We start from the raw sequence: 72,089 nt of genomic DNA on the forward strand, positions 1-72,089 counted from the left end.
TTTACTATTGGCAATATCGAGGAAATAATTTGAATAAAACACTCCGTAATAAAGCTCAACAAGGTGTAAACGTCAGCGGCCTAACAATTTAATCCTTAACCGTGTTTCACATTAAAATTATTACTGAGACGCCATAAAAGTATCATTAAATCGCACTTTCGACACCTCGGGCTACCAGTACTGGTAGATATCGTGATATTTATGGTGTAGATAAAGGGCCAGAAGTTGTTCGGTTCTCCATTATCCTTAATAAGTATGGATTAGTAAGGGCGAGGTTTCAGACCGCACCATAAATTAGAGGAAGACGGTATTTTATAATGGGTCTTGATTATCTCTTTTATGAACCAACTTTTGCTTGTGTGCTCTGTGATAAGTGTTCTTTACGACTTATATATTTGAAGAAGTTAATTGGAGCCTAGATGCACTTAATGCGGGTTGAGCATTTCCATAAATAGTTTATTGTGTGCTTTATCAAGTTGATAGCCTTGAGATGCCTTCTGTGGAGGCCTTATTCCGACCGAATATGGAGTCAAACGGTTTGAAATACAAAACCTAACTGTATTTGTTAGAGTGGACCATAGGTTTATTGAAAAATCATTGTATACTTTTTTGCAAAAGAGGTTTTATTGAACAAAATATCAATTTATATTTTTGCATTAATACAGGAACGTAAGAAGTCGACGCTCCTCAAAGATGGTCAAAATTGTTGCTAGCTGGCGGTAAAAGAGAGAAAAATATATATTTTGGCATGAGACATTGACTTCCTGTCAAATTAGTCAATTTATACAGTCTTAAAGTATTCATACACCTAAATATTTCTTATGAATCACTTTTTTGGTGAAAACCAGCCGTCATTTTTAGCTTTTTTTTCTTATAGGTAGATAGACAAAAGATTTTCGAGTTTTGGTTCCCTTGTTTTTTTTTTTTATAATTCGTAGTGTATATCAATAAATATTGATGAATAAACTAAATACATTCAAAAATTCTATGTTACTATCGAATCTTAAACTATAAATTACAAAAGGCGTTCATACCAATAACAAAAATGTTTCAATTTCATCCCATTCTATTCCATTATAGTCACTCGCTTGTGACGAGATTTTCGCAATGCGTCGTGTGCGGGGAGACGTGAAATATCTTATAAGTTCCTAATTTGATCAGAGTATAATCCAATTTTTCCTCCCCGCTGGAGAACGACGACGCCCATTCATCTTATACAACACAACGTGTCAGTTGATACATTCCTTGGCCAATAAAATGTCAAACTTATTCTTGATTGTATCGCCATTGTAAAGGTATTGTCATAATAAATAAATAAATATTTGACAACATCACATACATTACTTTGATCCCAACGATAGTAGCTAAAGCACTTGTGATATGGAAAATCAGAAGTAACAAACCACAAACACCCAGACCCAATACAACATAGAAAACTAATGATAGTCTTCATTGACTCGGCCGGGAATCGAACCCAGGACCTCGGATTGGCGTACCATGAAAATCGGTGTACACACCACTCAACCACGAAAGTCGTCACTAATGTATACTTTAAAAAAAATGAAAACTCCTCAACTACTAACTTTGTCCGACGATAGTGCATGTTATTTAAACATTATATCTTTTGACAACGGACGGCCTAGCTTTTTGGTTTGACTGAAAGCTACGACTAATATAGTCAAAAAAGACATTATGACATAAACTCCTTCGCCGCATCTGTCTCTCTATCTAAACGCGATAAACGCAAATTCTACTAAACGGATTTTCAAGCAGTTTGAACGGAATAATTTATGAGGAAGATTTAGGTGTTTAATTTATGGACATTTTATGTAAATTTGCTGAAATGTGACGATGATTGTTAAATAAAAACTCGAATAAAATCAAGTTGACTGTAAGTTTTTTTGGCGTGTTATCTATACTATTATTATTTTAATATTATAAATATGATACTAACACTATCTGTCTGTCGATCTTTCACGACCAAACCGTTGAACCGAATTTGATAAAATTTGGCATGAAGCAAACTTAAACTCCAAGAAAGGACATGAGTTACTTTTTTTGACAAACAACACCCTAAAATGCGAGCGAAACCGCGGGCGATTACTAGTATTAAATAAACCGAGTAATACGTCGCACAATATAAACATTGTACGTAGACCTTTATTTTACTCGTGTAATAATCTACCTACACGTATTAGGAGAGATAACTCAGTTGACGTATTCAAAATCCATCAAGCGCAACATCCAGCTTTAGGGATATACAAGCTAGCGAATGTGTGGAGTATGTAAGCTCTTGTGGAATGATGAATATGATATACAAGACTAACTGTATCGACAATCAAAGCATTCGTTGATTAATACTATTTTTACAGAACAAAGACTAAACTTACTGGATATATGTTATTTACTTTATCTATATTAATATTATAAATGTGAAAGTAACTTTGTCTGTCTGTCTTTCACGACCAAACCACTGAACCGAGTTGACGAAAAGCAATCTTCAACTCCAATAAAGTGCTTTTTTGCCTAACACTTGACAATCAGGTGTTGGTTAAACGCGACCGATGCTGCGATCGACTACTATTTATATTTGGTATGTTAAGGCTTTGACAATAGCTTTGACATTTTGTAATGGAGGTAAACGTAGAAAACTCGCGTAGACGACGTCGGTGGGTGTGTTCATTTCACAGTCAGTGAGGTGTATCCTTGTCGAAACATTGGGCAAAATGATAAAAAATTGATTACAGTCAAAAAATAAACATAACATAAAGCCTTATCTTCATAACCTAAGTGCTGTGGTACATAAATGAAGTGTTATCTGTGTACAATTTATGAAGTTATAAAACAATTTCAAATCCTGCAACGTTTATGTAAAATATAAATTTCTTAATAAAACGGAGATAATCGCTTTATTGTATAAAGGTATATTACCTTTCTTAAATTTAAAAGATATTTATTTAATACATCCTGTAAAAGAACAGCTCTCTTACTTTTAGTCTGTGGTATGTTATACACTGCGATGCATTTAGAAAGAAAATGCAATTACAATTATTTATTTAAAGATTTGATTTAATATAATAAAGTTACAACATTTCGAAACTTAGATTGCAATTGCAAATACTGGAAATTACCACTGAGTTATCATGTGCTCTCTCTGTATTTATAATTTATTTTATGAAGGAAATTATTTAGAAAACACTTGACATCTGTCAAGCGAGCAGCGTAGTGGAATAAGGTCGAAAGCTTCTCTTTTACGAGAGAGTACTTGCATGGGAAAGATATTTATAGAATGCTACGATGCTATTTTGTTAGTGATTTTGAAACAACAACGCGAGTAATGGCAATGACTGGCAAATGAAACATAGACGATGATCGGCTTTCATCGTGAGACCGGATCAATAAGGCAGCCCCTTGAACCGATTGTCAGTTCTTATTAAGCGTATAAAAATGAATGGTACGCCTGATAGGGGAAGTCACGAAGTTGGTAAGAAAATTTTCCTCATTCATTTCCTTAATTGGCTACTCATAATAAGCATTCGCAAAGAAGCGTTCGTTTAATACTTTTGAAAGCGCTTACAAGATATCGCTCTGTTAATTGGATTAAGCGTGATATTAGATTCAGCTGCTACGGCTAAGACATGAAGCAATTATCTGTCGGATGAAATGACATTTTATCGCTAGACACAGTATGTTCCTACAAAATGAAATTAAAATCTAGCTCTGATGTATAATTCGCCTAAAAGTTTCATATCTTAGTAAATATTATCCAGTATAAGTCATTGTTATTATATCAATTATTTTCAAGTTTAAATTTGGAATTAAAATGAATAATTTATTGTTTGGACTTTTTTATTTAGTCAACACATTTAAATGAAATAAAGTTGCTTGTATGTCATTGTATGCTTACGTTTTTCATGTGTTTGAGTACAAAAAGTACTACAAACACTTTTGTATCAAAATAGTATAAAATGATATAAAATAAATAAAGGCTCTTTGCATCTAAAAGGTAAGAAACATTATGAATACAATTTCAATATATGTAAATGTAAAATGTCGATTCATACCTTGTATTTTAATTAGGAACAATCTTACAAACACGTGTTAATAAAACAGAAGCTGGTATTAGCTACACGTTTAATTAGTCCGTGGTTTCGAATGCTTATAAAATCCGTATTCACTTCGTAATTCAGTAATTTATGTTTTACACGTACTTGTGTATGTATGACTTACTACATTTTGTATATTAAGGGTTTAGAAGTGATAATAAGTTTATTTAATTCGCTCGACGTTTCAACAGTGTTGCACCTGTCGTTGTCACAAACTGATTAGGAACACCGCGCGCCTTCCGACGGCGAATTAAATGTTAAACTGCAAAAGATTAATGTTTTCATATATTATTTTACTTACCTTCAAATTATTTCGTAAACTTTTCTATAAATTTATCTTGTTTAAAATAATTATGTTATATCTATACTAATGTTTTAAAGAGTAAAATTTGTAAGTTTGTATGTAGGGGGTAATTTCTGGAATTCATAATCCAATTCTAAATTTTTTTTAACTGGCAGAAAGCTACATTATTCCTGAGTGCTATAGACTATAAATTATTTCTATAACATTTATATTAACCGAGCTATCACAAGTTTTGTCTAGCAAGTCGGAAAAAAATATCTCATAAAACAGAATTATTTGGGTGCGCTGGCTGAACAGTTGCTTAAAATTAAAAACAATGTATAGCTACCTGATTCATCTAAATTATTTCTACAAAAAAGTCTGCGATACCATATCTGTATCTTTTATATTTATCTTTTATATACCAATACGCGAGCGAAGCCGCGGGCGGCCACTAGTAAGTTATATACTTACTATATTAAAGCGGTGTCGTGTTCGTAGTAACGTGAAGTCATATCTGTTTTACATTTAAGCTTTTAGTGTATTGTGTTATCTCCTTCTTTATATACTTGTATCAAATGCCTTTAGTAAAGTTTTATTGTCAAATGTCATCATAGAGACAAGAATTGTCTTTCAATTATAGCAAATCGCAATTAGAGGATTTTTACTAATTTTACTGTTCCGTATATCAGATGAAAAATAGGATTTCTTGTATAAAGAGTTCTTGCGTCTTTCGTCTTGGTCGACGAAATTTGCTATTAATACTGTGTTAGGAAGACTCACAAAGGCGTATCACTGGCCTGGCGATTTTGCCAAGTGGTTCATACGGTTAATTACAAAAACAAAAAACGTAATAGTTCCAATTTTTTTTTATAATAACAATCGTGTCATTTATCTCGTAAACAGTTTAGAACCTTATCGCTTTATGACAAAACTTGTATATTATAATATCATCTTGCTAGATATTACGATTTGATGTCCAACACAGGCGTGACTCAATATTAAAATGTTCACACATTCTGTGTCTCGGATAACAAGTTCAGCCGTCAGATTTGATATTCATTATGGTTATTATGGTTGGGACTATGTAATAATAATATGTTATACTAATAATTCAGTTCAGATTTATGCGTATTATTACTACATGTAGACTAACTCCATTATATCATAAATTAGTAGTCTTCATTCGGTATAATTGCTTGTAGTTTAGAACAGATTTTTTAAATTACAAATTCAAGATTATTAAAATCGATAAGAAACTTTTTGGTTGATAAAAATTTTAGAGTTAGAATACTGCCAAGAGCTCTTCGAAAATTAGTTTTGAAGTGCCTATAATTTATCTAGTTTGCGTCTGTGGTTCAAAAAAAAAAGTTCTGAAAATTGCGATAAATATGCGAAAAAAGTAGGAGTACAATTCAATGAGTGTACTTTTTAATATTAACTACCAACAGAAAAATAAAAACAAAAAGGGAAGAAATTTAAAGCATAGGTATAGATATTTTTACCCAATTTTAATAAATTTAATAAGAGGGGAAAACATCCGGAGCTTATTACACAAGGCTTTTTCAGTGAAGGTTGGTGGATTCAGATGTCCATCCAAAATTCCATTTTTCATTTTAATGTTTTCCAACATTAAACATGAAACGAATAACAACAATAACTTATAAACAAATCTCATTGGTGATTCGTACGCTCGATTCACTGAACATTTCATAAAATAACAAAATAATTTATGACTTAAGTTTTTTTTTTATTTATTAATTTTATTTTTTATTTGCATCATTTTTTTACAAAAATGATGCAAATAAAAATATTTATATACCTGCATAGTATTAGTTTTTATCGTATTCGTTGATTACCATTCGCGATATATAATAGTTAATGTATTGTAATTAATAATAGATATAATTGGCTGTCGCAACAGACTTAATGTGTTTCTTGCCGGCTCTTCTTGTTAGAATCTACATTCAGAAGAACTCCTCGCATGAGAATTCTCAAATAATGTATATTTTGTTTTTTTTTTTCTTAATCTACTTCTGCTACTGTGCACGTCTCTTATTATAGCATAACGTATGTTAGTTAGCTATAGCGTATCAGAATGTGTATTAGTTTACATAGTATTTATGCGACGCTATAAATTGCATGCATGATTTTTATTTATGAAAGCATACGAGCAATTTGGCTACCGATGAGTGGTTTATCTATTTGGTTTGTGACAATTTTGCAGATACTCGATAAAATTTGCAAATTGTATTTTAGTTTTAGGTACATTTGTTTGTGTTTTTTATTCTTTTTTTAAATTTCAATATAAAGATTCCGTTTTCAATATTTATTAACATTGTTAGATTCAGTCTATTGTTTCATATTCGGTTTTGTTTTTTTATCACTGTAAGCGTTATCTCCAATATGTTTTGTAATTCCAAGAGTAAACGTTTCCGTCGTTTTTTTTAGTATAATAAGTGGTAAGTGCTACCTTCAGAATTATAAAACCTTCTTTAATAGAGCCTCAATACTGAAACCAATCATGAAAATCTAAGATCCTCCTTTGATTATGCTATTATATTGACTCGCACATTTTCTTAACTGAAAGACATTTAGTGAAAACGATTGTAAAAACACACTCAGAGAGCTTAATTTTATATAACTTTACTTAATATTCATAAATACTAAATGTTCTAAATACATAAAATAACTGAAACTAAATACATTACTAAAAAGAAAACTAAAATTCATCCGTCAAATACAAGTATAGAGTCGTATCGACCTCAGCTATCTGACTCTAAGTTATTAATGTCGTCTATTGTTGCGGACCCACTACCTGGACAACAATGTGTCATAAGATCCTCACCCTGTCGGTTGTTAGTTTATAATTTATGACTCCCCGCATGCTACCAACCGCTATCAAAGCAATATGTCAAACACATCCGCTAGGAAAACCGCGGCTACGTCACCTGCAGATATTTGTCAAAACTCTCCTAAACAAATTTATACATACACATCAACATGAACGAATACGGCATTTTGACACGTATTCCGAATGAAATAAAAGTTACACATATTTTTGGAAGTCAAATCGGAATGTTTCGAAATGTTCTCCGAATATTGTGCCGATATGTATTAGGCTGTCAAATATGGTCGCACGGGACGTCGGAAGCGGGCAGATTTATTGCGAAACTTCAATGCGTAAACAAACGTCCCTTTTAAATCGATACGATAACACATATCTCGAACACATAAATGATACGCTAATCATTAGTTCCGAATTTACCATAAATATGAAAATTGCAGATAGCAACATATGAAGGAAATAGGTTATCTATATAAATGCAATGTATCGTATTCACTTTAAAATCATCACGATGCATATTTTTGTTGTACGCTGGATACGAAAGTAATCGTTTTGCATAACAAAACGATTACTTTCGTATCCAGCGTACAAATGGATGATATATCAGACTCTATATCAAATCTCATTCGAACTAACATATAAATAGTATGCACCTTAGACCACAATTGGATCACGTATTCAGTTCATTTCCTAGTATCCTCGCAGCGTTTCGAAGTACAGTACCTGCCCCCGAGGGTGTCAGGGTAATTTACGAGCCGAGATAACGAGGGCTCTCTGCCTTATCGACTTCCCTTGTTCTTTTTTCCGCGCTCTCTAGTGCCTTTTTTCACTAGCAAATCGACTATTACAAGAAGCGTTATCGACCAAAGACAATCGCGAAGTCGAACTAGGACGTCGGAAGCGTTTTCTTGCAGTTCATTTATGGAAGACAATTGTCTTTTGTATAAAGCTACGATACCGTTTATAGTTCTACTTGCGGTTGCTTTCTTAAGTAGTTGGAAATTTGTGCGAATAAATGTTCCATACAGTAAAAAATTTTCGAATATTATATTAAGAAACAATTATCGGTAAAATATATATGTATTTGAATTATATTGACTGAAAGAACATTAATAATTAAGAAAAGTTAAACTTAAACTCACAAAAGCATTTTATGAATATTTATTAAACAATTTCTAACAGTTTTGAATAAGAATCATGTCACCTATATATAAGTAAAATTTCAATCGCACTGGGATTCATTTTCTTCAAAAGCCTTCTCTTTTATGTAGATATCATATTTCAGACATTGAGTACACCTGTCGACTCCAGTTTTATAGCTCTTTCCTGAAATGCAAACTCGTTGCTCGAAGTCTGCTCCAAGTCGATTCAAACGATAAATTTCTTAGAGCTAGCATAAAGTTTGATTTAAAAATGTATGTCGTATTTTCAGCTTGCACGATTAAACAAACATTTAGTCACGGAAAAAGAAATATCTAAATGTAAAAAAAACTTGGCTTCTTTCGAAAGATTTACGTAGTAAAACAAATGCTTTTGTTCTTTTTTCGGAGGCGCCAAACAGTTCGCGTCTGAGGAATAGCCGTCTATTTCCTGAATCCATTTCTTTGCTTCCGTTCAAACATTATTATAACTCACTATCATTATTTAACTTAACCATTGCTTTTAGCGTGTTTCGTTTTATTTATAACATTGGATATTTTAAATTTAAATAAAGTGTTCATCATAAACAACGTCCACAAACAAACGTCCCAAATGACACTATATTAATCAATCAGAGCGATAACTGTAATCAAAAAGCGTATTCAATTTACGATCGGTTCAGGTAAGAGGAGCTAATGCTTTTGATTCTAATGAAATTCGAAAGATCGTGTTTAAAACACGAGATGAGATTTGTCCCCTTAGGATATAATTTAGAAGATTTTGCCATAAAACGGCAGCTGGTCGGCGTGGCGGTGTTTATTATATTTAGATCTGCACGCAGATTACTAAGAAGAGATGTTTGATATACAGCCCACTTATCAATTCGCCAGAGGCGTGATTGGTTGATGTAATATAAATTTTGCTATGCTAACCGTATTGGTGTTATGTTGTGTGCTAGGTTTGTGTTGCTGCTAACGCTCCCTACGTTACACGGAATTAAGGCAATAAGTCATTGTTGATTTTATAGCCATCGTATATTCAATAAAAGTATCAGTTCTTGGTAAGGAAAAACCGTATACAAAAATTTTCAGTGGTAATGTCGGTTAAATATGACAGACAGTTTTTGTTAATGCAGCTTAATATAATATTATGCAAATATTAATAATTAAATATTTTAAATGAGGTGGAACTGAACAAAATAATAAAATGTTTGTTCGTCGCGTTTGCGTAAACAATAATTGAAAATCCAATTAATGGTATTTCGTGCGCATCGGAAAATATAACGATCATTGAATTTGAGTAAAACCACGAATAGATATTGAATGAAATACGATTTTCATACGAAATAGAATTGTTTTATCTGCTACGAGGCCTACAATATAATATGGTTAATGAATGTTATTTGAAATACCCATTTGTCAGTTGAATTTATAATTGATAATAATTAACATTATGCATTCCATATTATGCTTTACATCGACGATAATTTACAAAACTAAAATTAAAAATGTAATTTATTAAGTCCTGTATTAAAAGTATATTATGTAAATAAATTATATTGTTTAAGATAAAAATAAAAGTCAGTTTGGTTTTATGTTCATTTTAAAAGAGGCGAAATTGCTTTTATCCTCTGATTGCAGATTCAAATGCGGATAAGTATCATTGTATTTTCCTGAGTCTAACTATTGTTTCGTAAGGAATAACAAAAAATTATGAGAGTGTATCGACCGATACTCATTCGAGTAGCGGGGAGGACTTGGCTGCAAGCTTTCTATTAAAAATTAAAGAAGGCCTATCCTCAGCTGTGGGATAACAATTGAAATGTCTACTCTATCTAGGAAATAAATAGAGGAGTATGGAAGAAAAAGACATGCTGCGCCGACCCCAAATAAAATTAGGATAAGGGCAGGGGGATGAGGATGATGATGTCTAGGAAATAAATGGTTGTCAAGTACCACCAGTACTTATAGTATAAAGTATACCAGTAAGTATACTATATTAATAGTAACTTAATAAAAACGTAAAGTTTATATAAATATCAAAGTTTCGGAAGAGACTGTAAAATAAACGAGAGTATATAAAATTGCTGATTGTAACGTAAGCGTATTTGGAGCCAACTTCGCGAAATCGGGTTTACATCAAACCTCGAGTGAAGGGTCCCCATTTATCATTTGGGCCTCGCGCCAAAACGCCTTTCATAAAAATATATTAAAAGTTTCCGTCTCGCCATCCACGTATTTTCACGCTTCGTATGTTAATTTTATCCCATAAAGCCTTGATATCCGCTTTTTATGTCACTGGACTAATTCGGTGCGTCGTATATCGGGCGAGTGTATCGCTGTTTTGAATTTTATCAAAATTATCTATGCATGTAGGCATAATTTCTTATCTACTAAACGATTTTTTTTATGAATAATAATACCATGAAAACATAACATAGCGTGGATAAATTTATAATAAGAACACTAATTAAATAGCGATTAAAGATATAATTGGATATTTTGAATCATACCTAACTGGTTTTTTAGTAAAAAAATGTTTGTTGACTAGCAACTGGGCCATCTCATATTAAGAGATCATTGATAGACATTGGCTACGTAAAAAATATGAAACCTTGTATAGTGGTAGCATTTGCGTATGTTTATGATGACTGAGTGGATACTGCCCAGAAACACAATATTCTAACACCAAACAAGCTACCAATACTTAGGATTGCTTTGTTCCTGTTTCAAGAACGACCCATCCAGTGTTACTACAGCCTCAAACATATTACATCACACTTCCTTTGGTAATGTGAGAAATCTTACGACGCCAATTTCTATAGGAAGTGGTGACCGTTACCATCAGGTGGTCCATTTGTCACGATCCATAATATTTCCCAATAGATAGGCTTTCTATAATCCTCGGCCCTCAGATGATCGCATTTAATCATACAATACAAATTCTCTAGCTCTATAAGTCATTTTAGAAGTTAGAACAATAATAAATGTCCTTTGGCTATAAATATTGATTTAAGTCCCTCAGGTCGGATCTCGATCTTCTTTATTACTTCCACAAATTAATTTGTCCATTCGGAATAGCCAAGGAAAATTGTTTTTTCATGTTATTATATTTGAGCGCAAAATGTTCAAACAATGTTACCTTAAGGTAAATGGTAACTATCGTACTAAGCTTAAGGCAACGTTCGGACATTATATTCAATTTTTATTCCTTGTTTGAATTATACATAAAAGTTTTCGTTGAAAATTTGTATTTAATTTAATAGATTTTCAATTTACTTTTACAACAGGTACGGATTCAGCGAAAGCAATAACTACGGAACTCATTTCACGCTTGCGTTCCTTCATTGGAACTTTGAATATTATCTTACGAACTTTAAATAATTTTTGATATTATCGTGAAAGATTATCGAATATCAAAGAGCATTACCTAATTATTATGTAACATTTTACGATACCATATCTTTACACGGTTGCAGTTGAGATCTTATCTTCACACTGTTTAACATAATATTGTGATTACGGATTAGCGAAGTCTTTAAGTTCTAAGCGGTTTACAAGCTTCCACTGCTTATAAATCTTACAACATGTTTGGCTTATTGTACATTTGCCATTTTAATCAGATTTTATATAAAACAATCGAGCATATTTAAAAGGAAAAATAAAATTTTGTAGTTTAAATGTATAACCATAATCAAAATATCGGATCAATTCTATATTAATGATGGTAATAATGATGATAATCAATTTAATGGTTGATATCTCTGACGTCATGACCGACTGTTTATTCAATATATATTGATCCCACACGATACTCAAACTCTGATCTTTTACAAACTAACTTTAACTACGACCGTAAAATGTAGCCAGCTGATCCTGGCTGCAGATTGAATCTATGGTAATCGTCTGATATTACCTTAATTTATTATTAGAATTTTATATTACATGTTAACAATTGAATTACGGCTTGGGACCGCAGTGCAATAAAGACCGTACAACCATCTGACAAATGTCCTCTGCGACGCGGCTTTCTAAATATATTGATATCATTAATCCCGACACACGTAAGTAATCGCAACAAGCTAAAAGGTCCCGAGAGAAAAATCAACTCAGCTCACATATTTCGTCGATTTTTCATCTTCTCATTTGTTACCTAGCTTTTGTATTACGTGTGGAAAATTATTATTTTCTTACACTGTATGGAAGATTACTGGGGCGAATTTTTAATAAATTTATATGATATAAACTTGGCTCGCCACACGATTTTAGATTACCTTTGTTGCTGTGATCGTATATTCAGCAGACGCGTTTATGTGCATTGCCTAAACAATACCTATGTTGTTGGGGCAACTTCCTGCAAACTATACTTGCGAGCAATTTACTTACTTTTTCATATTTATTTTGTTTCTCGCTTACCTGGCGTATAAGTAGAACATCTGTTTTTAATATATAAAAACAAGTACGCTCTTATGTAGAAGTTGCAAAGTGGATTATTAATTATTAGACTATACATATAATAAAATTGGAGTGTCTTTTTGTAATATTAAAATAACCCTTTTTACTCAATGCATATTTATGTATACACAGTACATACGTGCGTACATATATCAGAATAACATTTTTTTTTATTTTTTGTCTGTCTGTCTGTTTGTTCCGGCTAATATCTGGAACGATCCGACCGATTTTGAAGGGACTTTCACTGGCAGATAACCGATATAATAGGGAGTAACTTAGGCTACAATAATATTTTTTTTTGTTAAGATCAAACGCGTATAAGGTAACTTTTCCTTTTTTAAATTAATAAAGGAAAATATTCTAATCAATATGTTCAAGTGTAACAAGAGTTTACCAGTTAAATGATTATTAGTATGATCAGTAGCTACTCATAAAATGTGATAGTAAATTTGAAATATAAAAAGAATACGATAAACACATACCTAAGCTCCTTTAATTCAATATAATTTACTTTGATTTTGTTCCGATATTTTAAATCAATATTTATTTTCAAGTAAAGTTCCTTCCTCGAAGTTTTTTGAGATATAATCAAAACGATGATCATAAAAGTGCTGAGTCAGGATAATAACATATTTTTCCTCATGCTCATTTATAGTCTGTGAGCATCAGCACATGACCATTCTTCCGCTGCGTTCTCGTGTATACGGGCCATCTTGACCAAGTTACGATCTACGCGGCCCGTTTCATTGTCTCAGCTGCCCATCGACTGATTATTACCTCTGTTATGTGATAAGAATCCTCAACAATCGAACACGAATCGATTCTTTCGAGCATCGGTCGTTAAATGTCCGCCTTTTGTATACGGTTTTATCCTGAATGAATAAAAAATCCGGCGCCGTTTACATAAACCCACGGACTACGACAATGTTTTATTTAAATTTTTTTGGTTGATGGCGACGTAAACCATTTATTACTACACTAGTGTTTTTATATCTTTTAAGATACGTATACAATGAAAAGATAAGAATATCGAGATAATATGGGCTTTTTATTGTAGTTCATCTATTCGAATATTCTATTTAAAACACTTTTTTTTTAAATCAATATTGTTTCGATCTTGTAGACCGCCTATAGTCGAAGGTATTCTGTAACCAGTAGAGGTATTCTGTAACTCGGAATACGAGCGTAAAATTTCATATGTGAAAAATAATTATAAAATTTATAAGACACACGTATTAAAATGGCGTATGACTATAATAATAATAAGATAGATATGAAGTAACTTCACACCGAATCACGATGTTAAGTTAATTCTTGTACTAAATATTCATACATTTAAAAATATCAATAGTGAATAAATATCGTTTTGCAATAACAATACTAAACTAGTTATCACTTTAAATCATATCCATTATTGAAATAGAAAACACTGTCTGAATTTATTCTCAATGTTTGAAGTAAAAGTATTAAATGTAGGGAAGTCTGTTAAACTTAAAATTTACTTTAAAATCTCGAATCTCTATAAAATACTTTTAATTAAAAAGAAAAGTCGGTGAAGTTGGGGGAGTGAGTTGCAAATCCGGCTCAGCTTACACAGGGATATTAAGGATAAAACTTTTACGAATAAAAACGGTCTTCATTTCAAAATTCTTATAAATAACGTTCGAAGCAAAATTGAAATAATAAAGACAAGAATTCTATTTCACACAATCAATATCAACAATTAATAGCTCTGTAATTAAAAAAAGTGAGCCGAGATGGCCAGTGGTTAGAACGCGTGCATTTTAACTGATGATAACGGGATCAAACCCGGGCAAGCACCACTGAATATTATTTATGTTTAAAATAATTTGTGTTTATAATTCATCTCGTGCTTGACGTTGAAGGAAAACATCGTAAAGAAACCTGCATGTGTCTAATTTCAACGAAATTCTGCCACATAACATGTATTCCAGCAACTCGCATTGGCACAGCATGGTGAAATATGTTCTCCTTAAAAGGTAGAGGAGGCCTTAGCCCTTAGTAGGAAATTTACTGGCCACTAACGTAATTTAATGTAAAAAGTAAAGTAACACCCGTAAATATCCCACGGACTTGAAAAACTCAATTAAGTAAGGTATTATATTGTAAAGTAGATGTAGATGGTAAACTGATGGTACAAGTATTATAAGGTTAACCAAGTTGCGATTTACTTAATCGTGAGATTAGTAAGTATGAGGCGGGCTCCTGACCACCGTGAAATGAGTTGCCTCAGGGTACTCTCAGAGTTCAATATAGACTCTACTTAGTAAACTGCTTCATACTAAAGTGAATAAATTATAACTTGGTAACTAAGAAAACTCTCTTTCCATTTTCTATTTTATAATATATTTTCCTTTCATTGTATTGTTAATTCATGTATTCAATACAACTATCATTGTATATTAACGTACTCATAACTTTTTGTGAGTTTGTAGAATTGCTTGATAATTAATGCCTTTTTTGTTTGCAATCTTCCAGAAATAAATTTTGATGGTGTTTAAAATAATTGAATGTATGTGGTATTTAAGTTAATTGAAAATATAAAACCTAACTACTAAATACGTGAGTTGTTTAATCGAGATGAAGCCATGAAAGCAAAGGTTCCAAAAATCTTAACCTGAGATTTTGGATTGTACTTCTGGCAAGCACTACTGGATTTTTTTTGTGTATAATTTATGTTTATATATAAAATTCCGAGTATTAAGACGTATTTGTAGAATGGTTAAATTAGCTGTAAAGCTTCCCAAATCGAGGAAAGGATAAAGAGCAAATATATATTTATTAGCTAATGTAATTCACACCTATTGCGTTTCAACAACGTTATTATGATGTAACATTTTTTTAATCGTTGCGTTTTCCAAAGCTACTAAATATTTCGTATTACCCAACGACGTTGAAAATCGAAATAAAAACTGTAATAACAGGGTCGTTTTGTTTACAACGCGATGTAAGCGATCATTACACGATAAGATATTCAAGCGAGCTACAACTACAATATTTTTGAATCAATAAAAAATATTGTTTTTATGTTTATTCACCATTTTATTGTTTGTATGCTCTACAAATAATTAACACATTCATATTTTTTTGAAATAGAACTATGAATTATTTAACTAACAAAACACTTGGTGGTAGAACTTTGTGCAAGTCTGGGTAGGTATCACCCAATCCTCAGGTATTCTGCTGTCAAACAACAATACGTACGTATTGTTGTGTTCGGGTTAGACGGTCAGTCAGCGTAACCATTAACTATAGGCACAAGGGATATAACATTTTAGTTCTTCAAGTTGGTGGCCCATTGGCAATGTAAGAAATGCATAATATTGCTTAAAACATCATTAGCTACGGGTGATGGTGACCACATAGCATTAAGTAGTCTAATTGCCCGCCTACTTATGAAATAAATACGGAAAGCACAAATAGTGTATATATTGTTCCTAGTTTCGCAAAATATGTTATCCCTTGGCATTTGAGAAGTGTCATTAGGCGAGATCTTTAAAAAATAATTGAAATTAAATATAAAAGGCAATAATATTAATTGTTCAAAGAAAGCTGGTATTTATATTATGACTGATATAAATTATGCATGCTTTATGTAGGAAGCGATGTCTCACGTTCTAGGATACTATTAAATAGGCATTCCAGCTTACGTTATATGAGGCTCATTGTATTGTAGGCTACGTATTGTTCCTAGGAGATAAATTATGACCATCATTGTACAGTAATTGCTTAAACTATTTGTATGTATTGATTTTGAATTTAAATTCTTAATATTATACACTAATTATATTGATAATTATCACTTTAATATATTAAGTTAAAGCTGTGGCTGTATGTATATTGCAAATCGATGTGCGAGTCGTATATTCGTAGTCATATTGTCATCAAAAAAATTTAAAAGATCACAAATTATAAATAAGTTTAACTACATATGTACATATGTTTTTTTAAAGTTATATAATTATTAAAAAAGTAGGTTTATATTTAGCTTCTCAATAATGTTAAAAAAAGAGTTTTTTTCAGAATGTTACAGCTAGAGGTATGTTAAAAAGTACATAATTTGTAAAGGGTGACTTAATGTCCAAGCATTAAAGTGGACAAAATAGGGGTCCAGAGTAATGTCCAAATGCCGCTATAAAAAATCTATTTTATTTCCGACACGTGCGAAGTACTCTACGTTTTTTCTAGAGAGGGCGAGCGAGGAAAATTAAAATGAAGCTTTAAACTCAGCTACAAGTTTTAGTACGTCTGCGAGGTCGAGTTCATAAAAGACCAGCCTCGACGTACTGCGACGCTTTATTTCTATAGTATTTCATAAAATGTAAACAACAAGAAAACTTTCTGCGTCTTCCTTAAAAAGTACAACAAAAAGCGTAACGGTAAGTAATACGCTTTTTTGAGACAATCACAAAACGAGCCGAGGCTAACAGCGTCGTTACATAAATTGCTCCATTTATTATATTTTTTCTTAAGTATTATTATTGCACTGAAAATTGCTTCGAAACAATTTTAGTTAGTCTTATGAGATTGTAAGTAAGGAATTTTTTGATGAATTTCAACGCAAAAATACATTTTAAGATACAAAGAAACATAAGAAAAAAAACATATATGTACACCTTAAGTAAAAATAAGTTTCTTGGAAACATTTAAAAATACGGGAAGATTTAAGTGTTTATTTTGACAGGTTTATGAATAAATGTGAATGTTATTTCAATCAAACGTTTCTAGGTTTACTTGCCTCATAAAGCATCTATTTCGATTACTTTCGGTACTAGATCTAGAAACTAATGCTGTGGAATCTTTAGTGCTTATAAACGGATGGAGCTTGTATTAAACCGTTATACTACCCACGCTTCTTAGACTACAAGACTCTAGTCTTATATTTTGCTGTTCAGCGGTGAAAAATATCCCGAGACTACTTATGTTTTATCTATATATATTCTATTAATTTGGAGGTAATTACTTACACGTTTTTACTAGCCTTAATAATTATTGGCACAAGTTTGACAATTATAGGAAAAGATTATTAGGCAAATATTAGCTATCTTTCATCATACCGTTTTGGTCACCGGGTTCGGCCATTAAACGCAGTTTCATCAATTGCACAGATTATTAATAATGTACTGTACTGGGGAGGCACTAGTCGAGTCAAATGGAAAAAAAATAGCCGTAAGGTTATTTTAGTAGGAAATTTTAAGTAAGTTTTTGTTATATGATCCTTAGCAATTACGAAGCTTGATAAATCGGCAGGAAAATTTAATTGTAAACTGTATTATTTTTTTCCGCTAACGCTTAATTCTTATAACTTGCATCAGTTCGGTGCAAGCTGTTTTTCGAGCTATTAGCAAGTTGCAAATTATTCGCGGCCGAAACAGTATGTGGGCGGTGAGCCTACGCGGCTCTCTTTAACATCACTGAGCTATAAGTTATTGGAAAGAAATTATCTTGACGGAGAAAATGAACAGTATTTTAGTTTTTAGCCTTTGATGTTAGTTCAAAGGCATTTAAAATGTTTGACGAGAAAATTGGACATAAACAATCTATGATAAATTTAGTATGCTTTACTTTTCTTTTTTACTTCATTAGGATATATTTTAAGCATATTCTTGATTAAACCTAGCGTTCAGAAATATATTCTTTATTCATAACAAATAATTTACAGATTAAAATGAGTTCCCTGGTTCTTGTGATAAGCAAAAGCCTGTGCCACAACGAACCAGTGTGCTCTTCCATTATTAACTTCTTAAAGGTAAATTATACATGTGAGAACGTGACCAAATTATACATAAAGAAATAAAAACAATAAAAGATAAGGAGAATGAATGCGTGTCTGCTTGTGTGTGTGCGCGCGCGCGCATTGATCGCTCTTTAGCAAGTTGGACCGATGTGCTGATGAAAGTAACAGGATCTGATGGGTTGTCGAAACCGGAGAACCAGAAGCAATCTCCTCAACCTCGGGAGAAGTTTATGCATGTGTATCAGCTTGTGAGGTTTTTACTTGAGTTCTGATGATGATGACGTATTCGCCGTTTTTAAAAATATACAAGCGTTTCTTGTTTCATTTGTTTTTTTCGTAGTAAAATACGTATAGATGAAACACAAGATAAAAGTATGTACTTGATGTTATTATTAAATAAACCATCAGCGATACGAAGCAATTTATTTCAATACTAAGAGGAAATATATCATTCCGTTTCAAAGTTAAAAGGACTCGACTTTCAAATCCTCACTTCCTTCCATACGCAGCGAAGCGCACATCCAGTATCGTCTAATAGGTGGCGTTGGTTGTCATTAATCAACATGGCAGACGGGTTAAGCGAAGGAAATGCCCGTAAATAGATAAATGCAAAACACGGCAGTTGTCCTCCACATCAATCAATGATGTTCACTTAGTGTTATGCTGACGGGCGTTTTAAACGTTCCATTTTTAAATTAATAATTAAAGAATTCTTATTTTAAAAATGGAACTTTATTACTTTATTTTAGCTTTTACAAAATAATGCTATAAAAGGAATTTGTTGTTTTATAAATGGCAACACATAATACATACCTTCTCGAAACCGCTAATGATATTCCTTATAAATCTTTAACTGACTTAGGTGAACAGATAACATTTAGAAGTTATCTCATATTATTGATAAGGGAAAAAGTATCACTTCCATAAATTGATTTAGTATTACATAGTTATTGCTCGTCTTTTATTAATTGCTTTAGTATTGAATGAATTTCATATGTACCACAAAACTACTAACTACCTTCGTATAGTACGACACAACTTATAAGTCGCATCGGCAAAATTCGTAAAACCGATCACATCCGAATTAAGTACGCTATCCCAAATTACCAAAATTTATTTCTTATTTGAATATGTACGATCTTTACACAAACGTAATGTAACCTATAATATCATGTGACTTAATATATTCGTCAATTTGACTCGTCGATTTAGATGCACTTGCTTTCTCGGGTTGAACTAACGCGGGAATCTATAGCGACGAATAGCGTCGAATAGCGCGGTAGGGAGCTATTTCTATTAGTTGTCTAAACATACATCTTAGCTGTGTCGTACTATATAATAAAGCGCAATTTGAAATTGGAATTCATCATACAATTAAAAACACTATAAAAGTCATAATTGTATTAACTGTTATTTACGCAGGAATTTTAAGAAATAGCTTTATCTTGGAATGTTATCTGTATCCTACACTAAATGAGTTTTGTTTGTTTTAAACGGTTAACTAATTTAGAAAACAAACATAGCCAATGGTTCATAATTAATTTACTACTTAACTGTAACGGATTCCAACGATAACAATTTAACTTTTAATAATATTTTAGTTATAACTAATTTGACTTGTTATATAAACGCAAGTTTCTTGATCTGGAGGACACAGCGTAAGTATCTGAACTTCTCTTATTTGCTTTAATTAAATTCACAAGCTGTTTCTTTGGATGAGATATTTGTGAAAATGATCTCTATACTGGTTTTTGAATTGAAACAGAAAATTTTGAATTAGTTATTTGTCTTATAAATGTTATTCTAATTACGAAATTATTAATATTTTTTATGTGTCAAATTATGTTGTTATTGTACTGTACGATTAATTTTTCTAATGATGATATTGTTAGTTTTCTATGCTTATTTTAATATTTATATTATTTTACCTTTTAGTCCTCACTAAATTGAAGGAATGTTACATTAAAATTTGACTACAATTTCTAAAATTACATTACGTTAAAAAATCTGAATTGATTGAAACACATTTGACAGAATTATTTTATTCGACACATGCAGATTTCCTCACGATGTTTCCTTCACCACAGAACGAAGCTTGAATTATAAAGACAATTTAAGCACTTGAGCACATAAAAATAAGTGGTATATTCCCGAACTAACTCTTAAGTCGCAATGGACTTTAATAGTGCGTAGAGGAAATTATATGCTGCAGTAACATATGCATTTTATTTTTTCATAGATTTAAATTTAAACCATACCATATTTTTAGATTTTATTTATATATTTTCACAAAAACCTGAATAAATTATATACTTAACCTTCCTTATAAATCTTTCTGTCTATTAGTAAAACCCGAATGAAAATCCATTCTCTAGTTTTTGTGTTTATCGCGAACATACAGATAGACAGACGCGGCCGGGGACTTTGTTTTATAATATGTAGTAAAAGTAACTTTACTGGTATTTTTAAGGTGTCGATCATAGAGATAACAGCGTTTATTTGATACTTGCGGCATGTTATAAATATTCTATGGTCAGTACGTTTTATGGATTTTCTGGTAGACAATAAAATTGTGGCACGCCAGTGTAACGAGGGCTTTTGCTACTGCTCTTGAAGTTTACTCGTATAAAGGACTCTCCGTTATAGGCCAAACTTTAGTGGACGGTTCGCATTGAGATTGCAGGCACGTATCAAGTGGCACATCCTTGTGACTTCTGGTTTCCACACTGATTACAAATACTGAATTTATTTCCTGCACTATTATACCATAAATCAGTTCGTTCGTAATTTACGATTTACCGCTCCGATTGATTGTACTTGAATCTGAAGAATTTTAAATGACAATTGTTTGTGGAAAACGTCATAAGTCGTGGTATTTAGAAACATATAATTTCAGGCTTTGAAATAGAGTTTATTTTTGTATTTAATTAAAATGACGAGAAGGAACAGAGTGTAGGAAAGGTTCAAAAGAAAAACACCGCTGAGATTTTATTTGCTTAATTTGTGCTAACAGTTCGCATTGTACTCGAATGTGAAGGAAAACGTGAGGAAACTTACATTTGTTAGATGAAATTTTGCTACTTTGATATATATACGTTTACGATATACATACGTACCTTCAGTGGAGCAACCCTTTCCTTTGGGAACGAGGTCATTATCCAGCAGGAGGGCCTTCGAAATTTTATTACGTTTTTTTTTCTTTTTATTTGTTTTCATTCATATATAATTACATTTTTAAATATAAAATATGAACATAAAATATATTTAAAAATATAAAATACAGAGGCCAACCAGTGGCGGGAACAGGGTCCAAGCCACCGGTGGTCAGGGCTCCAGCGAGAGGAACTTCCTCACAATACGCGCCGTGCCGAGGAGTACTGCCTTCTGCATCAGGCCCTTGACCCAACTACCTAACGAGAGCCTCTTAAGGTGTTGATCGAGGCTCTTGGCCATTAGGCCATTCGCTGAAACAACTATCGGCACAATAACTGCTGTATCCACATCCCACATGTCGACAACCTCGTGAGCTAAGTCAAGATATTTTATTTGTTTATCTTTCTCAGCCTTCACGAGATTCTCGTCATGAGGGATGGTGATGTCAACAATTATCGTGCGGCGCTCTGACCGGTCTATCACCACTATATCAGGCTTGTTGGCGACAACAGTCCTGTCAGTGATTATAGATCGGTCCCAGTACAGCGTGATATGACCATTCTCGAGAACTGGGTCGGGCACATACCTGTAGTATGGTACCTCTGATACCACAAGACCGTATCGAAGTGCAAGTTGTTGATGGATAATCTTGGCCACTTGATTATGTCTGTGCAAATACTCTCCGTTAGCAAGACGAGAACAACCGGAAATAATATGTCTAAGGGATTCGCCCGGAGTGTGACAAGCCCGACATATGTCCACCGTGCCATCCCTCACAATATACTTCCGGTAGTTGTTCGTCATGATAACTTCGTCCATAATCGCACAGACAAAACCTTCGGTTTCACCAAATAGGTTGCCGAACCGTAGCCAAGATACGGACGCCATAAAGTCCACATCGGGTCCATGAAGGGCCCGATAGAAGCGTCCGTGTAACTCCTTGCTCTTCCATACTTCCTTGCGGTTCTCAGTACTTAGTACTACAGGTTTGCGCCAGTTCTCTTTGCCTAAGGAGAGCGGAGTTAGTCCCTTGTCTATTGTAACTACATCTCGGTGCATATCCAAGTCAGTGTGGAGAAAATACTCCCTGAGTTTGTACACCTCACGGTTATGTAGGGTCTTGGCATTTAAAAAGCCACGGCCACCACATCTCCGTGGGATGTACAATCTCATCACCGAAGACCGAGGATGATGCATTCGATATGTAGTCAGCAGGACACGGACTCTCCTATCCAATGCGTCTAGTTCTTTTTGAGTCCACTTGAGTATGCCGAAAGAGTACATCAAGACCGGCATGACCCAACCATTGAAGGCGCGAACCTTATTGCCACCTGATAAAAGACTTTTGAGTACCTTTTTCAGGCGACCAAAGAAACGCTCCTGCAATGATTGTTTCATGTCGGTCACATTGATGCCTAACGCTTCCGACATACCCAAGTATTTGTATGATTCGTTTGCGGACAGTGACTTAAAGTTTATGGAATCTGAAAGTTGTAATCCGTCAGATTCCACAATCTCTCCTCGCTTTACATGCATAACCGCGCATTTGTCAACTCCAAATTCCATTCTAATAGAATTACTAAAAGTTTCTGTTACCTTTAGTAACTCTACCAGTTGTGAATCTGAAGGTGCAAAGAGCTTAAGGTCATCCATGTAAAGTAGGTGGGATATTACTTTACCTCCTCTCCGCAAACGATAGCCCAGCCTTGAGCTCTCCAACAGAGTACTTAGAGGGTTCAAGGCTAAACAAAACCACAATGGACTCAAACTATCGCCCTGGAATATTCCCCGCTCGATCCTTATCGGTTCGTCATTACTATGAATCGTTCGACATCCTGGATAGCGAAGGACTGTCCGCCATTGTCCCATACATGATCTCAAGAAACTGCATAGAGTTGTATCTAATTTATACAACTCCAGCACCCTCAAGAGCCATGTATGCGGCACGGAATCATAGGCCTTCTTGTAATCTATCCAGCATGTCGACAGACTCTTTCGAGAACGACGAACCTGTTGGCTAATGGTCATATCAATGAGGAGTAGCTCCTTAGTGCCTCGTGATCCACCCCTACATCCATTCTGAGAGACGGACAAAATAGTATTATTTTCTATGTGACTATTAATCTTATCTCTCAGAATGGAGGTAAGGAGCTTATAGACCGTCGGTAAACAAGTAATCGGTCTATAATTTTTAGGATCTGTTGCACTACCTGACTTATGGAGCAGGTGGGTGACTCCGGTGGTAAGGAACTGTGGTAGCGACCCAGACTCTAGAGCTGACTGGAACTGAGATGCCAAGCATTCATGCGAGCTGCGCAGCCACTTTAGCCAAAAGCTATGAAGCCCGTCCGGTCCTGGAGACTTCCAATTTGGAACGGACCGAACTGCAGCGGCTACATCTTCAGAAGCGATGGAAATTTCTCCCATCGCTTCCAAAGGCTCGCACGCTTGCCTGACTTCCCGCATCCAGTCACCTTCTATGTGGTCGACGGGTACCGACCAGATGTTGCGCCAAAATGTATTTGTGGCATCATCATCTGGGCGGCACCCATCGCTCACACCCTGGTCAAGTCGCTCCCACGTTCTGTACACCCACCTTTGATCGCTCTGGAACATGCGATTCAAGTAATAACGGTCCACGCGCCGCCTGTACCGACGGATGCGGCTTGCCCATGCATAAACTTTTTGTTTTAGGAAGTCAATACGCTCCACGATATGGGATGGATATTCTTGCGGACTGATACCAGTCCCCAAGAACGCCCGCCCCACGAAACGCATTACACGTGGACGCGTATTCCCTTCCTTAAAACAACATAGTTTTCCAATGAGCACTCTGGTCTCATTAATACGTTTCTCAATCCTGCTCTGCCAGGCCGGTGCAACAGTCTTTGGTCGTGTAGCTCGTTCGGTGTCTTCAAATGTAACACCAGCTACACGACATGCTGTAACAGCCGCACAAAACAGAATTGAGTGCGTATCTTCGAGATTTTCACTGCTCTCGAAATAATCTGCGAGCAGTGAATCCAGAGTGCACACTAGGTCCCTATTCCGTTTAGTCATGGGCAAACGTGGCAACCGTGGCCTAAGCTCAGCGGGAATGTCACGATACTCCCGAATCGCATCCTCCAGTGCGCTCCTCAGTTGATCACTGTACTTACTTGTTGTAATAGCCATGTCACCCTCGCCCTCATCATCATGATCATGACATGGGCCCTGTGGTATTGCAAGAAGTGGTCCCTGTACCACGGGTTGTGACGGAGCGGAAGTGACACCGCCATTACACTGTTCTGAGCGAATTCGATCAAGCACGGTGTCACTCAGCCTGTTGTTACGCAGAATGACCCGCACCTGATCCGACAGTCGTTGAGCCGAGACGTTAATAGCTGGTTCAAGTGCCTGAAACATAGAGAGCATCCTAACACGGTACGCCGTGAGGTTAGTTCCCCCCTCTGTAGCCCCATAGTATGCGCGCATGACATTTTCATTAATGGATTGTGTCCATCGCATGCGCTGCACACCACCACCGGAAGCGGGGACCCCGTTTGAGACCGGTTGGCCTCTGGCTCCCAAGCCCGTCGGTGGCCGGCGTCTCCCCGCTCGACGTACAGGTGTTGGCGACGTCGGCGGGGAGAAGTACTCGTCGCTCGAGCTCGACGCAGCTGCAGACATCAGATTATTTCCCTGTGCGGGGTCCTGTGCCTGTGAGGCGGAGCTGAGCGGCGGGTCCGGAGATGGATTTTTGTGCGCTCGTTGTCTGGCTCTTGTCAACATGATCTTAGATTTTTACATTATTTGTGTTTTGACACTGTCACTTTCATTTTCTGTATACTGTTGTTATATGTATGAACAATCATATTGGTATATAGGCATATTTTATTACTGTTGTATTTTATATACTGGTATTTTACTTTTTTATGTTTTAAAAGCAGATTTAGACTATTTTAAATAAATTTCTTTGAATAATTCTTTGACAGCCCAATTTTTTGCATGTTGACGTATGTGTTGGTTGCCAGTTATTTATTACGAAATAATATTAAATTCTTTTTCGTTGTTCCTTAAAAGTACTTTTAGAGTTATACTCGAAATTCAATGTATTGTTATAGCGAAAAAAATATTTTCACCCAAATTATAGAGAATATTGTATCGACATTACAAATGGAATCTGTTTTCATCTCGTTGTTAAACGAGGATCAGATAGTGTTGCCATTAATTCCTTCATTGAACTTTCTTATAATGTTTTGAGGGACATATTATTATTGTATATAGTATAACATAAATAGCGGAGGATGTTTTTTTTATTTATAACATGGTGTGTTAGTGGTCTCCATATATACATATATTGAACATGTAAGAAATTTTAGCAATAGTTAGAAACAATTGGACGCCCAAGACATACACAAAATAATCGACGCCTCGATAAATTTAGAAATACAAAAAAAAGCCTTAATTCTATAACAAATAGCATGAAAAATTTTAGCTTACCGTTATCAGAACGGGTGTTATAATTGTTTTTTAAAATAATTAGTATCTTGTATCGTAAAGTTATTCGCTCTCAGAAGTTGCATTGCTTTCTTTTAATTCCGGTCTAACAGAACTAAAAAATACGAAAAGCCTGTTTATTTTAGTGCAAATATAAATATTCCTTAAAGAGACAGCTTTGTTGAAATAATTCTTGAAATTTTACGACAATGCTGTTTTACTTCAGTTTAATTTCTTCTCGAAAGCTTTAAACTTAATCTTTCAATTAAGAATCTTGACCTTATCGCTTCAGTGTAGATATTTTAAATTAAATCAGAATACTTATTACAAGTCCCGTAAGTATAAGAGATAATGTTAAACATTCTGTACCAATTAAAACCTTTGCTGTTCGTAATTATAATATCGGTTAAAGCGATTTACATATCAACGATTCATAAAATTCTCTCGATAATATAAAAATTATCTCAATGTAGATTGTGAAATCTTTAGTACATTTGAAACTTAATTAAGAATTTAAAATGAATTGATAGGAAATATTACGCCTTGTCAATCTTTTTGTGTTAAATATGAATACAGCTTGAGGCAATTATCTTTTAATCTCCACTGTCCTGGGCCGGGACGCCTTTAAAATGTAAATTGAATGACTCCATAGTACCTTTGCTTCCGTTACAGATCGGTTCATAGCTTTGTTTTATACGAGTACTCGTACAGATAAATGAATTAAAAATATCAAATGTCCCATACTGATTGACTTTTAATGCTGCGAATATTTGTTTAATTAAATAAAATTTTGGATACAATTGGCGCATAGAAAAAAGTTTGTATGGTATACAACACGGTACAGGTAGAAAAATATTTCATATTTAAGTCAGTAATGTTTTACTTGGGAGGTAATATAATTATATCATGAAATGATATTTCGATTCATTACTTAATTCCGTTATTTTATTAGTTTTTAAGTTGTAGTGTTTTATTTAAATTTTGCTTGATATTAAACATGAAACTGATGTTTGCAAAAAAGTTTGTTTTGGCAAAAACTACGATTAAAAAACTATTAATGTAATTAAATTAAATACAAATATTTTCAGACATAATAATCATTTTATGTGTGTTTTACATTAACTTGTTTTTACGGAAAATACGTTATTTTCGGCTATCACGGCACTAAGTCATTAGTTGCGAGGCAAAAAATTTAAAAGTATGTTTGAGATTTTTACTGCCATTAAGGGAATGTTGTTTAAGCCATATATAATATTCAATTCGTTTTGTCCATTACCATATTAAGAATTACAAAGGAGCAGAATGAGATACGAGGAACGCGTTAATTTAAGGCCGCGTTTTCTTTTATTTACTGGAGTTGTTACAGGACGATGTTAATGCATCTCTCACGTTCTTTCTTCGGAGTTAAGGCATTAGCCCTGCGGTTTATGGCGCCCCTCAAAACAGAATTTATGATTAAAAAGTCCAATAAGGGCTTGAGCGCGACCAGCCTTGCCTATTAGCAGTTCAATGTATAGCGTCTATTGTGCGAACTGTGAATGACCTCTTCAGCATAATAATGGACGAAGGGATGCGCAGGAGCGCGTGCGGCAGAGGGGCGACCGGTTTGAAATTAGAACGTTTTTTATTTGAGCACAGCGCCTTTGTCGGCGCCCGCCCGGTGCGCATGCGCTAACTCGACAAATACGTCGAATGAAATAAGCCGTATTTTATTTCGTTTCCTTTTTGAATGGTCTTTTAAATTTTTTGTTCGACTTCGAGCGAAATATTTGGGGTTGCGTCCCGGGTCAATAGTTTTTAAAACGCTGCAACGGCAGCAAGATTTGTTATAAGATGTTAACACAAATACACTGAGGCGTATTTAATTGCATACATTGAGGTAATTATTATGTTTTGTTAAGGCATGCCTTGAAGCTCATTTTTAAGGGGCTTTTTTATATCAAAAGAAAACATATATTCGCGTTTGTACAAAATAATTTGAATAAACATATCATAAATATTATTATATACGTATTCGACCTATTTAAAGCAATATAAATGTATATGAAACAAATATGAGATACAAAAAAGTAATGAATTAAGAACTATTAACTATTCATTATTAAAGTTAAAATCTAAATTAAATGAGAAACATACTTCATTAATTAAAATCAAACAGCCATAAATATAACTTTCATTTGGTATCAAGCAGGAGTGATAGTGATTTATAGCTCGAAGCGCCACAATTAAGCGATCTCTTTAATGTATGACGTTGCATCACAGTTCATGGCACTCTTCGTTTATTTACAATGGGTCAAACAGTTGTAATATCCCATTAGATCAGCGCACGGCGCCTTTGGATCCCCCCATTTTGGAGAGAGTAAACAGATGAGGGAGGGAGGTAATAGTACGACACACGACTCGAAACCAAGCGGTCGCGTCACAGACTACTTCGAACGTTCCCGCGCTATGCTTATGCGTGTTGATATAAAACTTTTTGGGCGCGCGTTCGAAATTAAAAAATGACATTTTAAATACATATAAAATACACTGGTGAATGAGAACTTTTTTTAAAACATGTAATTGGAAGTGAAGTGGTGTAACTCGGTGGCAGTATGGTGGATGCCGGTGGTAATGATTGTGATAGCACCATAAATGGGAGGAACCAATTTGTGTTTTTAGTTTTTGTTCATTTATTACTCATTGGACTGAATGGAACTAATGGTAAATATGATTTAAATAAACTTCAGTTAATTTAACATACATAAAACTTACGAATTATATTTATAGAGATGTATAAATATTATTTTTATTGTTAGTATAATTTATTGTAATTTTCGTACTCATAAGGTTTTTTTTTATGTAAATGTTATTATGTTGTGAACGTATATAAAAATTTATTCATTTTTTAAATAATTACTCTTATATATCTTGAAATGTAAGGCCTTTGTTCGTTTTAACTTTATAGCTTAACTTTACAACGCTTATAAAAAAGCATTAGGCGATAGATTTAATTAACGACGCCCTTACGTGTAACTGATTTATTACTTATATCATAAAACATATTTAAATTCAGTCCAAATGGTTGATGTTTATTAACATATTTATGATACTAAATTACAAATGAATTTATTGTTTCATGGCGAGGGAAAGTTATTTTAATAGTAGTGATATTATACAATTGATTTCATTCAAGTTTTTTTTTAATTTTATATAATTTATTATACTATGAAGAAAATTGATTTTCATTATATTAAATTATTTATTACTTCCCAGTGTAAGTACACATTCCAAGATACGACAGCACTATTAAGTCGATTGGTTGGTTGCGTATTGGCCATATGTACCGTACGTAATGGCTAATGACGATGAAATTATAAATTTGCCAGTGTCATTACAGAATCATTATTATAATATAGAGCGATTGTACTTGTACTAGCGTGATTGTATTGGTTGGTGGACGAGTATATGGGCACCTGGTAGTTAGTGACCACCGGCCATAGACAATGGCGCTGTAAGGAAAATTAACCGTTCTTATTATCGCCAATACACCAACAACCTTGGGAACCTAAATCTTATGTCCTTCAAACCGGAACACAACAATACCAAGTATTGTTGTTTGGTGGTACAATATCTGATGAGTGGGTGGTACCTACCCGAACGGGCTTGCACAAAGCCCAACCACTACATATAGCTATAGTAGTATAGCTTCTATATAGCTGTATGTATTGCAGATAAAAACGGACTATTTAACATATTTTATGTACTTGGTGACGAATTTGTCCAAACCCGCCAATGTTGGTACAACGACAACTTTATAGGACTATTTAGTAGTATATGTAGTACTCCGGTGTCACGGGTAAGTGAGCCAATGTAATTACAGACACAAATCACAACTGAACCAACTTCCTAGTTTTAAAGTTGGTAGTGCATTGGCGTGTTGTTAATATTTGTTAAAGAGCCGATGCCTATGGATGGTGACAACTTTCCGTCGGTTAGCCTAACAGCCACTCTATCTACCTATTATAAAAAAAACAGTCCTTCTAAAAATTAGTGTATATGCCACTCTGAAATTAGAATAAAAAAAAGACTAATTCCCATATTGAAATATCATTATAAATTATAATAGATTTTTCACTATGGTGCAATACTTTTGCCTTTTCTATAGAGCAAAAATATAAAAAAAAGAAGAAAATAATCTATGTGTAATAATAAATAGTCTGTGATGCGTCAAACCCGTCAATCGTCGTCTCGTTGATAACGCTAACCTAATGGGTGGTGCACTTTATATCGTTATCACAGGCCTTCGTATTTCGTAACCGTGCGTCTGTCAAACTTATCTCATGCCAGTCAATACTATTTTATTTCAATGGTTAATAGCAAAGGATAGAATTTCAGATGATTTATGGCTTTTATATTTTTTACACTATATTAATTCTATATATTTTACTACAATATTGACATTGCGCTTATAAAATTTGTAGAATAAAATTTGTTTAATTTATTTAGTAGCAACACTGATGCGCGAAATAAGCATTAATCGATGTCTCGGGTAAATATTCATCTCACTTTGAAATAATAGAAAACTACATACAATATCAACAACACGGTCATACAATACTGGGAAATAAATAAAAGTATGAAAAGTGAACCAGTCGTGTCCTGGAATGTCTTAGTTCATAGTATGTTAAATCTTTAAATAATAAAGTACCCAATAAAGACCAAACGATACGTACTTATATGTATTTTATTTCATGTCAGCTTATTTGGTTACGATATGTACATATTGACGTTTATGCCAAAGATTTATTTTTACGAATTGTCTGAGTCTGTGGGTATATACCTTATGTATACATATCATGATACCTATAAAGTTCATAACTATTGTAACGATTTTTATTCATGGCAACTTAATAAGATTACCCAACTACAGATTGCACAAGCAAGTTCAAATAGAAGAGCACTCTATTCCGTCACGCCCATAGTCCGAGATCTGTTCGAGGATACACTTTTGCGAATATAACATCGCCTATTAATAACTTTAAGCTTTCAATCTGCTAATGGCAATATGCTGACATGAAAATTTCAGAGAGTCCCACTTAGCACATGAATCCGATATATACATAACTTATGAGTTTGCTGAGCTGACCTGAGGTGTAGTTATTTTGATTAAAAACCAAATACCGTAGGTTCGGAATCTGGGTAAAAGTGGCATAAATGAAGTAGGTGTGAAGACATCTTGAGCTGAGTGGTCAACATAACAAAGTAAAATTGTTTCACGAACCCGACTCATGTGTACCTTTTGTGACTAAGCTCCATTATTTTATAAATTAATTTGAATTTAACTGACGAAATACCGAATAAATACTGTACCCTAGTCTTATACTAGGGTACAGTATTTATTCGGTATTTTCTGGGCAGGTAACACCGACTCGCCATGAATTCTACCGCCAAACAGCAATATGTAGTATTATTGTGATTGTTATAAAGGGTGGGCAAGCCAATATAACTATATGAACAATGGACATAAAATCATAGCCCTCAAGTTTGGTGGAGCATTGGCGATACAGGAATCGTTAATTTTTCATAGTCCAGTAGATAATATATGGTATTTATATCATAAGGGCCTATATACCCGTTCGTATTCCTCTATTATAAGTAAATATTTAAATAATAATAAAAAAAAAAAAACAATTTAGCTGTAAGGAACTTTCCTTATTTATTTTAATATTACAAAGTAAGACAAAAACAATACATTTAAGTATATATATTCGGGTACGTCTTCAAATAAAACAACGAGCTCGAAGTCCGGTGAAGATCTGCTGATGTTTAGTAATGAGATGAAACATAAATGGCACGCAAAAAAGGCACGGGCAGCCGTGAGACCGTGGATGTTAATAAATTAATAAAAAAATATAAAAGATGAGCTGTGACTATAAATAGTGAACTTACTTCATAGATTATCAATGCGACTCTGTGATATCTATAGATTTTATTCACTCAGACTATGTCTTCGATCACAGTAATATGTAGCTGAAAATAACGCAAGAAAGTCATCATTATTCATTGTTCTCACCAAACGCCCGTATTAGTTCACTTCAGGACCTATGCCTTTCCTATTACGCTACTAAGGTTGATCTTTAGCTCTCCTCCAATCTCGTTCCGCTTACGAATATCACCAATTTGCTACAGGTAATCATTTACTGTTAATTCATATTTCCTATTTGCCTGTGACAGGAGGTAAATCATTGATATTGAAGAATAAGCCGGATCTTACTAGTAAGAACTATAATAGTCAATCACATTAAAACAAGTCAAATAAATATTTATTTATCGTAGATATTACATTTCAATCAGACGTTATTGTAATCTTATATTTTCAATTTGATCAAATATGAACTAGTTTCTATCGTTATATCTTATCTATAATCGAGTAGATATATCTTTATTATATGACAAGTATGTTTCAATCTATTCGAATTGATCAACGTTGTAATAAGTTCTAAAGCTATTCATAAAGTGAAGACTTTTTTGCCCATCTGTGAAAAATTTATCTGACCTCTTACTTTTTACTTTACATTTTTAATATAACTAAGTGTTTATAACATAATTATTTTCAGAGAAATATTTTTTACGTTTATAAATACCTATCGCTGGTATGAGTATCCGATCGTTCTTTAATATTTTTTACTCGTCTAAGTTTGAATAATCCTAATGGAATTAAAATACACGGTTTCTATGATATAAAAACGTCTAGAATCTTAAATATAAAAATGAATGCTTGCTTGCGTTCGTTTTCTATGGGTTCACGTTCATCGTTCATCCTATTGAGTTGAATCATTGTTCAGAACAGCTGGGCCATTGACGTACATTTTAGGAGTCGCGAGAGTTGTTTCCAAAAATATATTGCAATGAATGCTAGACTAAATGTATATAAAAATATTGATGCCTATAAAAAATAATACATTTCCAACTTAAGCTTAAAGCTCGTGCAATCAATTCCAATTAAGACTTTACATTAATTAATGATGAGTTATCATTCCGATAATAATCACGTCTCAAAACAACGTACACGCTATTAGCGTCCTTATTAATTTACCGTAAATATTAAAATTGCATGCTCAAATATCGCCAACCTTTATACCGTTCAATTGTACATTGAGTAATTAAAAGTAGCTTGAAGCCAATTAACAAAATGTAGTTTTGTAAAAGTGTTACGTTAACGAAACAATGGACTCTTTGTTTTTTAATTTCGACCTTAATTAGACTTCGTGGGTAGTTATAGACTTACATTTTTATATCGTTAACGTTTGTACCTATCGATAGTTATTTTATTACATGTTTAAGCTACATTTTTATATTTTCAAACACTATTATGTACCTAAATTTATTTCACATCAAGGTTAATGTTGCCTACATAGAAAAAAAGTTATTTGAAATTAAGCCCTATTTTATCATAGTTCTATTTTTAAATAATCAAAAAAAAAATTAAACAAGTAATTCTAAATAGATGAATGTTATTCCTAAATTCGAAATTTAAAATTGATTTTTAGAACTACACAATATTTAAACGAATACCAATAAAAAACATAAAGTTTTCTTGCACACATAACAAACAGACGTCATTGTTTACCCCGTCCAAAGCGTCTACTTTACATTGTGTACGAAAAGACAGCCGCGTCAAGATAATGCGTACATTGTACGCTTATCACGACAGTGACAAGTATTAATAAAGGACAACTACCGCGCTTGACCGCAAGGGATGTCAAAAAAATAAATAAAGCTGTTTACAAAAGTACGACTTTACCGATAGATATACGAGTACTGATGTTTTGGTTACTGATGTTTTTCCAAGAAACGCAAAAAATATAGAGTTCAAACTTTTATTCCATATATGTTTTGCCCAGCTTATGTCTATACTTAATATTATAAATGTGAAAGTAAATCTGTCTGTCCATCGATCGCTCTTTCACGACCAAACAAATGTACCGAATTTGGTGAAATTTGTTATGAAGCAAACTTGGCATCCAAGGAAGGACATTACAATTCTTTAGCCTAACATATGACAACCAACGCCTATAACGAGACGTCGCAGTCAATAACTAGTAATCTATATAGATTACTACTACTACCTACTATATAGTAGGAGAAAAAAAAAGGATTCCGTAGATCAATTTGCTCGCAACATTATCTTAAGATGATCTGCTGTTATTTTGTCGTAAGACTGTAAGACCCCTTAATAAGAAATTATTACAATATGCCGCGTGTCAGTTTATCTGAGTATCGATCTGAATGCAGCGGGTCAGACAATGCGAGCCAAAGATCATTGAGACATTAATAGATATCTTTTTTTAGTTTTTTATCTACTCGTAAAATCTGAGCTCTTAAAAGCATAATAAAAATAAGATATATTGAGTATATCAAATTGTATTATACAGAAAAAATATTAATGCTCGATAAAATTAAACGAATGATAGTCGTTCTTGACACGTTTTGTGCCTACGTTTATGTTTTATTGTTGATTTTATTTTCTTGGCATTTATAGATAAATAATGACCAACAAAAAGTTTTTATATCGTTTTTTATTAAATTTTTGTTTCATATTGCTTCAATTGTTTTATAATTATGATGATGAAAAGGAGTCCGTCCATTGATCCATCTTAGCGCATACATTCCAAAAAAGATTTGAGATTGTTATAGAAATTTAACATTTTTACATCTAGATTTTGTAGTATGTCTTAAGCTACTGTTTGAAAAATCAAATTGTAAACGGTACTTTATTAATAAGAAAATAAATTTGAGCTAAATTTTATATTATACATAAAATTTGTTACTTTCATTAATGTCTGTAAAATATGCTTACATTTTGTTCTGTAGTCATTCTTAGGACTAAGTCCGTTTAAGGTGTGTTAATGGCATAAAAGAACATATTAACGAGTTTATTATGAAAACGAGAAAATTCTATACTTTTTGTAAATTATAAAAAACATTATAAATATGACTGTATCACACAATAATAAACAATCGTTATCCATACCATTTAAAAAATATTTAAATATGTTTAATATTAACTGTATATTTTAAGTATTAAGCCAATGTGTAAATGATCTAGTGCACGCAAAATTACATTGTGTTAAATTAATTAAAACGTTATTAGCGGGTCGCTCAAAATAAAATATTGTAAAAATAACATTGTTTGTTTTATATATTAAACTGAACGCAAAAGATTAAATAACGTACATTTATGTTTCGAGAGGCGAGATGGTCTCATGCTTTGTGGGATAGAATATCGTACTGACGAAACTTAACGAATATGTATTCTCCTTTAAAATCAATAGACCCCTTATATTTATAGACTCTTACTTATAATTTAACATTCACTAGCGCAAAATCGAGCTCCAAGAATTAAAGAACATCCTTCGAATACCGTATCTGGTCGCAGCGAGCCCGCAACTTTAAGATGTGTGGTGGAAGGAAGACCGAAACCAGCGGTGCAGTGGTTCAAGGATGGATCTCCTTTGCCCCCGGCTGAAGATGGGCACAGGGTATTGTTAGAAGATGGTCTGCTGTTTTTAAGGTTAGTTAATTTACCTCTAAATGATACCAATAAAATATTTTTAAATTTATGTTCACGTCGAGTTCGAGTCGAGATGGCCCAGTGGTTAGAACGCGTGCATCTTAACCGACGATTGCGGGTTCAAACCCAGGCAAGCACCGCTGATTCATGTGCTTAATTTGTCTTTATAATTCATCTCGTGCTCATCGGTGAAGGAAAACATCGTGAGGAAACCTGCATGTGACAAATTTCATAGAAATCCTGCCACATGTGTATTCCACCAACCCGCATTGGAACAGGGTGGTGGAATATGTTCCAAACCTTCTCGTCAAAGGAGGAGGCCTTTAGCCCAGCAGTGGGAATGTACAGGCTGTTGTTGTTGTCGTTGTTGTTCACGTAATATAAATAAAGAAATAGGTTTAATTAAAGCAAGCTAAAAATCGACATGTCTAATATTTTTTATGTCAACGTAGGGTAAACCGAGGGAAGAAAGAGAGTGATGAGGGGATTTATTGGTGTGTGGCTCGCAATATAGCCGGGGAGGCTGTAAGTCAAAACGCTTCATTAAATGTTGCTGGTAAGAGAAAACTTTTAGTTTCATGATAATGTTATAACAATAAAATTAGTGACTGCCTATTTACTTATATGCCGTCTTAGAATTAATCAATGTAGTGGTATGGCTCATTGGTTAGAAAAATTGAATCATACTCGAAGATAGTGGTTGAAAGGGGCACAATTTTGATTTTTAGAAGCCATCTTGTGAAGGCTTAAAAATAAATAAAATTAAAAATAAACTTAAAAATAAAAAATAAAAATTTCTCTATTATTATTTTAAATGCTGTATTATTTGCATTTACAAATTTTGCCAATAATATTATATTAATGAACTTACAAATACTAATTTGAAAAAAATTGTATTAAAACTTAAGCGTTCTTCTTATGTTTTACTTTTGTGACTCACCTGTAACATTTTTTTCCGCTTTGTAAAAGATCCTAAAGGTTACGATACTATTTTAGTTATGCGAGATGACTTTAGAGTCGAACCAAGAGATGTCCAAGTGGCTGCAGGAGAACCTGCTTTACTAGAGTGTGTACCTCCTCGAGGAGTTCCTGAGCCATCAGTGCATTGGTCAAAAGACGGACAAAATTATGACGTTGAAGTAAACGGAAGGTAATACGAATAACTTTAGTAACTTTGATTACTATTTTACATTAACGAAAAAGGCGTACATTATATTAAATAATAATAATAATAATAATAATAATATTTTATTTCGACCATCCAAGGATCATAACATTTACATTTATACAATTACATATTATCTACTTATGAAAAGATATTAGCATACAAAATATTTATTTTAAACTACGTTAATAACAATAATAAATAAATATACAATAGTTAAAATTTAAATACTTACTCTATTTATTTATTTAAGACAGGAACGATTTGCCAGCACATGAACCATTCCACAATGATTCAAATACCGGCAATCGCACCTGTCACTAAATGTTTTTAGGGTGCTGTTGGGACTAGCACGAATCCTACGCAACAAGGATGTACACCGTTTTCTTAACGTAGTGTAAAAACAATCTACTCGTGCTTCGGCAAACATACCGGATGCACTGCAGTATCGCGGTAGACCCATCAGCAACCTAAACGCATTATTATATTGTACCCTTAGGGCATTGAACTGTTTTTGCGTGTAGTCGACCCACAGGCTGCTCGTGTAAAATGAGGTACAGTAAGCTCTGAAAAGAGTGACTTTAACATCTATGGAACAACGAGCAAACCTGCGTACAAGCATATTAGCTCTAACAGACAACGCCCTGCGCTCCCTTTCCATGTCTGCATTATCCGTCAGGTCAGAACAAACCACATGTCCGAGGTACTTAAACTGCTCCACCCTTTTCAATGGAGTCCCATATAGCTTAACAGGAGGAACTGCATAAGACAGTGGCTTATTACTGGCCGGAAACACCATGAATTCGCTTTTCTTTACATTATATGTCAAGCCATTCAAACTAGCATAATTTTCACAGATCTTAAGTAATTTATTTAGACCAGAGACAGACGCACTCAGCAGCACCATGTCATCTGCATAACTGATGTTATTAAAACAAATGCCGTCGATATAACATCCGACATGTGTGCTACTGAGCTCCTCAATCAGAGCGTTTATGTAGAGGTTGAAGAGCTTAGGTGATGTAAGCCCCCCCTGCCTTACACCACACTCTAGCCTATATGGTTTCGAGAGGCTTTCAGACCATCGTACTACATTGACCTGGTTAAGATACCAAAACTGGTTAAATACTAAAATGAAATTAAATTACAAAATATAGCGGTTTATTCTTGTTCGAATTTCGAATCTTCTTATAACCTAGATTATGACCTCAATAAATATGCTCCTTATATTTTAGAGTCACAGTTACGGAAACCGGTAGTTTGAAAATACTCGAAACCCTACCAAATGATAGTGGACTATTTCGATGCATTGCTTCTAATATTGCTGGGGAGAGGCAATCGAGAGCGGCCGCGTTAATTGTTTTAAGGAGACCGCACTTTGTGATAAAACCCAATAACATTACAGCCTTAGTTGGTCAAAACGTAGAATTCAACTGTCAGGTAATTTGTCTTAATAATTCAAAAATTATACTTAAAAATATCGCATTATATAAAATGAATTAAAGCAAGCCCTGATTAAAATTTCTAATTTATTTATAGAGTTATGATACAAGTGTAAAAATAACATGGGTAAAGGAAGACGGTGTATTGCCTTCACACGCAACAATAATCCGGGGACTATTACGGTTGGAACAGGTGTCCGCATCCGATGCGGGTATCTATTCCTGCCGAGCCGATAGCCACGCTGGCTCAAGTATAACCAGCGCATCTCTGACTGTATATTGTGAGTTCCATTTTATTATTCGGTTTGATTTTATTGCATGTTTATTTTCGATATCTGTTTAGAGCTATTTTGATATGGCCATCTGTTGCAGCTTTACCGCACTTCACGCAGATACCGTCCAATTTGACCGCATGGGAGGGCGATGTTGTGTCAATTCCCTGTGAAGCAAAAGGTCTCCCGACACCCACTACTTTCTGGATTTTAGAAAGTACTGAAGATTCTCTTTTATTTCCCGAATGCACTAGAAGTAATTCAAGCTTATTGTATCTGGATGGGGCGAAAGTGGAACACGGCGGAAGGGTTATCTGTATAGCCGTAAATGCGGCTGGCAGCGTTATGCAAGAAGCTTATCTAAATGTGTTAAAGAAAACCAATAATCCATTGAAAGTACATTCCAGTGACGAAAACTTTGGTAATAATTACGATCACGAGGTTCGTATGACAGAATACGAGTTTCTTCAAGCGAGGAAGTACTTGCAACAAAATGTTTTAGTCCTAAGAAGGGTGGAAACTTTGTCATCGACTTCGCTAAAAGTTGTGTGGGACGTGAGTTCTAGTTGTGTTAACGTTGTAAATTAAACGTTTGATATTAATTTATCACTATAGACTTAACTAAATATTACAAATTAATTTTAGGTTTTGACAGATTATAACGAATATTTGGAAGGAGTAAAAATCTGGTACAATGGAACATCTATGAATTGGCGTAACAGCACTGAGGAAATAGCAGTTCTTAATGCGTCACAAGTGGAATCTTGCTCTAATGGTTCCCTCACGATTGTTGATAACAGTGGGTCATCGAGCTATGTCTTATCTGGGTTGTTAGCATACATGCAGTACGATATATTCCTTATGCCATTTTATAAAATGCTACTCGGAAAACCCTCTAATTCCATGATGGGTTATACTGATGAAGATGGTAAGTTATTTTATACTTTTTTTCAATTATGTCTAAGAACAATGGTCATTTGAAGTAAATTATTATTGTAGTTCCCTCCGCTCCACCCCAAAGCGTGACAGCGGGTGTAATTAACGCGACCTCTGCTTGGATACGGTGGGAACCACCACCTGCAAATACATGGAACGGGGAACTTACGGGGTATTTGGTAAGTTTATAAATTCTTATTGTACACATATATATTTTTTTAATTTTGTAACAAAACAGATTTCATTTGTGTGATGCTTGTGTATTTTTTAAATATGATAATTTAATTCACATTGTTTATCCGTTAATAAGTTAAAACCAAAAAAATAATAATTCCAAACAAACTATTAATTAATTATATATAACAATAATTGTATTGATAGAAGGTTTGTGAATCTTACGTGGTCAAATTTGAACGCAGTCTTTTTGTTCATACTCGAAGTTCAGTAATGAGGCTAAAATGAGCATAACTAATCTCCTAAGCTATATTAACACAGTCTCAACAAAACATTGTTTAGACTAGGAATATTAATATCACGAAACATACCACTGTTTTGGCAGTCGGTACTTTAGAAAATGGAATCGTATTGTTTATGTAGTTTAAAACAAATCCCTAGATATAGATTGAAAGATTACAAATTGTACTGAGGATTATTTGTTTGTTTTGTGCCTTATGCTTGACGATCAATTCCTAAAACGCCAGTTGATAATATATGGTTATTGTTATAATAAGTATTTTGATCTATTGTTTATTGTAATTAAAGTTTAAAGTAAAATATCAAATATTGACCGACCAACTTCTTGGTTAGGTTAGGGTAGTTAGCCCATGTCAAGTAAATTGTTTACAATGTATGTTCTCCAACTAAGCACGCGTGTGGTCTTTGCAATCAATTAGGTCAAACTGTATACGATATTGGCAATCAAATCAAATATATTGGTGATTTTACAGTTTCCGGACCACTTTTGACCTTATGATTAAGAATATTGCCATTGGAGTTATTAATTATAATAATGAATAGGTCAGCGATATAAAAGGTGTTTATCGATCAGATCGAAATACGGGTGGGTGGTGGTAGCAACGGTCGCGTGGTGGGTCAGATGTCCCTGGGCGCTCGTACCCGCGCGGCAGCAGCTAGCTCTTTGCGCGCTGGCGGCCGGTATAGCGCGCGCGCCGCCGCTGTCACTCGCAGAGGTCACGGCCCTTTCAGCGCGCCGGCACAAATACATATGATACCGACGCACTCGCAGAGACATTATGTACAGTAAGTATTTAATTGGGATCCAATTAAATTATTTTATTTACTGACACTTACACTTAAGTTATCCAGATAATTAAATTATTTCTTAATATGAAGATGTTTATATATGTAAATGTATATGTAAATGAAAAGTAAAGTAACAGACCGTAAATTTCCCACTGCTGGGTTTAGGCCTCCTCTTTCATTAAAGAGAGGGTTTGGAACATATTCCACCACGCTGTTCCAATGCGGGTATGTGGAATGCACATGTAGAAGAATTTCTATGAAATTAGACACATGCAGGTTTCCTCACGATGTTTTCCTTCACCGCCGAGCACGGGATGAATTATAAATACAAATTAAGCACATATATATAGTAATGCTTGCCTGGGTTTGAACCCGATATCGTCGGTTAAGATGCACGCGTTCTAACCATTGGGCCATCTCAGCTGTATGTATGTAAATATATGTTGGTTCATTATTATAAGTACTACATCTTATTAATTCAAGTTGATTGCAACAATGACGTAAAAACTTTCTAATATGCATAGATTTCTATCCACGATTTACATGAGCGGTCATGAGACTGATATCACACCAATAGTACTGGTATCAAATGACGTCACAATTTCCTCTGATACTATGAATAAAGAACCACATGAGGCATATTAAATTATCTAAAAAGGTTTTAATTAATTTCATATACTGTATTTTAATGCAAAGGTATGTTTCTAGGACTGAACCGCCAAATGATGGAACTATTCCGCACTTATTGCAAGAAACGTGGTTACTAGCGTTAGCCCTCACTTTGTTCTCTGTTATAGTGATTGGTATAGTTAGTATCTATTACATAAAGCGTCGAAATAGCATACAACGAAAAAAGTCAACTGGTAAGTCATATCTACGATTTATGAATTTGTTAACCTCTAAGATGAGTGTAATTGAAGTGTTGATCTCGATTGTAGGTCAATCTATTGTAACGGCCCAGCAGTGTCTATTGAATAAAGACACTATTTGGCTTCGAGACCGCCCCGTATTTGCCCCTCCCGATTCCACGTTAGATGTTAGCGGCTGTCATCAAAGTCTTTTACAAGGTACTTTTCTCATTATTTCAACATTTTGTGTTAACGATATTGGACAATTTTAAAAAGGTAATATTTTCCAGGCGGCCAGTCACCAAACATTTTGAATATCGAACCGGAATACTGTCTGCCACAGAATTCAATCCAAGGACTGGATGCTTCGAGTGTAGACAGAATAAAAAGGGGGCCACCGGAACCTTACGCCTCCAGTGCTATTTACACTGAACTCAATTTCAAGGTACTTCAAGATAAGCATTATGAGAATTTCTTTGTTGATCTTAGATAAGCAGACATATTTGATTTGCGCATAACACTATCATATTTCAAACATGGAATATAAAGTGATTTATGCATTAAACAATTTTTCTCACAGGACAATGCCGACATCGGAGATGCCCGAAGTTGTCCCGAAAGAAGATCGCACAACAATAGCATTGTAAGATCGTGCAATGGTAGCATTCAATATTCGAATGGCGAATGTTCCACTTGTTGCCATAGCACTTCTAGTAGATCTACAAAGGATTACAGGGAATTGAGACACGAGAACATCCATAATGATAATAATGCCGTCGAAGATGATTGTGCGTCTTGCCACACAAACAGATCCGGGTCGAGGAGTAGGCAAGACAAAAGTAAAGTTTGTCCGACGACTGATTTAGAATACGACTACCCTCAGTGGCATTGGTTGGGAAGAGAGAATAGTTTCAAAATTCCCATTCAGACAGGCCGACATTCGAACGTGGCACGGTCCGAGCAGGGCTGTCAAATAAATCTAAATGATATATTGCCCCCACCACCGTATGAGGTAAGCAATACAATTTCAATCTTTTATTAATTACATTTAAAGAAAAAAAAAACTTTGTGATACATTACATGAATTATAACACATTTAAATTTAGAACAAAAGAGTTTGACTAAAACTCGTAATGGTTTGATTAATATGAAATTGTTTTTACAGAGTCCTGAAAACAAGAGTCAGATAAAATAATTAAATCAATTTAAATCAATTATTAGCGATTTAAAAGAAACGGAAAGCAATAATCAATATCATCATTTCCATAGGTCTTAGATCCAGTGAGTTTAAAATTTTTAGATAAACGTGTCTGTCTATTTATAACTAGTATGTTAGTGTTAAAAAAAGATCTTGTAATTATCGAAATGTCTTATGAAGCTAAAGGGTATTTAGCAATTCTGACGTATTTAAATCAAAACGAACGATACGTAAATTCTACTTGAGATTTACGAGTGGAGTTAAATCTGTTAGGCCTGTATTGTCAATGTTGTTAGAAGTTATACGTGTAGTGTGTATTTCAATTTATAGAATACAAAATATATTAAGAATGACCCTGTTTTAAGCAAATTAAATTTGATACTCATCGATATTATGAAATACATTTTTGATACACATTCGAATCGAATGTAACCTGAGGTAACATTTGGTTATTGAACATATATAATAGAAATTCGTAGTGTTTTAAACTATAACGATTAAATAAAATTAATCAAAATATTAGTCGAATGATAGCACTTGTAATACGTAGCTACCAAAATAGTAATAACTGTATATCGTAATTTATTCCTAATTCTAGTCACAGTATTTAGACTAGCTTCACATTTTGGTATTGTCGGATAGATATTTCTTAATATATTTAATCAAGTCCATATGCTGTTCGAAGACAAGATTCGTTTTATCACATGGATATTATAAAGTATCCTAACATACACTGCCATTTAGATTTAGTGCTTTAGTTGTATAATCTTTGACTGTGATATTTATATTAAATTCGTGTATTAGAAATTATTGTATAATTGTATTGTATTGTATAAAGTGTATCGAGCTCCACTATTTCAAAATTTTAACTGTGTATAAACTGACTTCTTTCTGATCCCTTTTTAACCAATCGATTTGTTTTTTGCAATCCAAATATTTTCAGAGCCAGTTGTGTTATTTAAAATATCGAAATATAGGAATTTTATATAACAATGTCTTTTATTTACCTTTTCAATTTATATGAAGCGTAGTCAATTTTCATTGCCTTTCATTTTCAACAAAAAAAAAATCTTCGTACCAATATATATTTTTATCTTTCAATTGATCTATATGAACACCGGCTACAGCCGAGTGATTCGCAACTTACCCTGGAAAATCCCACGATCAATAAAAACTCAGTTCAATAATAAGAAACCATGGAACACCGTACCAAGGTCAAAGATTTAATTTGAATGGTTAGTGAGCTTCTTACACATTTTGATTAAATATTCTTTATTTGAAATATTTCTCATTAGGTAAGAAGTTATCTAGTTGGTCATAATAATTATTCAAATTATGAAGTTTATGATTTTATTAGTAGTCACCAGCGGCTTCTCTCGCGTTTTTGGGTGTGGGTTGTCATGTGTAGAGCAAAACAGTAGCCTACGTCCTTTCTTGGAGTTCAAGTTGGCTTCACATCAAATTTCATCAAATTCGATTCAGCGGCTTGGTCGTGAAACAGCCGAAGACAGACATACAGAGTTCCTATCACATTTATAATATCTATATAGATTCAAGTAAACATAACAGAATTTCTATTTAAATTAAGCCATGTCATTTTTATTGAAAACAAACAAAAGGAGTATAAAAGTCGAACAAAGACAGAAATGAATTAAATCTTAAGATTTATTGCCAAACGCTCTCAACTTGAAATCTCTCGTATTGTGGTTGCTGGAAATTGCATTTTCCTCATTGCATTCGACACGAACATTAATAAAAGTTGTCAACTAAGATTTCAAACGTTCGAAAACAAACTTCGAAGTTAGGTCATTTTTTTTAAATTATTTGTAATGCTTGAAGGAAATTTAATGTAAGTTGTGTTATTCTTCAATAATAGTCATTCGTCTTGGTTTATGGTTTGAAATCTATATATATATTTAGGTTTTGCATGATTTGCTTTGTGGTGTGAAAAACTGTTTATAGCAGATTGTAATTTGAAAGTATGTACCTATATATATTGCACAATATTTTGTTTGTCAAACCACAGAGGTCAATCAACTCAGCAACGGATATTTTCATTTAGATTAGGAGTAGGTTATTTCTCACTGGTAGAACAAAATACTTGTACCGACAGTACTGAAATGTTATAAATGTTATTATAATAGAAATGCGTTTTTTTAGCACGAGAATAAATAACAAAACAATAAATCTCAAACTTGTCAACATCAATACCTCTTTTCATGATTTGTGTGTTTCTGCAATAACGAATTAAAACTTATACTCATATCACGTGATAAGCGCCATGGATGATTATTATTTAATAGTAGAACGTCGCCATACTTTCAATACATTTCTCAGTGTTGTGCACTTATTGTTCAAAATTCAAGAAAACGTAGCTAGAATTATATACCAATTGGTAAGTAAAAAGTCTGATAAAACACGTAAGTTTGAAATAAATGATAGATAAAACAAAATAAAAACAAAACTGCAATCATAAGATATGTGCTGTGTATCTGCTCTCTTGTATAAATGAACACGTCCGTTATCAAATTTAGAGAGAATAAATTTATGTCCTCTGAAGTACCTTGAGCTAGTATATCTGTATGAATGTGTATTCCTTTAAATTAACCGAAACAAATTAATCCTTTATAAGATTATAAATTAACATAGTTAATTTTATTAACAAGTATTTAAAACGGGATATTTATTTAACAAAGATTTTTATATTATCCTTAATCTTATTAAATAACTCAAACAATGTAATGAATTTACAGAATTAGGATCAATACATTGGGTTTTGGGTTGAATCCCCGATTTGCAATCTTATGAGCTAATCTCGAACGAACAAAAAGATGTTGAAATGTAAACTCTATAAAGGATATTCGTGTAACAATGGTTAAAACAAAGAAGAGAAAAACACTTAAAATATATGAGTATAACTCTTTTAGGAAAGCTCCATTTTTAATCTTATTATAATAGCTGTTCGTTTGAAAATGTGTCTGATTGTGCTCTTGTTGTTTCCAATTTATTTAACAATCACCATTAAATTTGAAATTCATGGCTCCTGGTAAAGCGTCGTTTATACGACAATATCGAAGTCCTTAGTATTTATAGTTTCCATTATATTATTCTTAGAAATACATCCACACGGCTGAAGTCGTAGACAACTGCTTGACCATAAATACGATTAAATTATTATACGCAAGTTAGACTCGTTAAACGTCCTGCTATTTGCGAAATCTGTTAAATTAGAAATGTATTCCATTCTTTGGTAGCGTTATTGATACAATTGGGTTGTTCATAGGTTACGGTCGAAAATGCAAACACCATTTAGATCATTAAAGATTTTATTGTCAACATGTTCGAACACATTCCGAAAAAACAAGTGAGAAAACTGTCATAAAAAAAAAAAAAAACTAGATAGGTAAGTTACAATGGATATTATGAGAGAGATGAGACCTATTAAATTGCTATTTGCCTTATAACATTGCGTTTATAAAGACAGCTCTAATATTTGTCATGCACCATTGATGGGCTAAGGACTTCCCTTTTGATGAAAACCTTTGAAGCTTATTACAACTGGAAGCTCTGATGAGGCTTAGTGGATACAAATGTTACGGATTTTTTTGGGAATCCTCACTTTTTGGGTTTCCTCACAATGTATAATCCATTGTAAATGACGTTTGTGTCTGTAGTGTAAATATTGAAATATCTTTGCAAGAAACATATCACACATTGGCTTAGTACTGGTGAAGTGGTTTGGTTTCAAAATGATTTTAGCCCAGTTTGTTTGCCTATAAAAATCCATATAGAATATGTAATACATTCATTTCATATTAATATATGCCATAGAGGTAACATCTGAACTATCTAAAAGTATAATTTACAAAGATATTCATCGAGGAAACTATTTTTAACTTTAAAAGGTCAATCGTATACAATATAGATTAGTATTTCCATTGTTATCAAAATATTACAATAGTTTACTGAAACCTAAACAGTACATGTGTTTGTTTTTGAAGATCATTCAGAAACAATCGATTTCAGGAGAAACTTTACACTGAACTTTTACTGCCAAAGAAACCAATGGCATATTGTTTGGATGAAATAATATTAGTAATACCACTAATTAAGCTAAAAACTTGTGATAGCAATGAGAACGATAGTAGCCCAAAGATAAGGATCGTCTGGATCGATCTTGCGACTTTTTACATCGCTAAGCAACCCATAAACCATTCTATAGTATATATATATATTCATAGTCTATTTTTTTTATTTAAATTATTTTCGTATGTTGGAATTAATCTTCCAAATGTTTCTTTGACCTTCGTGAGAAAATTGTAACTTCCGCACTGCTAAGTGGAGTTGTCCAATTACTTTATAAACCATCTTTTCTTATTCAGAAGAAATCATGAAATATCAGCTTATGATGGTTTATATTTCACATTACAAATGCAAGTTTTGCACTTAATAAACTCAAAGGCGCTTTCAAGATTTGGAACATCTTCAATCCATATTTTTACCCAACAGTAAGTAAGTTCAGCTCGGCTCGGCGAGGAGCCAAGATAGTTTTTTAATTTTCATTAGTTTGTTTGACTCTAGTTTTGTCATGCTATAAATATGTTTAAGCTAAACTTCTTATAGTTTTCTTTTCTTTCATTTGCATTATATAATGTGCTATGTAATATTCTATTCATAAATCTTTATCTGCTCATAGGGATTGATTATTTGGTTCTATATAACTTTAACAATTAAATGTAATCTGAAATGTTATATCAAATCAAAAGGCATTATACTTAAAATTGAACGTGAGTAAAACCACCGCTATTTAAGGATAATTTGAAGCAGTTCTCTCATAAGAGATAATATTTAGTTATTCAAATTCACAAGACACATACATACAGTACAATAAAGCTGATCTTGTAGATACATTGTGACACATTTACAAAGTCGTAACCGATGCTGATAACATTGAAAATATTCAAATATATGTAAACGAAAATGCAAATAAATTGAAATCTTTCATCTTATAATTCTATTTTTGCTGTTGAAATTGTCATCGTAGCTACAATACTAAATAAGACAGCAAAAAATATACGATTTGTTATTATATTATTATTTTTTATTTTTATCTCAGTTGGCTCAATGGGTAGAACACGCGGGTGCCATTGCTTTTTTTATGTGAAGGAAAACCTTAAAAAGAAACCTTCTGGTGTTGGATGAAATTCTGCCTCGTATGAACATACCGACAAATATTGAAACGCCATGGAAACTGAGCAGCTATCTTTATAAGGGAAGCAAAAGTATTAACCAAGAAATGGGACATTTATTTGTTGTCACTCTTTTAATTGATATAAATGTTTGTCAAAAGACTTATCATAAATGCTGATAGTAAAATTGTCCTTCGGTTGTATTGTATGGTTTTGTTATGAACATACTATGACCTGGAGTATGACTTAAGCTGTTGTTATCGTAGTCGTTAAGCTTAGGAGACTTGGCAATATGTTAGACAAGATTATTAGAACATAACCATAACAATCAAATCCGTCTACAGCCACTTAAGCAATACAGCAATTCAACATACAAAAAATCATTCCGAGTTCAATCAATAAGACAAATCTAATCAAATATTAAGAAAATGCAATGCATATATTCCTCATTCGACTTTATCAGACACTAATCCATTAGACATATAAAATATTAAAAGAAGTCAATAAAATAGTAAGACAGGTAGACGTGACCCTATATTAGGGTGCAACCCTGCACTTTTACGTGCGAATAAAATGTTTATTAATGGTTCGTGCATTTACCAGAAGAGCGCAACTAACATTTTATGGAATGTTTCAAAGCATCTCTGGGTAAAGAAATTGAAATTATATCAAGTAGTAAATAACAAAATACACCAAATAGAATAGGGAGCATTATTAAAAATGAATTCGCAAAAACGAATTAATTTTATATGTTTTTTCATGTTTTTTTGTTTTAATTATAAATAAATTTACTTTATCATAAATAGATAATTTTTTGAATTACCTTGAAACATGGTAATTAAGTTTCATTTCTTTACTAGATGTCGCTCGCGGCTTCGTGTTTTAATGTTTGGTTGTCATATATTAGGCAAATAAGTAGCCTGGGGTGCATGTCAGTCGCCTCCTCGTGGCGCACCCTGGGCAACGGGGCCGGCTTGTGTGCTCGCCGGCCGCGGCTAAGACTGACGCGGAGGAAGGCCGCGAGGTCGCTCCTAGTACTTCTCCGAGCGCAGCGGAGTGGACTATGTGAGCGGCCCCGCTGGCATAGCGGAGGAGTGTACTATATGTACAATATGTATTATATGTATTTATGTAAATATTGTAAATAGTTGTGTAAATGTCAATATATATATATGTATATAGAACGGAGGGCTCTTTATGAGCGTCGAAGGAGGAGTGGTGGTCCACCATCTGATGCGTGGTGGTCCACCGTGTGGTGTGGAGATACACCGATGGTCGGCGGCGGAGCCTGTCATCTTATCCGCCGCCACCAGGGCGTCAGCATTGTTGGCGCCCAGCCTCCAGTGGCGGACTCGGGGGAGTCCGTCACGTTTACTGGACGGAGGCAACGGAGGAAGGCGCGCCCTTGGGCGCGCATTCAACGATTTGACCGCCTCACGGCGGTCGCCGCGGGGGGGCCGCGGAAGTATGCTCTAGCGTTCCCGTAGCCCCTCCATCACGCGGTACGGTGGAAACCCGAGGAGGTTTTAGTGGGTAGGACAGGGCCTTCTGCCCTGGCACGGGGCCCTTATGGCCCCGGTCGAGTCCCACATACCCGTCCCGGTCCCCCGGCCGGGCGGGAGGCGTAAATGCCTTTCCTCCTCGTAAAACAAAAAAAAAAAAAAAAAGGCAAATAAGTAGCCTATATCCTTTCTTGGAGCTTCATTCTTTTGTAGTTGTTTTTAGTTAGTTTGCTTCATTCAAAATTTCATCAAATTCGGTTCCAATGTTTGTTAGTGAAAGAGCGACAGTCGGTTAGACAGATGGAGTTAATTTCACATTTATATTATTGGTGTATTATTTTTTTTTTTATTCACAGACTAATTTTACAATTTATTAACATAAGAATTCATAACATTAGATGCTTAAATATATACAAATATGAACTAAAAGTAGTTACTGTATAAATCTTGACCGCGTGGATTGGTAGCAAAAATGCTAGCAGCATTTCCCCGTTGAATCGCAATTCCGATCTTCTAGGCAAAAAACGAACCAGCCCTCATGTCACCAGTGGAGGCAATGAGACGAGGTGTTATAGTTTTGGTGAAGTTTTTGCACCACTACTCCAAGGGCCAAACGTTTCGACAGCAAATGGAACAAAAAAGTAATTTGATATAATTGAAATTGGTATTGTTCATTTTAACCTGTTGTCCAAATAAATTGTAGGTATTAATTTACTAAGGAATCCTAAAATATCCGTAAGTATAGCCAGAGTTTCAGTTATTAATGTTTAATTATGTACTATTGTTATTTTTAGTAGCATATAGCCTCTTCCTTCAACGTTAACAAACTAAAACACAGACCGTTAATAAACTGGTTTAGAAACGTATCGAGTGACATAGCCGCTTACAATTAACCTGTCCTAATTAAACTCCTCTGAAATATACATTAATAAACATTTTGTAAGGGAAAATATTTTAATTGGTTTTATCTGATCCGTGGAAAATTGCTTAGCGATGAATAATTTATTCCGGGCGTGAAACGGTGGTCCAAATTTAATTGTTGTTGACGTTAAGACATAAATCTTGGCGAATCTGAGCGGAAGCAATTTACATAAATGCTGCCATCGCCGGTTTTATGTCTTCCTGTATTAGTATCTGAGATTTATAAGCTTGACTTGTTGATGTATTTCTTTATGAGAAAGTGAATCGTTGTGTAATCGTGATTTTTTTACTCCTTCAATCGATTAGCCAAAACACGTGCTTGTATAAATATTTGACCCATACGGTTCAACCTATACAATCTTTTTAAATAATGAGATACATACTACGGCAACATCAGCATCGAAGCAAGCGATCTGTCCGCCCGTTCTAAAATACCATTAGCACATTAGTACACGCTTAATTCCTTTTTTTCATGCTTTTATTTAAATATCCTTGTATCTTTAAACTACTGGTCCTGGAAGAATTTCGAATAGATAGATATGTTATTTAATTTTAAAATTAATTATCAATATTTTGCTACAAATTAATTATACCTACCTAAGCTAGTTCTAAGCTAGTTATGTTCCAATCTATTCTTGAAATTAGTAATTGATTGTCGTAGACTTACTGTATAAATGATCAAACTCGACAATTCCGTAGAATGTTTTAAGAGTTTATTCAGCGTAAAATATGAACGCAATTTAAAAATAATATGTAGTTTTTTCAACTATTATAACCATAAATAAATAAAAAAACACGGGAATATTACCTATTTAATCGTGAAAATCGCAGTAAAAACTAAAATCTAATTAGAAAAAGTTACCGAACACTATAACAGACGCATAAAACTTTGCTTTAATCAATGATCTCTCGGTTATTTTCGAACTATCGAGTTCTATTGGTAATCAAAATAACATCAGGATTACATAATAAATATTGATGAGACTTTTGAAGTATTTGACATTTACAGATCGAAGTGAAGTGGGGCGTAAACTTTCTGGTAAGTGAGGTCACAATTAGACGGAGCGCTTAATTACGAAATTCGTCGTAACAATGAGGCTTCGCTGTCCGTCTTTCATAGGATTCTTATCCGATGGGTAGACACAGTGTATGCTAAAAAGCGAGTAGCGATTTTATCAGTGGTATCTGTTTCATGTATTGAAGAGCCGAGATGGCCCAGTGGTGAGAATCCGTGCATCTTGACCGATGATTGCGGATTCAAACCCAGGCAAGCACCACTGAGTATTTACATGCTTAATTTGTGTTTAAAATTCATCTTGTGCTCGGCGGTGTAGAAAAATATCATGAAGAAACTTGCATGTGTCTAATTTCATAGAAATTCTGCCTCATGTGTATTGCACCATCCCGCGTTGGAACAGCGCGGTGGAAATGGTGGTTCCTAAACCTTCTCCTCAAATGGAGAGGTTTATTTCATGTATTGTTCTAATGTGCTCATAAACGGTTTCATACAAGCTGATAGTTTTATTTGTAAAAAACACAAATAATAAATAAATTCTTCACATTAATCACTAATAATATCACGTTTTTCTACAGACTTCAATACATAGTTCATTATATTATAAAAACGTAATAAATCTTCGAAGTCTATATTAAAGTTTATGTAATCGCTATCCGCTCAAGCCTGTGTAATAAAAACCTCTTCAGAAAGCATCTAACATAACTAAGGGTTGTTGTAATACGATACTCGTATTATCAAAATTAATTGTTACCGAACACGTTGCGATGGTTTACAGGTTAGGTCGAGGGCTGTGGTATTTGTTACTATGAAATATAACACTAGATACGTCTAGGTAATCCGTTTTTCGGGTAATATTGTGTGATATGAGAACAGAGTTTCACTATCGTAATATTTCTAGCATACCGATAACTTTGGTAATAAAAGTAAAATTAACACTTCTATATATCTGTGTAAATAACACAGTTATTCTTTTTACTTCCAAATTATTATTTTTCCTAGTTTAGAAATAGTTAACTTGAATTTTAAGATTTCATTAATTAGCTTTAAAATTCTCTTAGTGGAAACCTACTTTTCTTTAAACCTTATAATCAACTATGGTAAAGCTACAGTAAAAATTAGTTGTCAAAACTTCAAGTAACAAATCATATATACATTTGTACTACTTACGTGTACTTTTCGTATCGAAAAATATATCAAAACGCATTTACTTATAGATATAGTTATTACATTGTATTTTTTAGTCTATAAATTCAATTGGCAAATGCTCTCAATTATGTTATAAATGTCGTAATAATTTCAGTAACATTAATGTAGGTAATCATAATAACATACCACGTCAATAAATTTTAATTAAAACAATCTCAATTGCATCATAAAATACATATTTAAAGATGAAATAAAAACGATTAAAACACCTCGATCAGCTATCAAATTTAAATACCAAGTAACATTCTAGGTTGAATATGATTTACGACTATAATACAACTAATTACACGATAAACGATCGATAGAGCAATATCAAAAACGCGTTTCTTAAATCGAAAATGCTGTTATTTTAATAACGTTAAATTGCTAAACTGATAGAATAAACACAAAATTGCTTTTTAATAAACGCCCTCATGGGCGTTGCAGCGAAACCCTATTATTATGTATCGGTTTTATTTTGTTATGGTCATTTAATTCCGACAACATAACAACGTTAATGTAAAAGATGGACCATAAAATTTTACAGGAGACGAATATATGGCGCGAATTTTGTCAAAAATGTAATTGATGTATGTAATGTTGCGTTGTTTATAACTTTCCTCTCGCAAGCCTTTTTTCCTTTTTTTTAACTTGGCAATGTTTTTTTTTTTTTTATTAATTACTACAATCTCAGAGTTGTTATTTAAAAACTGCCTTCTATAGCTACTGAGGTTTACACTACAAAAAATGTTTTTATCCTGTAAATATTGTTTCAATCTAATTATTATTGTCTGCTAATTGTTATAAAGAATTTGTATGTATTTATTTCGCGATAATAATTGGATAAAACAACCGCAAATTAATTGTTACGCAGTCCTCTATAAAATTTTAAAGAAGTAGTTAATACTTTAGTTCATTTCCAAATTACTTTTTAAATTGGCCGTTAAATAATCGACTTTTGAAATTGTATGAATAATTTGAGAATTCAACGATAAACAGCACGGAACGTTAAGAAATATTTACAATGTTTCATTTATATTGAAGTTTTAATAAAACCCAAATACGATTTACGATGCCATTAATGTTTTTCATTGCAGTCTGCGTCTAGAAAAAGGATCTTTTATAATCCTTAAATTACAACCAATAAAAGGGATATTCAATTAATAAATGTCGCAAGCGTTTAAAACGTTTTATTTATTTTTTGAAATAGCGTACATTTCTTTGAATAACATGATATAATTTTAAGTTTATGTGGCATTAAGGGCTGCCTTGAACTTTTTACAGAATGCAAGTCGTATTTCTTTTTATCAGAAGTAAAGACGAGTAACAAATTATCACTTAAAGATACCGTCGCGGCCGCCTCTTATCTACAACTCGCCCACATTCGAAGTTACGGCTCGCTATTATCTCTCAAACATTCGTTTCGCTCAAAATAAACTGCTCGACAATCCTTACCTTATCTGCTTTGAAATATTTTAAATTGAATTTAACAAAAATTAGAATGCAATATTCGTTAGGTCAAACAATACTGCGTGAGACCAAATAAAGGATATGCGTAGATCGTTCCCGAAAGTATTCAGTTAGTGGACGGGACTGAAATATCGTTCGCAAAAAGAGAATGCGACATCAAAGCATTCGAGAGATCTTGCCAGTGCGACGTGATATGGTTTAGAAATAACCACAGTAGTCGGTACACGAGCTGTCGACGCGGAGACAGTTCTGGTTTTCGCCCACGAAGCAATGTTCGCGCAGAACTGATGGTGATATATTTTCATCCGATCTATTCTATTCCTTTGCCTTTTGCCTCATTATTATAATTCGTTAGCAAATTTAAAACGAATAAAAGTCGTAGATTTGGACTGAATAAGAATATGCATAATGCTTATGTAGAGCTAATTCCAACCAAAGTATGGTAGGTATAAAATGTAAGAATAATATTTGTAAACGCTGATCATTAGTCAAATAAGAAGGTTGTAATGTAAAATCATTTCGTGTTCCTTCGCGGGTATATTACAAGACTTGTTTTAATTTAGTCAAGTTGCTCCGTGCATATAAATGCGTTGTGGTTGCGCTATTGACGCCCTTTCCGAAATAATTACACGTTAGCAGTTCCGAAAATTACGAGTTCCCCTAGGTACGCGTTACGAGTGGGAATGGCTCGTTAAACTTGATGAGCGTCGCTGTTTCGCCGCCTTGTACAGTATCCCACACAAACAGGTAAATAATACATTGGAATATAATCCTTATTTTAATGCGTATAAGAATGAGCGAATTGCGCTTGTTTAAAATCGTAGCTTTCTGTAGTTATTCTTCCTACACCGTAAAACAAGTTTCGATCCTTGCGAAACGCCGCTGTCAGCGCGTTACCTTACCAAATTGCTATCAAGAGCAAGTATCGAGTCACCATCTACACAATATAAAACCGAGTGATAGTTTGATATGACCTTTTTGATACTAAAGCGTTCTCTATGATTTGCTTCACACACACATATACAGAAACAGCAATATAATACAATATTTATTTATATTCCAATGGATTATTTACGTTAAAATGTAAAGGAAAGATATGGAAGTGTCTTCGTCAAAGTTAGTGACATAATAAATGTGGAATCAAAATATCACTGTCGGCAAGCGATGCAAGGCAGGATCTCACCGTTGCCGCTAATTATATCTTACCGTAACGTTCTACACTGAGACATTAAAATTAACTATACCATCCGTTTGATCTTTCCATTAGAGCATCACTATAAATAATCTATTAAAACGACTTAGCAGTAGGTATGAGTCAATACTGTTCAAAAACAAGTCTTTGACAACGGTTGGATGTACTTTTTTTTAATTCCATTGATGAATACGTTTCAGTTAATTTATGCGTTTCAAAATTCCATTACTGTTTAGTTTAGTCAGAAATTATTTTGCAAAGTCTAAGGACTTTAAGAATACATAGAACAACATTCATATTATGTACGCATGGTAGGTTAATATATTGAAGGGTATTTATTTATGTTTATATTTATTTATTTTAAACTTTAAACATTAAAATATAGTATAAAAATTGGCTTAATGTTGTATAATAGCTAACCTAGGAAATTAACAAAGACTATGCTTGTGAAAGAAATTACCAAAAAATATTTGTTCTTGTAATGTTTTCTATTATTATTTGGTATAATAAGTCAAGGTCAGTAATATAATTTTTTATAGATACTACAAATAACATATTATTATAAAATAATCTTACCCTTTGAATCTACGTTACGTAGCAGTGATCCTAATTTGTTCTATAATAATAAAAAATATTTATGTATGTAATTATTATTAATTAAGAAAGCCCAAGGCAAACCATGATACCAGGTTATCAGTAATTTTGTGTGGGTATTCCGGTGCAGTTAGCGCGGATGAATCCCACATATCCTCCCACTTAATGTTAGAAAGGCATAAGCGCGGTTTTCCAATGAAAAAAAATGTATATATTTATAAAACGTTCTAAGTCAATGGATATTATAAGTAAAGTCTAAATAAGGTTTTCTCATTGTTATTAATATATATATATTAAGTGTAAACTATTGTTTAGCACGGTTATGTCGTTTTTGACACTGATTCTGGTCAAAAAGGGTAATAAAATATAAAACCACTACATATATACAATTGACTTACTTTTGCTAGCTGTAAACATTCATTAGTCGACGTCACTTAGCACTTCATTTTAAAAGGATTAAAGGACGTATACTTATATAATTTTTAATTGATTGTACATTTTGTTACAATTTTTTTTAAGATGACATGCATTTAAACCTAGAGTACCATATCAATCTGACATACGGTAGACTTAGAATATTACGTCATTGTTTAGTGTACCGATAATAATGTACGCCTTTCTCAAATAATATCATAACAGACAAAGCTCTGTTAGAGTTTTATTATATAAAAGGTATTCTTTGTAAACTTTAAGAACCGCACTAGGAATACAATGCTGTACGTACGGTACGATACGATAGTAATAGTTACCATTGTTTAGCGGATTGGCATTTCGCACACGCTTGAAATATTTCTACTTTCGAATCCGCGAAGTCGTGTAACATTTCGGAATAGTCTTAATAAATTGGAGATAAAATTGCGAGAGGAATGGAGCGGACCGCAAGGGGGAACAAAAAGTCGACGAGAGACGTTTGTCTGCTCCAAGATAAAAGTCGCGTCGCATTGTTCTACAAATGGTGGATAAAACAAAGGTTGCACAGAGTAGTATAACCAGTAATTAATAACATTCATTCGCAGAAATCACAACGCAAACAAATATACCGGGCGCTGAGATATTTTATCACCAACTGTCATATTCATAAATGCATTTTAATATCAATAATTTTGCGAATGTTCACATGACGGAAGTGCGTAGTTATAGGCGAAGACTGAAGGCTAATTATAAAGTTAGTACGTGAGTATGTGAGTAAGTTGGTCAATACTTGTAAACTGTATGATCAGTACCTAATAGTTATATCTTAGCAAGTTTTTTATTTTAGCTTTATTTTCGTTTTCTAAAAAAAATCAGTGCGTTTTTTTATGAGATTTGCTTTTGAGATAAAAATATTTATATGTAATCAATTTAAATAATATCTCCTCGTTAGTCACCTTGTAATTAGATCCCTAGTTCTTGTTATCATATCGAAGTAAAAAAGTTATAAACTTTGTTTAATTTTGACAGCTGACAAAAAGTAGTTGCGCCTGAACTCTCGTTTTAGTTTATGAGATTTTATCTGGGTTCGTATCTCACTTTTGTACTATGATATCTACTGTACAATTAGCTGGTCTCGGTTGGGTCTACATAGAATTGTGTATATGCATTCATGGACATAGATTGCGATACGAAGATAACCAACCATCTTTAGATGTATTCGAATTTTAAATACATGATATTTTTCAGTAAAAACTCTTTAATCAGGTCATTTAGTAGTAAATAAAATAAAAAAAGAATAAGTATGTAATTTTAAGTCGTGTTGGCTCTTCGTTTTACTACTCTACAACACGCGTCGAAGCCTGAGACTAATAAAAGTCGAGTGCTACGCTTTTGCGGAGCTAACTACGCTGTTAAGAAGCCTGTCGAACTTTCATGGCCAATTTGCTAGCATGGTCTCGATTGTTAGACCATAACGTCAATTACTATGCGAGTATGGTGTGCTAACCAAATCGTCGAGGGCAGAACTGCCCACTCGAATATCGGGTGGGCGAATTAGAATTCTATGGAGCAAAAGCTGTTAACTTTTATGAAAGTAATCTCCATCGTTTGAAGTGTGTTATCAAGCTTGCGCAATTTCATTTCTATTAGCAGATTAAATTTAATTTTGTACTGATTTGAAGATAAAAGTATTTCATTAGCATTTTTTATGATCAAAGGATCAAGAGATTTAATGCTATAAAACCGTTTAATATTTTCGATCTTTGAAAAGTACGTTCTAAAACATTGAAACTGTTTATTGCTTGAAATGTTATTATTTAAGTTAGCCGGAGGAAACTTCGTTCGAACGCATGCCGGTGAATATTAAAGTCATGTTAGTATTTTCACGATCATTTGTTATTTCAGGCCCTTTACCGAGTCAGGTACAACATATTCAAATAAGCAAATAAAATCTTTAGAGGGTTTACTCTCGTAGGTGGTCTGTATATTCTCACTTGAAATTCACATTATGCATGTCCGTCACGTGACATGCTCACATCTTGTTTATTGTCGACTATTATTCGTATTAATCCCCAGCCTGACATTTTTGTCCTCTGTTTGACCCAGTTCCGAGAGAATGTCAGGAAAAATGTGTAGGAAAAAGGCCGCGTATCACTAATGTGGCGATACTATTAATCATGTTTGCACAATGCGTGTCAGCGGAGTTACATGGGGTTACAGAGGGATAGCTTGAACTTATTACGGGCTAAAATTGGATGAACAGGTTACGTTATTGTTAAAGGAATATTTTATTTATTAGAGTAGCTTTCTTTCACTCGGATTTATTTGCGGGTCATTTTTGTTTTGGAAACTAATATTATATATTACGTAACTTCATATTTTTAGTTATAGCATAGTTCATCCGATTAGTGCGTTTTTATTTTTTTCATTATCTTAGTGTAGGCACTTGTTCTCTTGATACTTTTATTCTAAGACGTATAAAATGTGTGTAACTTATATGTTATGTTATATATAAGGATAGTTAACTTAGTTATACATATATGTAATAGGTGACATCCCGAATTCGTACGGATGAAAGTGATGAAACACGAACTTCGTTTCCAGTACCACCTATAGCATCAGGTCGAACATTAAACACATAATCAACAATATCGGTCCAGTCGATAATATTATCTGTGAAGAATTATGTGTCATTATATATATAATGAAATTTCGAGTTCTTAATATAAATATGAAAGAGAAATTAATTAAGCAATATTTAATATGATGGCTAGTTATACTAACAAAATTTATTCACTCAGAATGAAAGACGCTAAAGTTTATCAGTTATACAAGTCATTGAATAGCATGTCGCGTATTATGCTGTAATGTATGTATATCTAGTGCGTTACAACGCATTACGAATGCTGACACATAAAACGCTCTTAGTGAACGACTGAGGGTAAAGGTACAAATGTAAAACAGCACATTATGCGTGTCACAGCGGGTCGGCGCTCGCTACACCGCGACAGCTCAATTATACGCGCCTAAAATAACAGTTTGGTCTTGGGTGGTCGGTACCGAGAATAGTGCGTTTTAAATTGTAAAGCGCTTCTGCTTTAGTTGACGGAACACAGCTAACATCGACGATAGACGACGTGGTTATTGCAGTAATTGAAATTGTTGTAAATAAATTTTTTTTTAAGTAACGATTTATCTTCTATACATCTAATAAAATTGGAGTCTATTTGTAATATTAAAATAGCACTTTTTTACTCAATGCATATGTATTTATACATAGTACATATACCAAAATAACATTTTTTCTGTCTGTCTGTTTGTTCCGGCTAATCTCTCGAACGGCTGGACCGCTTTTGACAGGACTTTCACTGGCAGATAACTGATATAATATGGAGTAAGTTAGGCTACAATAATATTTTTCTTACTATTTTTTTTTGGGCACAGCTAGTTTGAATTATATTTTTTACGTAGCTTACGACTTATTATTCCACAATTTATTAGTTCTTTATATAGCTGTGTACCATGTTGATTGATGCAAGGGGAACCTGACGCCATATTGGTAATATCCTGTCGTGATACATACAATATTTTAGATCCCTTTTTTGGCGAATGAAAATTATTGCAATTTTTATAGCGACAATATCTATGGGCGATGGTTACCAACCACTTTGCCTGCCTGTAGTAAAACCTATACTAATATTATAAATTTCAAACGTTATTTTTTTTTAATCAACCGTTAAAACAGAAAATGTTTATAGAACATATGAATTGAAAATATTGTTAAATTTGAGTAACTCTGTCTGTCTGTGTGTCAGTCACACTTTCAAATCAAAATCAAATCGAAATAAACTTTATTCAAGAAGGTTTTTAAAAGCACTTTTGAATCGTCATTTTACAATTAAGTGAAGCTACCACCGGTTCGGAAAGCAGATTCAACCGAGAAGAACCGGCAAGAAACTCAGTAGTTACTCTTTTTTAACATTTAAAAAATTCATAGTCGTTTTAGTTAAATAAAATTATTTAAATTAATATAACCTGCTTGGAAGTCAACAGGTATTAACTCCACGCTTTTTTATCATCTATAAAATCTTGTATCGTATATCGTATGTATAATCATATGCTCTTTCTACCAATGTATTTTTTACAAACGACTTAAATTTACAAACGGCAAAGTTAAAAAAATGTCTGCGAAACTTCATTATAGAAACGGATACCCTGCCCCAAGAAGGATTTATTGACTGCGGAGTCGGAAACTTGGCGTTATAAGCTTATCCTCACTCCTAGTGTACATACAATGATTATCACTGATTTTATCGAAGTGATCAATGTTACTGTGAATGTACATAATATTGTTGTAGTTATATAATAGGTATGAAGCAAACTTGAAATCCAAGCAAGGACTAAGGAAGGACCCCTAAAACGTGAGCAAAAACACGGGCGACAACTAGTAATACATACTTCATTTTAAAAATAGTAATCAAATACCAGATTACATTTAATTAACCGTCCACTTACAATTGTCAAATGGGTCACGTGGTGAATGCCACCACTGTCTAAAAAAAAAAACAAAGTAACAGCCTGTCAATTACCCACTGCTTGGCTAAGGCGTCCTCTCCTATTAAAGGAGAGAGTTTGGAACATATACCACCACGCTGTTCGAATGCGGGTTGGTGGAATGCACATGTGGCAGAATTTCGATGTAATTCACATGCAGGTTTCCTCACGATGTTTTCCTTTACTGCCGAGCATGAGATGAATTATAAACACAAATTAAGCACATAGATATAGTGGTGCTTGCCTAGGTTTGAACCCGAAATCATCGGTTTAGATGGACGTTCTAACCTCTGGGCCATCTCGACACCACTGTCTATATGTATGAAATCGTTACCATTTCTTACATAAGCAATGCGCCACCAACCTTGAATAGTGAGATGTATCGTTGCATGTACCCGTAGTTACATTGTGTCACCCTTGAGAGTGGTAACTACCCTAACTGTTTTTAATTGCTCAATACTCTATTTACTAGTAATATAGAAGACAAAAATAATTAAAGTTTATTTATTAATTAAATGAAATAACTTAGGAATATATTTTGTCATCTTGGCCAATGTTATTTATTGGAAACCCAACTTAATTGAATATAATTGCTAAGCGATGTCAGTAAATTACTAAGGCAAGTACTTGCGATTTATTGTATTGTAGCTGTAGTAATAATTAGTCAACTGACACTATATTGTAGATTTAGATTAATATACGTTAAGTAATGGAACAACCTGGATATGGCCCTAATCGTTTTAATCTTTAAATATGAGGTTTGGATTTAAAGCTGTTTTGACCAAACTAGTTCTTTACCATTTAAACCATTTATTTTGCTACACACATACATTACATAGATTATACAGAAAAAAATAAATAAATTTAAAGAACACAATGTAGGTAGCAAGGGGTTCATCTCAGTGTAAGCTGTGCAAATGCACAGCACTGATTTTCAGATGGCCCCTGACTATTGGGTAAACATAAACAAATGAAAATAAATAAATAAAATTATAAGAACAAAAAACGAAAATTAAAAGCCCTTATACTAAAAAAAAGAAACATATTACACAAAAATACAGACGAATTGATAACCTCCTCCTTTTGGAAGTCGGTTGAAAAAGAAAAACATCACAAGGAACTTAGACTTAAGATAGACAGACAGACAGATAGACTTAGACATAAGACATTAATAAATAAAATTTTAACAAAAAGAAAAACCGACTTCAAACAAAACAGTATTTTAAAACAAATTAAAATGCACTAAAAACAAATAAAAATAATTGCATATTTAACACATTTTTGAGAGTCCTCCTAGGTAAAATGAAATGAAAAATATTAGACTACTTAAAAGTCGATTTACGATTATATAACGTAGTTATAGTTATTGTTATATTTGGAGCCGGTGTCAGCCACAGGCACACGCTTCAACAATCAAAAGAAAGAAGCGATACGAGCCTCTTGATTGACCCAGTATAATATCGTATAAAAGGTAATTTGTAAGAAACATTTCTTAAAGTATTCTCGTATGGTTTTTTGATAGGTATAGTATATCCATATCCATATCCATCCATTTAGACTTATAGCGAGCTTATAGCGAGCTTAGAGCTATAAGCATAAGAGGGGTGTTATAAGTTTGACGTGTCTGTCTGTCTGTCTGTCTGTCTGTCTGTGTGTCTGTCTGTCTGTGGCATCATAGCTCCCGAACGAATGAACCGATTTCAATTTAGTTTTTTTTGTATTATAGGTGTTTTACGGGCGAGTGTTCTTAGACATGTTTGATGAAAATCGGTTTAGCCGTTTAAAAGTTATGGGGGGTTAAAGTGGGGAAGAAAAACCGAATGTCTGCAAATATGCTCAATTGGGGTATCAAATGAAATGTTATGACTTGTACATCACAAAAAACATTAATTAATAATTAAATAAAATTATTAGATAAAAAAAATAATTAAGAAACAAAAAAAAATAATTAGTAACTAAAATAAAAAAGAACAAGATTGACCTTAAAATGTAATCTTAACTTATATGTTTTAAATCAACAAGAACCAACGTATTTACAACTTAACCAGAGATATTATAGGGATGCTTACCTTTAAAAAGTATAAAATAAAAAATTATTAACCTACCGCACCTAATTAATTAGTGTCACATGCTTACCTATCTCATCTTTTATATAACACTTAATATTATTTTGTACAATAGCGCTCGGTCCCCCAACGCGAATTTTTTTTTTTTAATATTAATACATACTTATGCATATAGGTACTTTAGGATTAATTTTCTTTTATTATTTTTTACTTTTTAAAGGTAGCTTATGTTTTTTGTGGCGGGGGTTTCTGAAATTTTTAATTTAATTTTTTAAGTGAAGCTGATGTAGACTAACATTATTTTATTAATATGGATAGATTAAGCGTGCCGTTTATATGAATCAGAAACTACTTCAGGGACAATTTTAAAAGAAACTTTCGAATAAAGCAAAAATAGACTTTCGAAAATGCGGCTTTAATACGTCATGCGGCATAAACTACAAGGTACCACCCTCGAATGAGCTGTAATCGACCTCAGTAAAAAAACTTTGCAAAAGAGCTATTTGTATGCTATGTCGTACATCATATGACATCACATCATATACACAAAATTTGATTAAAGACAGAAAGAAATTCTGCCCCAAATCGCACCCTAACTGTAAGCCGTTTAGGAGTTCCGTCAATACATAGTATAAAACAAAGTCGCTTTCTCTGTCCCTATATCTTTAAAACTACGCAACGGATTTTGATGTAGTTTAATAGATAGTGTAATTCAAGGGGAAGGTTTCTGTATATAATAAATGAACAATATAGTAAAGAAACACTGACAATTTTAGAAGTTTGCAATGTGATGTCGTAAATAAACAAATTCTTTAGTATATTTAGTATCAGTATTGCACCCGTGAGAAGTCGGGGCGGGTCGCTAGTTGATTATAATATTCGATTATGACAATTACATGAACATAACCACGTTCCAGAAGGTGATTCAAATATCCAAGTAACCCATAAATAAAAGATTCGACCGAGTATTGCTAACGTGCTCCCCAGAATTGTTCCGTTCCCTCCCGTTCCCTTAATTTGTCATGGATCCTGTGCTCAGAACCTTACCAAACTTTCACCAAACTACCCTTAAAGTATATCCTTTATAATAAAAAAAGAATAATCAAAATTGGTTAACGTGATTTTGATTTATTCACCTATTTGTCGCGCATATACATAATGCAAATTTAAGACTTATGTCGTTTTCATACGGATACCATCATCGGAAAAAAAAAAAAAAAAATGGGACCCCACGGGAAGCACTACCTTTCAAACAAAAAAAAATTATCAAAATCGGTCCACCCAGTAAAAAGTTATGAGGTAACAAACATAAAAAAAAAAAATACAGACGAATTGATAACCTCCTCCTTTTGGAAGTCGGTTGAAAATGAATATGATGAATACTAAGTCTATGAGGTAGTATGACTGACACTATATGTGGAGGTTGGTACTCTGACTTTTGTTTATTTAAAAATAATACCGTCAAGTGTTTTTTCCAAGTTTTTAAGTTTTTATTAGAATAAGAACTAATTTGGTAATACAATAACAACTCAATGAACATGTGTTACTCACTGTGGCTTAAGAATAGCAGTTCTTGATATGAAAGTGAGGTCACTTCATGGTAAGCTGAAATAAAAAATCAGACGCACACGTGATCCAAAATAAGCGGTACCTATATTGTATTAATCAATATTCGAATTCAACCTATATGTGACTCATTTTCATTAGAGACATGTAACTTCACGATATTTTCCTACATTTCCGAGCAGAGAAACAAACGAACTGTCTAAAATCAATATATTGAAGTTATATCAAACTAAAATTGGTAACAACAATTATTGTATCGTGTTACAAAATAACAATATTTAAGTCGCAATATTACAAACTAAAATTTCGAGCATGACAAACAATTTTGTAGCAAATGGAATTCAGCAGATATAACGACGTGTTGTTAACCGAAAATCTCAGTTAACTGCAATGTAATCCCAACACGCGATTGTAGATCTCACTCGCTCGTGTTTGAAATTTATTTGGCAAAGCTACAATAAAATTGGTTAGCTGGCAATTAGCAATGAACGATTCGAGCCAGAGGGACTATGGTATTATAATTTGAAATAATCATTACTAATTTTGTATGTAGATTCTGATCATAAATGCTATTGGCTTTTTAGATACACCATTTATAATGAATTTAATGTTCATGCTTTTACTATTTGTTGAACAATAATCAATATTTATTATTGTTTTGTTTTATTTATAAATGACTCCATTGTCACAAAACATTTTTAGTTTTTACTTCGGGCTTCGTGCAATCCCGTCTGAGTAGGTACCACCCACTCATCAGATATACTACCCCCAAACAACAGTATTTAGTATTGTTGTGTTCCCGTTTGAAGAGCGAACGAGCCAGTGTAACTACTGGCACAAGGGATAAGGGACATAACATCTTAGTTCCCAAGGATGTAGGCGCATTGGCGATGAAAAAAATGGTTAATGTTTCTTACCAATACCTATATTACCATTTTCTATGAGCGGTGGTTACCACTTACCTTCAGCTGGCCCATTTGCTCGTCCATCAATCAATAGAATAAAAAAAAATCATGGCTTAAAAAATATGTGCAGTACACAAATGCGTAACACTAAATAGAAGTAATCTTTGTACAATTGATTTTGCATGAAAATAGTGTTACTTATTAAAAATATTTTATATAGATTATCAGCAATGTCCTCTCTCAAATGCGGTTGTTGACTAAAACAAAGATAAAAAGCAAAATAAAAGAATAGGCGCCTTATTCTATGTACATTTAATCTATTGATTCAAAAACGAATTAAGCGATTCAAGTAAGCAAGAAAGCTACGTCAAGCGTCACGGTCGAGACGGGCTTCCTGTCCTCGTCGCGGTGTTTGTTTAATTTTCGAAGTGTTTGTTCAGTCGACAAAAAACTCGCCGTGAACGCAAACCGATGCAAGTCACGCGCATCATGAATTTTTGATGTGTTTTCTCAGTCAACAAGGGATTTCAATTCACTTTCGATTTCTAATTCTTATTGGTAATCATTGGATTTGCTCGCGACTTTCACGTGTACTTTTGATTTTATAACACAAATATACCTTATAAAAATGCATACAAACTTAAGACCCTCGAGTTATTAATATGGAAATATTATATTTAAATAAAAAATCATCAATAGAATTCTAAGTACTACAAAAGCAAATGATTAAAAAAAGTCAATGAAATGTTAATGAAAATGTTAGAACTGAAATAACCTAATGGATAGAATACGTATTTTACTATATCGCAGTTTCTAATAAAGACAAGCACTATTAAGTTTTCATGCTTTTCGAGTATTTGTAATTGATGGCGTGACGGACGATGCACAAAGGCATTGTGAACCTGGAGATTTAAGATGAAATACTGTTACAAAAAAATATATAAACTAACCACTAGGGATGTTTATAAACTCTTATGTTTATTTTGTATCGAAAAAATGTCTCGATCAATTTATTTATACAAAAAGCATACAGACAGCTGTATGTGTATTTTTTATAAATAAAACAAAAATTTTATACGCATTTTTATTTCGAAAGTACAATTAAAAAATAAATAATACAAGTACGAGTATATTTGTTTTGTCATTGAAATAATTTTCGATAATTTATTCTCAGAATTGTGAATGTTGAATGTTTGTTTTCTAACGTCAGATATCCGCATAATGACATACATTTATTGATAGTGATGAATGTATAAATTAATTTTAATTGAAAATGTGTTGTCGCATCTTTACAAATATTATTATTGTAATTAATAGGTTTATTGTGTAATTATGTAGTGTTATTGGATTTCAATAATTTTCGGTATTTAGTGAATAACGCGCGATTGCAATTTCTATTTAGAGATTGTATTGTAGTACTGTATACTGATATAAGGCCTAGGCCCTGAATAAATATATTTGAAATACGTTAAGTGGAAATTACATTATTCCCAGCAAGAATACTACTTATGAAATATTTCAAAAATAATTGTAACTATTTTCAAACTTAATTCGAATAAAACACAAGTTTTTGTCAATTACCGTCTTTGGTAATATATATGTATAAGGTTGTGTTTCAAATATTAAATATAGAAAATCTATGGAGTTCAAAATCTTAAAATTACAATTATATATTATACTACTGTACATACACATCTTAAGACAGTTGTAATTAACTAGAGTGTTTTATTATTTATTTAAATTCTGTCAAAATTAGTACTCGATAATATTATGTTATATATTATGCCTAGCAAAGCGGGTGATTTAGCCGGTCTATAATTAATTATAATGTTTAATGCAACATCATTCAGTTTAGATATAATAATCATCACATCCATAGCAACAAATCAAGTGAGATAGAACAGCAATAACCAAAATAAATTAATATTTGGTCAAAACATTTCACATGAATTCGTTCCGAATTTTAGGCACAAAGCTCGTTGTTGGACACAACTAATTAACGATTTCACAGAACCGCAATTCGATGCAAGTAATAAAATAATTTAGCTAAACAAATCGACAGCGCTCCGACGCGTGGGTTATAAAATAAAGTTAGAATCGTTCGAATGCACTGTCGCTACGGGATTTATATGTAATACGTTTCAGGATTAACACTAGCTATAAAAACAGGTATGCGTTGTTTTATTATTTTTATTTATAGAAAGTGATGCAAGTGAACGCTTATGGAATACACTCAATATAAAAAGCAACAGCCTCTAAATTTTTCACAGGGCCTCCTCTCCCTTTGAGAAAAAGGTTTGGAAGAACATATTGCACCACGCTATTCCAATCCGGTTAGTGGAATACATATGTGGCAGAATTTCTAAGAAATTTGACACATGCAGTTTTCCACACGATGCTTCCCTTCAGCGCCGAGCACAAGAAGAATTATACTATAAGTTAAGCAAATGAAAATTTAGTGGTACTTGGGTTTGAACGCGCTATCATCGGTTAAGATGCACGCGTTCTAACCACTGAGCCAAATATAATATAGAGTAATTAAATTAGAGTATCATTGTAGCATACCATTTTCAGTATTTCACTATTCTAAATTAATTATAACAGAATATTACTAGTATCTACGATATGTTAATGAAATTGTATGGTCATAGTAGGTAAGCTTTGTGCTGGAGTATTTATAATTCGAAATCAATACAGCTCAAATAGAACAATAAAACTACAATCAATTCTCCAATAAAATATTCGCACTGTTTCCTGTTTTTGAATAATGACCGTCTATATTGAAAATTTTACTAACAAAGTAAATAAAACTATGAGAACAAAGAAAATATGCAATTTCATTCACTATTTATACATAAGTATTTATATTTTTTCAAGTGAAATAAATTCATTGTTTTAAGTGTAATTTATAACAAATTTACTTGTATAACATTCATATTTATATTGTTTTAATTGCAATAAATTATTGACGATATTAAAGTCTAATTTTTAACAAAAATTACACGACACTCTTGGTAGATTTGAAATATCGAAATAGATAATTGAAAGTATTTGTAGGTAAAAATTAGAAAATATAAAATATAGAGAGTGGTGATGTAGAGGGGTAAGGTGATGTAAGGGAACGGCATGGGGTGTTGTGTCACGGCTACGAATCGGTCTTAACCCCAAGGCTTGGTGTTTTACATCAAAAAATAACTCACAGCGCAAAAAACCCTTAGGCAACAAAATAGAATTTTAACTGCTATACGATTGTAAACGTAATTTACAACAGCACGATGTTTTATACATCTATTAATACCCAAGTTCCATAAAAGTTCCGTAAATTTCTATTGGATCGGTCAGTTCTGGGACTGATCGCTCATCCAGCTGTATTTATAGCTCTTTGATTTATTTTGTTATCTCTTTATTGCTCGACTAACGACAAGCATTCTACTTGGAAGATTAATCACTCCCGTCGACGTGATTTAGCAGAGCAACTGATATTTAATGTGTGCTATTTAGAAACAATACGCCTCGTTTTATATTTACGTTCTCTTCTTAATAACTTAAAATCCAATAACCTAGAATCCGATAAGTCATCATTCTAATCATTAAATAGTATAAAACAAAGTCGCTTACCTCTGTCTATCCCTAGATCTTTCAAATTGGTAGAGTGATTCGAATGGAAGGTTTTTGCATATGATATGTACATGGACAAGAGTTGAGATGGCCCAGTGGTTAGAACGCGTGCATCTTAACCGATGATTGCGGGTTCAAACCCAGGGAAGCACCGCTGTCTCATGTGCTTAATTTGTCTTTATAATTCATCTCGTGCTCAGCGGTGAAGGAAAACATCATGAGGAAACCTGCATGTGACAAATTTCGTAGAAATTCTGCCACTTGTGTATTCCACCAACCCGCATTGGAACAGCGTGGTGCGTTCTCCTCAAAAGGAGAGGAGGTCTTTAGCCCAGCAGTGGAAAATTACAGGCTGTTGTTGTTGTTGTACTTGGACAATATCGAAAAGAAACAATAAAAAGTCTGCATTATATTTAGTATCAGCTTTGCACCCCTGCGAAACCGGGGCGGGTCACTAGTGAATAAGGAGTGAGTTGATACGACACTGACAATCCGCTGACAGATGAGATTAATAATTATTTTAAAATTTACATAAATGTCAATTTTACCGCTTCATTATATGAACAGATAATAAAATAAAATGAAACAATTTCAATTTCATTTCAAAGAAATAAAATATTCAGTCTGATTCAACCTTAGCGAGTTTTAATTAATTCTCAGACTGTTTGCTTAAAAGCTAGTTGCTTGTGGAACGAAATATACATTACAGTAAGAACTTTGTAATAATTTTGTATGTTTTCAGGTTTTATTACAGATTTTACGTAGTCTAGACTCGTAATCAAATATACAAAGGGAAATATAAAAAAAATAAAGTCTTAATAATCATACTACGTGAGTAGTAAAAATATAAGAAATATAATTTTATGCATTTGATAATGCGAGGTTTAATTTAAAGAACGAATATAAGTGTCAAATCAAAATAAACTTTATTCAAGTATGCTTTTGAATTGTCATTTGACAATTAAGTAAAACTGGGTTCGGAATGTAGATTCTACCGAGAAAAAACGACAAGAAACTCAGTAGTTACTCTTTTTCAATACTAAAAAAATACAGTCATATTAGTTAAATACAATTATTTTTGTATGTAATGTATCCTGCCTGGAAGCAACAGGTATTAACTTCGCGCTTTTTTATCATCTATAAATACTTGTATCGATTAATATGCTTTCTTTACCAATGTATTTTTTACAAATGATTCGAATTTACGATAGGGCAAAGTTAAGAATGTCTGAATGATGTTTTAATCATATAATCAACATCGCTTAATGAAGTTGTCTCAGACGGTCATGCATCTTACATTGAACCTGCACTTAAATACACTTACGATCATATTTTCAAGGCTTTGAATAGTTATTTGTTATCTTTTCCATAATTTGTGATAAGCGAGTGTTGAAAATTAAAAGCCTATAAGTATCTTCCCACGCACCAGCGACAGGTTCGGGGTTACGTTTTAGACCACGTAAATAGTATCTACTAAAGGTATGTCGTTATATAAGCGGTTTAAATATTTTCTAAAGGGTATAACGAAAATATGTTACGGTTAAAGAGAAGTATGCTTATGTATATTATATTGTCTAAAATATTAGTATCACTCGAACAATTTGTCGCATTTTCAAGGTTGCAAGGATTCGTTTGGATGATAAATGCTTTGTTTGCAGCGAGGTCTCATTTTTGCTGTCAGTGTCCCAATAATTTTGGAGTGGACCCAGCATTTCTTTACAGCTTTTTCAAATAAAAGATCTACATTACTTATTCAACTTTGCACCTAATCTTCTATATGATTTTGGACAAACACAAGCTGTGGATTTTATAGCTGATAGTATGAAAATCGCTTGTTTCTCGGACATACCTTTAGTCGGAAAGGTACTAAATGCATGGCGTTTGGCGTCGTAATAGTTCTTGCAATCGCGGGCCGAGCCGAGACGGGATCGTGGGCGGTGGCGCCAATGCCTACTTTGATAGCGCGAACTTAGTATTAACGTTTTAAACCTATCAGCTACAAATAGTGATTACGGACGTTCGTGTTTCTAGTCCAATAATTACTCGCCCGACTACATTGCTATGTATATTTCTAGCAGAGCTGTAGGTTTTCTTGAAATGTTTTGAATTTGAATTACATAGATTGTTCGGTACAGATAAGGTGGGAGGATATTTCTGGATTTTGACTTTCACTGTGATATATTTAGTACCACAAGCTTAATTTTCAAGATTTGATACGTAACGTATTCTTAAGAAAGCAAATAACTAGAACGACATTATGGATCCTTAGTATTTGGTATTACTTTTCATAATTTACACAGCTTTATTTCTAGCTAAGGTCTACACAAAATGTTTATAAGAAATCTTAGTAAGAAATATGAATTTAAATATGTTATAATAAAAGGCAAAAGGGTTGTTAGCATATCATAATATTAACCTCACAAATTAAATTTAGTGTAAGAGCTTATAAAATGAAAGAGCACATACAACCATATCATTTCTTACTGTAATGTGTAAATTTAAATTAATAAAGTCTGACTGAGCGTAACAAATCATTGAAATGGTTGTATCTGTCGACGGGCGTATTTAACACGCCTTAACATCTTTTGTTCTGTTGTTTATACAAATTAATATTTAATTTTCACGTCGGAACATATCATGACGCGAGTGAAAAGGTTTTTTACATGCGAGGTTTACGTGCGATGAGTTGACAGGCAGAAGGCCTGTAATGTATAATTAACATGAACGATATTTTTAGCGATGGTCAAAAACATATTTTTACATTTTTAGTATTAAACATAAGCGAAAGTATTTAAAAAATCAAGCACCATGTTGTGTTTTGAATATAATAAATTTGATTGTGTTTGTATTTGTTGTATTAACACATCTGAATATCAAATACTACTTGCATATATCTACTTAATGACATTTTAAAATGACTGATATGTATGTCAGTTAATAGTTTTACACACAGCTTGAACCACTGAATGAATATTCGTATGCCTAATGCAACATGAG

General features: G+C 33.3%; 1 protein-coding gene across 1 annotated transcript; it reads left to right on the forward strand.

Moving 5' to 3' along the window:
- The first annotated feature begins 28,621 nt into the window (after positions 1-28,621).
- LOC124535197 (protein sax-3-like) lies at positions 28,622-43,876 on the forward strand. The gene is made up of 15 exons (XM_047111299.1): positions 28,622-28,924; positions 35,585-35,777; positions 36,230-36,333; positions 36,774-36,927; positions 38,178-38,382; positions 38,482-38,665; positions 38,757-39,211; positions 39,302-39,584; positions 39,656-39,771; positions 40,641-40,852; positions 41,564-41,718; positions 41,794-41,922; positions 41,994-42,148; positions 42,284-42,715; positions 42,869-43,876. The coding sequence occupies exons 1-15, from the start codon at positions 28,816-28,818 to the stop codon at positions 42,896-42,898; spliced, it is 2,916 nt and encodes a 971-aa protein (XP_046967255.1). The 5' UTR covers positions 28,622-28,815; the 3' UTR covers positions 42,899-43,876.
- Positions 43,877-72,089: the final 28,213 nt, after the last annotated feature.

The sequence above is a fragment of the Vanessa cardui genome, chromosome 14 (genome assembly GCF_905220365.1).
Source record: "Vanessa cardui chromosome 14, ilVanCard2.1, whole genome shotgun sequence".
NCBI classification, from domain to species: domain Eukaryota; kingdom Metazoa; phylum Arthropoda; class Insecta; order Lepidoptera; family Nymphalidae; genus Vanessa; species Vanessa cardui.

What these genes read in the sequence shown, in the direction of transcription:
- LOC124535197 (XM_047111299.1), top strand. Translation starts at nt 28,816, where the DNA reads ATGGTGGATGCCGGTGGTAATGATTGTGATAGCACCATAAATGGGAGG. An exon ending in CGCTTCATTAAATGTTGCTG is followed by an intron (nt 36,334 to 36,773) that starts GTAAGAGAAAAC and finishes ATACTATTTTAG; the next exon opens with TTATGCGAGATGACTTTAGA. An exon ending in GGGAACTTACGGGGTATTTG is followed by an intron (nt 39,772 to 40,640) that starts GTAAGTTTATAA and finishes TTTATCGATCAG; the next exon opens with ATCGAAATACGGGTGGGTGG.